This window comes from Haemaphysalis longicornis, unplaced genomic scaffold (genome assembly GCF_048455015.1).
Source record: "Haemaphysalis longicornis isolate Haplotype H1 unplaced genomic scaffold, Haemaphysalis longicornis Haplotype H1 scaffold_7, whole genome shotgun sequence".
NCBI lineage: Eukaryota > Metazoa > Arthropoda > Arachnida > Ixodida > Ixodidae > Haemaphysalis > Haemaphysalis longicornis.
The window spans coordinates 66,737,018-66,809,106 of NW_027526422.1; the positions used below are offsets into that span (position 1 = coordinate 66,737,018).

At 46.4% G+C, this 72,089-nt stretch overlaps 1 protein-coding gene across 4 annotated transcripts; it reads right to left on the minus strand.

The window, feature by feature from the left end:
- Positions 1 to 21,969: 21,969 nt before the first annotated feature.
- Positions 21,970 to 58,219, minus strand: LOC144145847 (uncharacterized). Of its 4 annotated transcripts, XR_013317601.1 has the most exons (7): positions 57,926 to 58,196; positions 56,169 to 56,273; positions 53,399 to 53,503; positions 53,105 to 53,206; positions 34,076 to 34,161; positions 26,468 to 26,545; positions 23,904 to 24,531 (listed from the first exon to the last, which is right to left on the minus strand). XR_013317601.1 is itself a non-coding variant. In XM_077677643.1 (5 exons), the coding sequence occupies exon 5, from the start codon at positions 22,761 to 22,763 to the stop codon at positions 22,341 to 22,343; it is 423 nt and encodes a 140-aa protein (XP_077533769.1). In that variant the 5' UTR covers positions 22,764 to 24,531; positions 26,468 to 26,545; positions 34,076 to 34,161; positions 53,105 to 53,206; positions 57,926 to 58,219; the 3' UTR covers positions 21,970 to 22,340. The 4 variants fall into 4 exon arrangements, 2 of the variants coding, with proteins under 2 accessions (XP_077533769.1, XP_077533770.1); XR_013317600.1 differs by lacking the exon at positions 56,169 to 56,273 and having other exon boundaries at positions 57,926 to 58,190; XM_077677643.1 differs by lacking the exons at positions 53,399 to 53,503; positions 56,169 to 56,273 and having other exon boundaries at positions 21,970 to 24,531; positions 57,926 to 58,219.
- Positions 58,220 to 72,089: the final 13,870 nt, after the last annotated feature.

The following is a 72,089-nucleotide window of genomic DNA, read 5'->3' on the forward strand; positions in this document are numbered from 1 at the left end:
GGTGCGGCATTCTAAGAAATCAAACGGCAACAGTTACGAAACTTTCTACTAGATATGTTCCACGTTCCGCTTGGAATGCACGTGGAGACGGGCAACGTGGTTCTATAAACGTTGAATTAGGGCGCCTCGATTCACGCCAGTCTCCGCCGTACGACGGCAGCGCTGGCATCGAGGTAACCAGCCTGGCGCAGTAGAACGCGGTAAATATAAATGGTCTTGAGCAATTCTCCAGCGTGTGTACGTTCGGATGAGCGCGACGGGAGAGGAACAGCATGAGAGGTGCGCGGGAAAGCGAATGGAGGTATTCATTTGGCAAATGTCGAGCAAAGACTATCTCCTTTCGTCGATATTTGCTAAGAAAGGAGCCGATACGCGGCCAATTTTTCAGTACGCGTTACGAAGACCTCCAGGGCGAGGCGTAAATGAGTGTCCCGGTGTTTTTTTAGTACGCGTTATGTTCTGGCGTGGGGCGTGAACGAGTTTCTTGGTGTTTTAGTAGTGTGACATGAGGCGACGATTACGACGACAACAGGAGACGCGGACAGCTCCAGCCCCTAAGGGACTTGGCCACTAAAAATAAAAACCGGACAGAAAAGGAGCAAACAGGACAAACTAATTCAAATATTTCAGTACTATACGCCACCCTTTCATGATTAGGACAAATATAAAAAAAACCCGCAAAAAAAAGCAATCCTGAAGACGAAAAAAAAAAATCATGAAAAAGCACAAACGTATAACGCTCTACATTAGGAAAAAAAGTGCAAAGTTTGCGAAGTAATGGATGTAGGGGAAGGTCGGGACGAAGTGGACGGTATTCGCATTTGAGTTTTACCTTCTTTTATTTGCAACATAACAGTGTGCTTGGGATCTTTAAATGTAAAGCGAAAACTCCGAAAATCACTTACTCGCCCTACTTTTAGAAATCTTTTAAAAATAATCTGTAAATACACGGGTGTCGAACTGAAACCGAACCGAACCGGAAACCGGAACTGAACCGGTATTTTCGCCGGAACTGAACCCGAACCCGAACCCGAACCCGAACCGCTATTTTTGAGCATGCTGAACCCGAACCGGAACTGAACCGAAAAAATAAATAACGGTTACCGGTTCTTACCGAAACGGTTCGACTCTCCGTTGTTGATAGTAGAGGTATTTTTTTACCTGAACTGGCTGCACTGGTGCAAGCAGTGCAGCATATGTTCATTTTTTTTACTAATTGATATCCCCAGTAGCACTCTGCACTGGTCTGCAACGACACTGCACTAATCTGCACCAGTTCAGGTAAAAAAAATGCCCCTATTGTAAAGTCAATTCAGTTCAGGCCTTTTTTTCTTTCACATACCATCAATTTCATACTCGCTCGCGCACTTTCCCCTCCAGACAACTGAACACTATCACGCTCTATGTAACACCAAGGGAAATGAATGAGCACCAATGTAGCAATGGTCTGTTGCTGCTGCAAGCGCGAGCGCAGTGCAAACTGACCAAACGTAATGCCATTCTCGGCAGGTTGCAGGGGATATAAAACGACTTTGCCCTTCCTAGCTGCGACTTTATTGGAGCAATCAGGCTGCATGAGTGCTCCACTGCGCAACAGCGAAATCCCACAGCCAATGTGTGCAAACGTTTTGCGTATCATATAATGTTTAAAAAATCCGACACCTGCCAATTGTTAATACTTGACAAGTGTGACCGCAGGAGCTGCCGAGTGGCTATGCCGTTTGCTGCTGACCACAAGTGGCTTCTATCTTCCTTTCCCACGACCGTTTTTATGAAGTAGGTGGAAATCGAGAACGTCCGTGTATCGACATTTTGATCCACGTTTACTATCACCAGCTGGTTGACATAAGTCTGCTTGCCTGCAACATAAGCTGCGCCTCGGAGTAGAGTAGTAAGTAAAACCGAATAAGTGAAAAAAGCACCAAAACGTGGATATTCCCCTATACTTTTCTTTGCCCTGCCTTTCACAACCAAACGTGTCATCAATGCGAAAGCATTGAGTTGCGCGGTCAGTTTTTGAGGACAGTACAGTGGACAAGTTGTTTTTTTTTTGCTAGATACAAAAAACAACAGATATGTCAGGGAAAACAGTTAAGGTGCGCACTTAATCCCTTGGCAAAAAACTGCAGTCCTGGACCTTGTTTTTAAAAGCAGAAACAGTAATAAAAGAGATGACACGTGCAGAAAGGCAGGCTGGTACCTCCCACTGTCCCATTCGCCCAGCGATCACCTTTTCTGCTTGTTTTGCTATTTTGCCTCTTTCAGATCATCTTTTTATCGAAGGTGCACTTGTACTGACTGCCCAACGCGCTGCATTACTTCTACTGCTACTCGTTCCGAAGGGTAGTACTGCTGTGGACGAATTAAAGAGCGTCTACCCAAAAAAGTCCCATCTCATGCTCCGCGCGTCAAATTTCTCTTTCATTTTGTAACAGCATAATCTGTTCTAAAATTTCGCAATGTAGCACACGGAACGATGGCCGAGGGTCAGACGGTACGATGAAATAGTGATTGTAATGCACACATCCGGTATAGCTATCGCAAAAGGAATTGCAGTGGTCAGAGCAATAATGCAGTAACTGAGCGTTAACGAAAGCCTGCTTTTAACAAAAGTGTCGCTAACACATTCGATAAGGTGACAGCTAACAAATTATTCAGGGTGACCAAACAATCTAATTCATTGGACGTATTCATGTGCTTGTTGTAGGATTTTTCTGTTTTGTTACAAATATAAAAAACGTGTGCCATTGGTATTAAGCGCTGGTATTTGAACGCGCCAGTAGGCAGGCCTAAATTTAAGGCTTCAAGGTTTGCGTGATGGGCGATTCCATAGCGACGATTGTGATTTCAACAAAAAAGGAAAGGGCAGAAAATATATCAAACCGTTATATCTGTTGGCGGTGGCTGTATAAATAGTGGCTAGGACAACATAAAGTGTGGGCGAGAAAGTAGGTGGTAAATCGTCGCCACTTCATCTGCTTTTCTAATATCTCGTAATTGTTTAAAGTTTACTTTGCAATCGCTCCACCGCCTTTGGGGAACCGAAGCATTTTTATTTTTGTTTGTATTTTGATTTGACTGTAATTTTAAACTGCTAAATGTTTTTATACTAATTTAATTAATAATTCAACTCATCGAACCGGTTCGGCAGGTGATTTTGTCGAACAGGAACTTAACCGGAACGAAATGATTTCGCTGAACCAGAACCGTAACCGAACCGGTATTTTTTTCGGTTCGACACACTGGTAAATACTTAAACCTTTCCCACTCCACCCTTCCCAGGAGGAGGAATAGGACACATTGCGCACTGTCGAAAACTTGTTATACCGGACGATAAAGACCGACAGGTATACGTCAGACGTGAACATTGATTTCAGTAGTTTCGTTTGTCCTGCCATATGCGCCTCGTGCAGCATTGCAGTGATGTCCGAATTTCTTACCGCACTGACATCCCCACTAATGGGAAAACAGAATTGCCATGTTTTACCCTTCCTGGTAATGAAATTTGGAGTGACATCAGTGCCGGAAAATTTTCGAATCTGCCAGTAAAAAATGCAACTAATCTATTCTTGAGGAGCCTTACAAGGACAGAGTCATCCCTTTCATATATAGAAGAACTGCCAGTTGGGCTTGTAGGTATAGGTTCATCATTGAAAAAGCGCTACTTAGACACGAAGAGGAATGAAGAGACACACGACGAAGCGCTTCGTCCTGTGTCTCTTCATTCGTCTTCGTGTTTAAGTAGCGCTTTTTAAATGATGCCATTCAACCTTCATTCAGCCTGAAGGCCCGTCAGTTTGTGGGAGGCGGTGAGGCTCATCGTCTAAGAGTGACATTTCACTCAAAAGTTCTGTTTCTGAAGGTGCCATGGAAATGTTTTCATCACCTGAAGCGCTAAAAGTCTCATCATTTCTGTTTGTTTTCCCCTTGCTCACCTTCGCATTCACTCTAGCAGTGTCTGCTTTTTTTCGCATGCCGTAGATTCTCTTTTTTAAAGACGATAGTATTTCTTGGGCTACTGAAACCTGGAAATTTTGGTCTGTCTGTATGTCTGTTTGTCTGTCTGTCTGTGACCAGAATCAGCCACCCGGCCAAAGTAACACAAGGTCTGAGCAATAGTCTTATATAGTCACAGCTAAATCTGCCCCTCTAAGTCCGGTGTAATGTTCATACTTGTCAACATTGTTGAACAAGAACAAGACATTACGCAAATATAAGATAACAAAATATTACACAAGTGATATTTGCAGGATTCTGTTATAAAAAGTCATGGATGCTTGATTTTTGCGAAATGAAATACTACATCCACTGCAGAAAAAAAATTCACTCCGCCGTCGCCTGCGGTTGCCCGCGCAATTATAGCTTCTGGTGGAATTTTAAGAAATCAAGCGGCAACACTTAAGAAAGGTTCCACTGGATAGGCTCCATGTTCTGCTTGGAACGCACGTGGACTAAGGAAACGCGGTACTATAAGCATTGAAGTAGGGCGCCTCAATTCAAGCACGTCTCCGCCGTACGGCAGCGCTGGCATCAATGCACCCGGCCTGGAGGAGTGGAACGCGGTAAATTTAAATCGACTTGAGCAAAACTTTCGTTAGTTTACTTTGAGAGGGGTGTGACGGAAGAGGAACAGCATGAGAGGTGAGCTATTTAATTGGCAAATGTCGGCAAAGGCTATCGTCTTTTGTCGAAATTTGCGACGAAAGGAGCAGATACGCGGCCAATTTTTTACGGCCGCACGTTCAATTTCCTGCTCTTCGGATGTATCAGTGAGGACCTTAGACCTTCCTTTCTTCCTTCCTTTTCGGGTCATTTTTCGTGGAGGGGGTCTTTTAAAATGACGAATATCGCTAGGAATAATAGTAACTGTTGGTGTAGATGTCATAGATGTTGATCCTTCACTGGCGCGCATAGTAACGCCGGCTGCATCGATCTTTTCAGCATCATCTACATTTTCCTAAGCAAGGCAACTACTTGCGAAGAAAAGCTTGACATCCACCTAAATGCAGCCATACGGCTACAAAGGAAAGCTATACAGCTTTCTCAGAAACTTCGCAGTTGAGGAAAAATTTGTCCTGGTCCAGGATTCAAACCCGGGACCACCGCTTAACCGGAGCAGTCGCTCTACCGACAGAGCTAACCAGGATTGCTAGTCGTTTGTAGCGCGAGGGCGAATTTATCAACGACTCGAAGTGCAGGACACGTGTTAATCGACCAGATTTAGGGGAAATATTCTAGGTGGAGTAAGTTTTTGCGAAGGAAAGATTGACATCCACCTAAATGCGCCATACATGGTACAAAGGAATACTATACAGCTTTCTCAGAAACTTCGCAGTTGAAGAAACATTTGTCCTGGTCCAGGATTCGAGCCCGCGACCAACGTTTAACCGGAACAGTCGCTCTACCAACTGAGCTAACCAGGAGGCTAGTCGTTTGTAGCGTGAGAGTGAACTGAAAATGACTAGCCTCCTGGTGAGCTCAGTTGGTAGAGCGACTGCTCCGGCTAAGCGGTAATCCCGGGTTGGAATCCTGGACGAGGACTAATTTCTCTTCAACTACGAAGTTTCTGAGAAAGCTGTATAGCTTTCCTTTGTAGGCGTATGGCTGCACTTAGGTGGATGTCAAACGTTTCTTCGGAGAAACGTACTCCACCTAGGCGATTTCCCCTAAATCTGGTCGATTGACACCTGTCTTGCACATCGAGTCCTTCATCAATTCGCTCTGGCGCTACAAACGACTACCCTCCTGGTTAGATCAGTTGGTAGAGCGACTGCTCCAGCCAAGCGGTGGTCCCGGGTTTGAATTCTGGACAAGGACTAATTTCTCCTCAACTGCGAAGTTTCTGAGAAAGCTATATAGCTTTGCTTTGTAGCCGTATGGCTGCATTTAGGTGGATGTCAAACTTCCATTCGCAGAAACTTACTCCACCTAGGGGATTTCCCCTACATCTGGTCGATTAACACCACTCCTGTACTTCGAGTCGTTGACCAATTCACCCTCGCGCTGCCAAGGACTAGCCTCCTGGTTAGTTCAGTTGGTAGAGGGACTGCTACAGTTAAGCGGTGGTCCCGGGCTCGAATCCTGGACCAGGACAAATTTCTCTTCAACTGCGCAGTTTCTGAGAAAGCTGTATAGCTTTTGTTGGACCTCTGGATGCTCCAGCTGCGGCGCGATGCTCAGAAAGCGGAGCGACACGTCATGATCCGATGAGGCTTTAATGGAATCACTAGAAGAAGAAGCGGGCACGAGCCGGCGCAGCCACAAGAACATGCGGCCGCTCGTGACAAGCGTAATGAAATGATAATGATTAGCGTCGTCTGCTACAAGGGACGACAAAGTATAAGTCCCAACAGTCTCCTCCGCCGACAGATGAGGCTAAGTGGCTTGCACAGGGTAGAGCCAACGTAGGGTGCTGGATCTGACGAAGCCATCGTGTCTGTCCGCCGATGAAATCTTTTCTTTCCGAAACTACACAGTTGTCTTGGATGCTCGGTTTTGACGAGTAGCATACTGTCTTGCTTCAATAAGTGCGTTTTTCTTGGCTCCAGGTGAAATTTCCAAGCATAGACCCTCTAGCATTTACAGAGCGCTTTCTCCGCCATCGGTGTTCATACCGTCGATCTTGTTGCACCTTAGAATGAGTCCCCAGCGTTTTGCAAGCCAGGCTCACCTCGTGAAGTTCGGAGCGACAAGGGTTTCTGGACCAAGGAAGTTCGCTGTAAACGGAAACTTTTGTTTGCAGGTGTCGAATCGTTAGTAAATGCGGCGTTTTGCATACTGCTTTTTGGGTTTTTCTTCGTGAAGTTGTTTCCTTTTCAGCTGCTGTTCTGGTGTTCCGCGTCTGCAGGCCGAACATTTTCTCTTGACACTTCACTCCGGCCTCGTTATGATGTCTGCTGGCTTGCAGTCTCCTCGTTTTACGTTTGTGTCTGTTGAGTTCAGTTGGTTTTATACACGTTCGCTCTCGAAAATTTCCAGTTTTCTTTGACTCCTCGCGGGAGTGCCGGAGGTTCTGGGGCTTGGACAAAAAGGTATCCAAGCGCGTGTTACAACGAGGTCCCAGCACTCTAAGGATTCCAGAAGGCCAGCAGAAGGTTTTTCCGGAGGAGTCATTCCTTGTTCTAAGGTGGCAACACGGTTGTTGCCGGCCCGCTTACAAATGCTCTCGGAAGCTTCTTGTACGGTCTCTCTTTCCTTGTTCTCCATCGTTCCTTCATTAGTGTCGGCTCCTATGAGCGGATCGCTTGCACCCATCAAGTATTGCGGTGGTCGGTCTGCCAGTGGGTAGTCGTTTTCGACGAGTTGAAAGTGGTGCTTCAAGGTAGCCGTCATGAGGACAGGACTCGAAGTAGCTCCAAAAGGCGCCCTAGTCATTTTCCACGAGCCCAAGTAGGGTAGCGGATGGTCTGGTTGTGGAGATGTCCACTTGTTGAGCTCTGACTTATCCAGCGCCAAATCGCTGCCCGTCGCTCGTTTGTCTTCGGCCTTGACTCCGATGCTCTCATGATCCCTTAAAGGAGTCACAAGTTTCGAGACCACTTGGTCTTCAACGGACGATCGAAGCACAACAGCACTGAAACACTGGACGAAGTCGGAAAAAACAGGCAAAGGGCCTTGTACAGTCCATCCTAATTTAGTCTTCACCGCATTCAGCTTTCCCTGCACAGGTCTGATGGTATCGTTCACTAGCTCCCAATAATAATCTGACCCGATAAGGACAGCAATCTGTTTATCCTCCACTCCTCGTACCGAAAGAGCCTTCGTATCGATGTGCCTATTATTCATCTCCCTTAGAACTCTTTCTCCTGGTACAGGGATGTTTTCCCTGCAAATCGTGTCCACTTCCAGGGCTTCGATGCTGATTGGACGTTTGTTGTCTGCAGCGAAAAGGAGAACTCGCACCTTCTTCATCGTTTTCCGTGTGTGTTGACCTTCGAACACACCTACAGTCAACGTTTCCTCGCCCAGCGGTTTGCAACCGAGTTTTTCAGAAGCACTGGCAGTAAGGAAGCTCCGCTGGCTTCCTCCATCGAACAGAACTCGGTAGCGTCCTGACGTTTTCCCGCCTGTTATTGTGGCTGAGAGTGTCTCCAGCAGCACGACGCAGCCTGCTTGTTTCGCGACCAGGTTGACCGGTGCAGACGTCACGTTCTCCATGTCGTTGTTAGTGCTGTCTGCAGGGCACACGGATCTTGCGTGCCTTCTCGTGCACTTGCCACATTTTAGCTGGCTTCTGCAATCTCTCGCCAAGTGACGCTTTTTGAGACAACGGAAGCATCGTCCAGATTTGGCGAGCATCACCTTTTTGCACGACAGGCTGAGTTCTTCGGCATCACAGGCTTCGGAAGAGTGTGCTCCAGAGTGGCAAAAGAAGCACTGCTGCGGCCGGTTCACTAAGCTTTGTAGAGCAGCTGCCGTGGGAACATCACACGGGTGCTTTGGTTTTTGTGCTTCTTTCTCTGGTGTGCGATGAAGTTTCTGTTCCGCGCGTTCAGCAACAGCCTCTCGACACATAAGCTGGTGGTCGAGGAATTCCAGAAGCACTTGAAGCTCCTGGTCGGGGGAGGCCGTTAAACCGGATGAGTCGCCGTGTGGGTTCGATGAAGCGGCATCTCGGGAAAATGGCGTCTTGCGCCCCTCATGGAACCGCAGGACTATGTCTGTCGGTAGTACCCTTAGCAGGATTTCACGCAACATGGTGCAGTAGGTCGTGGAGCTCGTGCCAAGCGCCTTGAGGCTTCGGATATGAACCTGGACCCGATCGTAAAGGTGCCTCAGTTGTAGGATGTCGGATGACGACGACACCGGCTTCAGGTCCAGGAGGCCTCGCAGATGATCTTGCACAATGATGCGGTCATCCCCGAGACGCTTCTTCAATATTTCGATGGCGTCCTTGTAGCACTCGTCGGTCGCTTGCAGTCCAGATATGGCCGATGCAGCTGCTCCAGTCACGAGGCTGTTCAAGTAGTTGAACTTGTCAGCCGTGCTGAGCTCGTCGTTGTTGTGGACGGCTACCGAAAACTGCGTCCAGAATCGCTGCCACGACCTGTGGTTCCCGTCAAATTTGAGGAGCTCTAGCTGGGGAAGCTTGCATTTGCCAGTCGGTGATGTGTGGACGGTCATCGGACGTGGCGTTGAAGGCCGGGATTGTTGCAGCTTGAGACGAAGGTTCGCGGTAACGCTGACAACCCTGTCGCGGTATTGTCCCGCGTCTGTCGTCTCGCTGTCCACTAGGTCATCCGGTGTCTCTTCAAAGATCGCCTCGTCCAACTTCTCTATTTGGCCATAAAATGCGCCGATTCGCTCGAGCAGCACACTCACCGCTCCTGCCGTCGCCTCTCTATTTCCCCTTAGGTGGTCTTCCGCTTCTGCTAGAAGGCCATCCAGTTGTGCCCGTAGGCTGCGGCGTCGTCCAAGCGCTGTCGTTCCATTCGGTCGCACGCAGCTGGGAACTCGCCAAGATCGCAGGCGCCGCGTCTCTTTCTGGGCTTTCGCGGCTCCGTGCGTCGATGGGCTTGGCGTCGTCTAGAAGTCCGGGGTTTTAGGCACCATGTGTTGGACCTCTGGATCCTCCAGCTGCGGCGCGATGCTCAGAAAGCGGAGCGACACGTCGTGATCCGATGAGGCTTTAATGGAATCACTAGAAGAAGAAGCGGGCACGAGCCGGCGCAGCCACAAGAACATGCGGCCGCTCGTGACGAGCGTAATGAAATGATGATGATTAGCGTCGTCTGCTACATGGGACGACAAATAGGAAGTCCCAACAGCTTTCCTTTGCACCCGTACGGCTGCATTTAGGTGCATGTCAAACTTTCCTTCGCAGAAACTTACTCCCCCGAGAGGATTTCCCCTAAATTTGGTCGATCAACACCTGTCCTGCACTTCGAGTCGTTGATCAATTCGCCCTCGCGCTACAAACGACTAGCCTCCTGGTTAGCTCAGTTGGTAGAGGGACTGCTCCGGTTAAGTGGGATTCCACTTCCGGCCACCGAGGTGAGCGGACGTGTGAACATGAGCTCTCCTAAAGCGGATACAGCATCCCGTCAGGGTTGCGGAAACAGGAATGCTGCTAACGAAGACCAGGAGTATCAAGTCATGCGGCCAAGTATCCCACCAGGTCGTTCGGTAAATAATACTGTGTTTTTGCACGGAGACCTCAGGGCCCGACCTTATCGGGTAGAAGATTTCCGCGACACGAGATTCATCTGAAGCTGCTCCCAGATGTGCTCGCGCTGGGGGCGTATCAGATGAATCACGTTTGGGCGATAACGTTCAGCAGCGCTGACGCAACGAGGAAAATGGTGCAAGCCAAGGAAGTCACCGTGAAAGGATACCGATGCGTCGTTATCGACCCCAGAAACCAGCACGTGCGGTTTAAAGGAGCCATGAAGAGAAAATACAACTTGGTTTAATTTGAAAGAACTAGGATTCAGTATCTCACTCAGCTCCATTACAGCCACAAAAGATGTTTTTTAACGAAAAAAAAGCAAGAAGTATTTAAAAACTTTCAAATTTTGCGCCCCAGTGACGTGTTATGAGCAAGAATGACGTCACATGGGCCAACAATAAAACATAATTTTCAGTGCGTTAACTGCACGTTAGCATTCAAGTGATGCGGTCAAATGGAACTAGAGGCCCCATTACAGACGTCCAGTCATGTGTCGTAGCGACAGATCAGTTAGGCGGCCGCCAATCGCACAAACAAGGTCCCGTGACGTCATAGAAAAGTTGCGGGAAATTGGCTGGGGGGTCGCGACTGCTTCCCACGTTTTCTTTAATATCTCCGTTATTTGTTCGAAGATTGCCATGATATTGGTATCATTGTTATCGGGACTAAACAGTCTTTCTAATAAACCCAACTTGTAGTTTGTCTTCATGGCTCCTTTAAGTTGCATTGGATGCTTTACAACGTCCCGGACGACGACTTGCGCGTTGCCATTGCGGCGTACGGCAAGGTTGTCAGCGTGACGAGGGAGCGCTGGCGTGTTCACGGCGTCGTTGACAAAAGTTCGACGACTCGCTGGGTGACGCTTCAGCTCAAGCCAGGTGTCAAGGCCGACGACCTACCGCATCAGCTTCGCGTCGCCGGTGACCAAGCCCTGCTTGTGGTGCCTGGACGGGCACCCATGTGTCTGTGTTGCCACGGCTCCGGTCACGTACGACGTGAGTGCCGTGTACCGCGCTGTGGTGTTTGTCGTCGACTTGGTCACGACGATACTCAGAGCGTGAAAACGTACGCGAATGTGGCAGTGCCCGTGACGAACGAGGAAGTCTCCGAACTCGTCATGGACGAAGCGGAGGCGGAAGCTACTCCGGGAGGTGGAGGGGAAACGTCGCCTACCGAACCACCTGTAAAACAGGTGGACCCCGCAACGAAGGAACCGGCCCTGCAAGACACTGCTGGGGCTGAGGGCGTCACCGGAGAGCAAATCAATGAAGTCAACCCAATGGACGAGTCGGGGCCGCTGAAAATCAACCCGCGCGGCGAGAGAGACAACGACGAAGAAGACAAGTTGGAAGCAGTGGTTAAACCACCACCACCACCACCGCGCAAGGAGGACAGTAGCAGTGGTGAGAAGCCTTCGGCTACCACATCTGCGGAACCGGCACGGGAAACGTTCGGGCGACGGTCTTCGTTCAAGCCGACACCCAACGTGACAAAAGACCGTACGGCGGCGGCAACGCCGCCACATTAGCGGGCAACGGCTACGAGTGTTGTGTGTTGAGGCGCTGGAACAGGTGAACCTGAAGCACCTTCGACACGGAAAGGCGAGCCCCGAGCACGAAGTGCAAGAAGTTGGTAAGGCCAAGCATGACTGAAAATATTAGTCCGGTCATTGTGAACCTGAAGCACCTTCGACACGGAAAGGCGAGCCCCGAGCACGAAGTGCAAGAAGTTGGTAAGGCCAAGCATGACTGAAAATATTAGTCCGGTCATTACGCTAAGTGTTTTTGGGGGAAACGTGTCTAGTACCGGTACACATTATTTGTTGATAAAGTGTTTTGTACGCCCCTAACCTATTGTCAATGGCCGATAAAAGTCATGCATTGTGTGTGGGCACGCTAAATGTTCGCGGGTTGTCGGCCAGGCGCAGGCAGTACCAGCTCAGTCGACTGCTTCTCGACGAAGGTTTAGATTTGGTGGCCGTTCAGGAGACCAAAGTCGAGAGCCAAGAGCATACAGATCGGATGGTCCAGCCAATCACAACACGATACTACGTCTGTGTGAGCCACGCTATAGGTATGTCCGCTGGTTGCGTAATTTTTGTAAGAAACAGTCTAGGTATTGTGATCGAGGCGGTTGTAACAAGTGAGGTGGGACGGTTTGTTGTTGACTTTTTGTACATTGAATGCCGTTGGCGTGTTATTTGTGTTTATGCTCCTAATAAGGAAAATGATCGAAATGTTTTTTTTTTCAATCAGTAGAACCGTTTTTGGAGTGCGACAGACGGTGATTTTAACTGTGTGTGCTCTACTGAAGATCGTTCCAAGAATTCAGCCACGCGTGATAAGAGTGCTTTGTTGTTGTTCACAATGACTGGTACCCATTGCCTAGAGGTTGTAGGACTCACACTCAGGAGCGGAGTTAACCCTCGCTACACGCATTTTCAGCGCGAGTGTCATGCCCGACTCGACCGGGCTTACGTTTCATTAGAGTTATTTCCACTGATCAACGCATATGAAGTAAAGCATGTGTCATTTAGTGAACGTAGCTTAGTGATGGTCACTGTAGGAGTAAAGAAAAAAATGACCAATTTTAACTGGGACCTGTGGAAGTTCAATACAAAGCTGCTAAATGATGAGAAATTCGTAGAATGTGTAGAGGGAGAGCTAGAAAAACTATTGTCTTGTCAAACGAACAGCTACAGTGCGATGGGGGAAGAAGTAAAAAGTAATACAAAACTTATGGCAATAGAGAAAGGAAGCATCGTACGCTATGACAAAAGGAAAAAAGAAAACGAGCTGAGAGCAGAACTCGTCTATTTCACAGAAATAGAAAGCACCCAGCCTGGTACATTTTTAAATGAAATAAAAGTCGTTAAAAATCAGCTGGAAGTTATAGACACGAAAAGGTATCGGACCGCGATGATCCGTTCTCGAAGCGAAAAATTGTGGGCGGGCGAAAGACCAAATAAAAGGCCTCTCAGTGATGAAAAAAGATACGCAACAAAAAATGAGATTAAATGCATACAGTATAAGAACCAAGTAACAGATGACAAAAAAATAATCGAACAGGCTTTTATTGAGCACTATCATGAATTGTTCGGGAAGAAAAGGCCAACAGAAGAAGGGTTTGTGAATGATTTTCTGATGCGCATGGCCATATTAGATGACCAAGTTAAGCACAGTTTGGAGCAAGTCATAAGTGTGGAAGAGATAAAGGACGCAATCGATGCACTTGTCCCTGGAAAATCGCCCGGACCAGACGATTTGGGGGTGGGATTTTATAAGGCCCTCAAGCACATGATAGCTCCAATCTTGCACGCCGTCATTGGGGAGTCGTATTCATTAAAGCGTGTGCCCAGTCTTTCACCCGTGACTAATTTCTCATTAGACGGTCTTTCACCCGTGACTAATTTCTCTTCAACTGCGAAGTTTCTGAGAAAACTGTATAGCTTTTTTTTGTAGCCGTATGACTGAGTTTAGGTGGATGTCAAACTTTCCTTTGCAGAAACTGACTCCACCTAGGGGATTTCCCCTAAATCCTTTCGATTTACACCTGTCCTGCACTTCGAGTCGTTGATCATTTCACCCTCGCGCTACAAACGACTAGCCTCCTGGTTAGCTCAGTTGGTAGAGTGACTGCTCCGGTTAAGCGGCGGTCCCGGGTTCGAATCCTGGACCAGAACGAATTTTTATTCAACTGCGAAGTTTCTAAGAAAGCTGTAAAGCTTTCCTTTGTAGCCGTACGGCTGCATTTAGGTGGATGTCAAACTTTGCTTCGCAGAAACTGACTCCACCTAGATGATTTCCCCTAAATCTGGTCGATTAACAAAGCAACTACTTCTAAGAAGTGCCCGTGGGCTGCTTGCGTCATTCATCCCGCTTTCGGTGCTTAGATTCATTGGCTTGACGGAAGGGGCTTCCGTCTGTCAGAGACAAGACATGATGAAGTCGTCGTCAGTAAATGGTTCACTGTTGAAAAGGTAGATGTCATTCTTCTAAAACCCGGAAATTATCTTTTTGGGGATGAATGCTGATGTGTATTCTAGTCCGAAGAGCTCTGCTACGTTATAAATTGTGATGGTTTTTCCGGGGTTGTTTAACGTGCAGTTATTGCAAACAGCATTTTAGCGGGGCTTCACAGGTGCGAAAACTGACACCACGTCGAGTGGCTGCAACCGGTGACAGCAGTGGCGGAGGAATATCAGCAAGAAAATACCCCACTCCCTTGCTGTGTTGATAACTTCGATGCTTACTTGGCTTTTGTGGCCGTCGAACAGCAAGAGAATCGAGTCGTCCTTCATGCATTTTGTGTGTTGAGCAATGTGCTCGAGAGCATGTTGAAATAAGTGGGCAGTCATCCATCGTGATTGCTTGCCCAAGCCTAAACTTCCAGCCGGCGCACTAGCCACTCTAGGGAAGACAGCGCCGGGGGAATTGCATTTCCGATGGCATTGACCGTGCAGAGAACCGTGACCAATTCACCTCGTTCAGCTGATTACTTCGCCGACTTGCGTTTCACCCCGTGCTCCGATATTTTAGGGATTCTTTTGCTTCTGCATGTTGATAGGCAAGTGCACGAACTTGCTTTCATGTTACTCCATGGTACATTTTGCTGGCCTTCAGCAAGTATTCGCTCAACAGGTTTTCATTGTTTGCTGTGGACAGCATCCCATAAGCGAGGTTCGTTTTGAATACAATGTCATTGTTTTGTCCACAGGACTTATACTTCTTGACATGTCTTGCGAGCGATGATTTCGATGTTTTTACACCTTCTTCCACTTTCCAAAATCTTCTGTTTGTGTGCAGACTTGTCGAACCACCTCAAGAATTACACTATTTGATGCTTGTTTTCTCTCGGGTCGCTTCCCTTTCCATATCCCTGACATTCCCCTGTTGGCAAGACCAAACAATTTCAAAATGTCATTGCTTTGTGTAATAATGAATTACGGGGACATGGTTTTCGTTTTCGGATATATTGTTGCAAGCAGTATTTTTCACGGTACTGACTTACTATTACTAAAATCTCAGCGAAATCAATGAACTAAAATCCGCAGAAAACTGTGCAACACAGAAGAAAAAAACGGGACAATATCTTGTTCCTCCCGTCATCACGCTGTCCCATTCCTCCCAAAGTGTGCCGCACACAGTAAAGCTGCTCTTCATGTGAAACAGTCACTGAATAGGCCTAAAAATGCCTCGGGGTGAAAGCGCTCTCTAATTGCAGATTTACCGCTATTTCATTTCAGGTGTGTAATGCGCCTTTTGGGCTCCACAATCAATGAAGCAGAACGTCTTATACATACTTTCTGGGCCGAAAGGTGATTTTTTCTTCTGAAGACGTATTCCTGCATTTCCCTGTATTTCATGTATTTCCTTCTGAAGACGATTCATAACTGTGGTAGCCGTGGTGTCATCTATGGAGAGTGTCTTCAATCGCATAGAGCTGTCGTGGCCTCCGCGATTGGTTTCCGGCGGCGCGCGGAGGCCCACCGCCGGCAGCAGGTCGCCGAGGGCACGAGCATTACATGATTTTCATAATTTTTCTGTCCCACTCCTCCAACCGTCCCATTCCTCACTCCTCTCCCCTACCGTTTTCATCTATGGCTTCCGTCAGTTCAAAATTTCATTAATTCGGGCTGAGGTGGCTTGTCCTCGTGGTTGAAATTAACGAACAGTTATAAGGCATCTCACACCCCTTCCATGTCTGCAGTTTTACGTTTCACAACAATAATGGCGGAAGACTGATGACGCCTGTTAAGAATCCGGTGTAGAGAAACCCCAAGGTACCGCAACCCCTCAATATCTCATGTTACACACCCCTCCTCCCGTATTGCTGTAGCGGCGTAATCCCACAAACCTAACCAAAATCTTGATCTGTCTAGGTGCACCTCAGCTCCGGATAGATCCCAAAACCACCGTGTAATAATTATGACCGCCAAAAAACTCTCCGTGTCCGAATAGACAAGTGCAAGTTAATCCGCACAGCCGAAAGCTATGACTTCATTGTTTGGGAGATTGAAGTCTGAATGACACTGGTTCGTACACAGAACACATTTTGGAATACTTCTGCAAAGCGGTTCGAGGTACAAACAAAATGAAAGGGGTGATAACTTAAAGGTGATCTAGATGATCTAGATAAAGCCGTAAAGATGATCTAACAGGAATAGGACAAGAGAGGCTATGGTTTACTCTCAACCTGGCCGCACAACCTTTATAGCATAAGGATATGCTTTTGTGCAGAGCTCCCAGAAGTCCAACTGGCTCCAGAAAAGCAAATAATAAAGGACAGCTGAACCTACCACATGCCTTAAGAAGTAGCGCAACCGGCCTAGCTCCATGGGATACCCTATGTAGTACTGCGTGAGTATCGCGAATGTTCGTGTGAATGTACCGCCTCTAAAACCCCCAAGTTTGCTGCGAAACCATGCCGTTATTCGTCGTACCCTACGTGTCAGTACCTTCGCGAATATTATGTAATCAACGTTACACAAGGGATGGATGTAGCTTGGCTGTAGCTGTAGATGGGCTGAAGCTTGGATGGCTGTAGCCATCCAAGCTTTTTGGTTTTCTACATTGTCAACTTTGGAAGTTGCAGTGGTATTATACAACCTGTTAAAATGTAGGGGGCAGGACGTCAAGTTCACATGCTATCATAATTACTCTATATAGGGTTTTGTGTGTGTTTGTGTGTGTGTGTGGGGGGGGGGGCTATAATTGATGAGAATCTCTTGTAAAACCTTGAAGAGTGGTTTTCAGGCCGAGGTGATCTATGGTTACAGTGTGTTGAAAACGTTCCCTCCGTTTGTCTCATGGATCCATGGACTGAGGAAGCACCCTCACAGAGAACAGCTCAATAGATGTTTCTACCACTTCACCACCACCGAGGGGTGCTATTGTTTTGTTTCTACAGTTCACAGAGCATCAACGGAGCACGCCACAATGTGGCCAGATTTGCTCAGAGGCCAGGCAGTAATTACGAATAACATTGTTGGCCTGGCAAAATATCCCCCCATAACGAAACACTCGCGGAAGCGTAAATTAGGCTCAGGCGGGGAGTAGAAAAGCGATAAAATTGCATAAAAGTAAACATTGCTATGATTTGCTTCTCTTGTGTCAACTCGGGCATACTCCTTTCACTGATAACCGTGGATCTCGTATCACAGCGCTGGTTACTTTCAAAACGATCCTCCTTACTGCACAAGCAATTAAAAACACCCAGCAGTAGATTCCTCCTCTCGGTGCACAAAAACTGAGCCAAAAGAAGAAAGAAACTTCCGTCATCCAGATTTCTTAGGGGCATACAAACAAAAAAATTCCCCGCATTTACCCGAGGGGAAGAATGTGAAAGTGCGAATGCAGGAGTTGAATTTGCGCGGTTCGGTAATGTTCGCGAAAGAGAGATCACACACACACACACAACTACAAAGAAAGAAAGATGCATTTATTCACAGACACCTATTTGTGTTGTCGTTGTACTTTATTGCTAGAGCGTATCTCAGCTTTGAAATTTCGTGTCAGTACTCCTTTAAGCGGGTGCATTAGCCCTTCTCACGCCCGATTCCTGGCCAATCCCCCACGTGGGTATGTGCCATGCACAGACACCTATTTGTGTTGTCGTTGTTCTTCATTGCTAGAGCGGATCTCAGCTTTGAAATTTCGTGTCAGTACTCCTTTAAGCGGGTGCATTAGCCCTTCTCACGCCCGATTCCTGGCCAATCCCCCACGTGGGTATGTCCCATGTCAGCGGCCAGGCAGCGCGCGCCCATCTCCCCCCGTTGCCAAGGAAGACGAGGAGCGCGCGCACCCGCAGCTGTTGCTATGCGGACGGCGGCGGAATGCGGACGGCGGCGGACGCTTCAGGCTCGCTTAAGAAGTGCATTCGCACTTAATAACAGGACATCTACTAAAAACGGTGGTAGTAAATTCTTTTATTTGAGAATGGGAGACTTCTCAGTGGTACACGACGATACGCTCTTGGAGAGCGGCTCGCCCAGACACTAGCGCTAGACTCCGATATGGTATATATTAGCATGCAACTTACTTCTTCAACCCGAGCGTAACCGGCCTGGCTTGCTTGTGCGAAATGACCATCTTTTGTTCAATATCGAAACCAAAAGTGCTCATGTTCGCTGGTCGCTTGACGCGTGCTTACGCAGAGTTGAACATGATATGTTGATTAAATTTGATGGATTGATTGGCTGACTGCTTGTAGGGTTTAACGCGCCGACGCAACGCGGGCGACGAGGCGCGCCGTAGTGGAGGGCTAGGGATTAATTTTTACCGCCTGGGGATCTTTAACATGCGCCGAAACCTCGTAGACACGGACGTTTTTGCTTTTCGCCTCCTTCAGAAAAGCGGCCGCCGCGGCCGGGAATCGAACCCGCGACCTCGTGCTCAGCAGCGCAACGCCTTAGTCACTGAGCCACCGCTGCTTTTTTTTTCTTTATTACCTTCTTGGCATTACAACAAAATACAACCATTGAGTAAAAAGAACCTCCTCCACTCGGAGGTCACACTTTGGTTAAAATCTTTTCAATGACACCAATTCATCCATTCCAGGCAGACAGTCTGGTGGCTCACTTTGTGCCTTGTATACTTCCCTGATCAGAACAACACTTTCAATGAAATAGTCTCTTGCAGATCGAGTGTCAACGTGAGCATGTCTATCAGCCATTCTTGGTTTCCATAAACTGTGAAGGCTCAACAACATCAGCATGTTATATGGGACTCCGCTTTCACTGCTTACTGGGAGAAAGCGAATACCATATAGTGAAACCGGCAATTCTTTTTTCAATGTGCGTTGCAAGATGTCCCAATGAAACACCGCGTCAGAGCACTCCAGGAATATATGTTCTATAGTTTCTGCCTTTGGGCATACCCTGCAGTTTACAGTTCCTGGAATGAACATACCCTTTTCCTGAAGCCAGGGTTTTACTGGTAATGTGCCACTGTGGAGTTGAAAAAAGAAAGTCTTGGTGGAAGCCGGGAGAGGCATTTTCTTTATCCTTTTCATAACGTCTTGTCCTGGCTTTGAATGATACAAGGAACGATACAACGGCACAGGTAGGCACACCTCAGTCAGGCCATTATAGAGTTGCTTTTAAGTTATCACACTCAGATACTGCAAAGAAAAGCGAACCTTCAAAAACTGAAAAGCTGCTGCAACTTCCCGCAGATAACCGCGAGGACTCCGTCGACGAACATTGCTCGACGAAACAACAAAATCAGGCAGTGGATCATACAGCGTCACTTGCATAACAGTGCGCAAGAACAAATCATTTTGGTCCCGCAAAAATATAAACATGGATACAATTTGTCTGAAAAACAAGTGCACGAGACCTAGACCCCCTCTATGAAACGACCGAAAGAGATTGGTACGGCTCATTCGCTCCCAATTTGACCCCCAAATAAAGGTCACAAATACCCTGTGTATTATTTGAATGTTCACTCTAGATATACAAAGTCCCTGCAGAACATACCATGTATTGGCAACCAGAAAAATGTTGCACACTGTGGACCGGGTGAAAACTGAAATATCTCTACCACCCCATTTCCCCGTTTTCGTCTGTACTTGCTCGACTTCTTTCTTCCAGTATTCATTGGGGTCCCGGTATTGTTGAAGCGGCACACCCAAGTACTTTGTTGGGGTGACAGTCCAGCGTACGTTACCGCACAAAGCCGGCGGATTGTCCCATTCTCCGTGCCAAAATCCGAGGCATTTGTCCAGATTGATTACACTACCCGTTAATTTGCAAAACCGGATCGCTTCGTTGAGAGCTTCACGAACACCCTCTTCCCTTTCGCATAAGATGGCGATGTCATCAGCATAACATATAATTTTAACTTCCGATGGCATCAGCCGGAAACCACGAATTGCTTCATTACTTATTACTTTTTGGCAGAAAGGCTCCAGGTAACAACAAACAACAGTGGCGCCAAAGGACAACCTTGTTTGACCGAAGAACTTACACGGATCCTTTGCGTAAGGTTCTTATTCACGATGATGTTCGTGTACGTCTCGTTGTAAACCATCCTTACACCTTCTAGGATAACTGAGCCTACATTCACATCATCAAGAATGGAGTACAGGATGCCATGCGCAACGCGATCGTATGCCTTCTCAAAATCGAGTTGCAACATTGCAACTCTGCCTCCAAACATATCGCAATACTCTAAAATGCTTCTGGTCACATGAATGTTAGTTGTGATTGAACGCCCTCTAATCCCACAGGTTTGGTGAGGCCCTACAACGTCTTTTATTACGCTCTGTAGGCGGCGCGCCAGCACCTTCACGAAAATCTTATAGTCCACGTTTGCAAGGCTTATCGGTCTGTAAGCTGTTACATTCTCCAGCTTAATAGGATCGTCGCTTTTCGGTATTAGAGCTGTGTGTGTTTGCGGAAAGAAGGAGGGGCATGCTTTGACTGATACGCTTGTGTGATAACCCTGCGCAAGGCCTCTGCTACTTCTCGTTTAAAAGTTTTGTAGAAGGCTGCACCAATACCATCGGGCCCCGGGGTCTTCCCCACGCTAAGTTCAGCGATTGCATTTTCAATCTCTGTTACTGTTACCGGTGCTTCGAGGCTGACTTTGACTTCTTCCTCTAACTTTGGCATAAGTGCCAACAAGTCACTGTCGTACCCTACCCCTTCAGGGCTTTTATGTCCCAATAGTTCGCTGTAGTATTAAAAAAAGGCCCGTTCTATTACTTTCCCGTCGTCTGAGACGGCATTCCCATACCTAATTTGCTTATTTCGTTCTTCGATGCACATTTTTCTCGGCTCCCAGTGCACGCTTACTCGGTTTTTCACCGCGCCACAAGTGCTCATTGCGCGCGCGTACGACTGCCCCTTTATAACTCTGCTCGTCCATCGTCTCCAGTTGACCCTTCACGTCCTTTATTTGTTTTGAGAACGTTCCTGGTTGCGTGCTATCTACTGTTAACAAAAACTGGAGCTGAGCCATCGCCTCCTGTAAAAAATACAGGAGGCCACGGCTGAGCAATCAGTTCCCTTTCTTTTGCTCTTTCTTCTCTCCGTATGGCGCATGCGCTTTCGATAGCAGTCATTTTTATTTGTTACTTGAACTGTTCCGACGTTTCGATATCGTTTTCATTGTCGGAAGTAAGCAGTGTTTCTACGCATTCTTTTGCATTATTAACAAAAAGTTCGCAATCAAGCAGTTTGGTATTGAACTTCCAGAGATCCCAATTGAAGAGTGCTTTCGTCTTCTTTTTTCCTAGCGTGCATAAAACTAAGCTATGGTCACTGAACGATACTGGCTTCACTTCGTAGCTATTGCACGTCGAAATAAGCTTCATCGAAACGTATATTCTGTCTAACCTAGCATGGCTATCACGCTGAAAGTGCGTGGACTGCGGGCAGTTGCCGTCCTATAAAGCCTTTCCAACATCGTCTAACTGGTAATTATGCGTTATATCTGGCTCAAAGTATTTGCACTGCGTTCTCGTACAGGTAAGTTTTTGTACCTATCTTCTGCATAACAGACGCAATTAAAATCCCCAAGACGAATAATGTATCTGTCGGTTTTCATGTGTCCTTCGATCTGTTCAAAAAAGACTGCGCGCTCGTTATCTTATTTGGCGCATAAACACAATCCTCCATCGCGTTTCAAAAAAGGAAAAATCACAAATGGCTAACCGACCCGTTTCACTCACGATGACATTCTCTTCTACAATTCCAAGAGAATTGCGTATGAAAATGGCACACCATCCAGATGTGCCCACAGCATGACTAACCACCACATTATACCTCGAAGCAAAAGGTTGAACCATACGATCAGTTTGTTCTTGAATTATCTTTATTTCCTGTATTGCTGCTGTGTCAACATGTTTCCGAAAACAACCGACTTTGTTGATACTGCCGTCGTTTAGCCGAAAGGCCTCTCACATTCAGCGTGGCAATGCGAAGAGCTCTTTGTAAGTTTTGTGTCATTTACGATTAACGGTTACAATGCCCCTTGCCAACCCATTCATTACATATTGTGACCAACTCACTGTCTCCGTGCAATCCATGTTGACAGGCCCCCAGGGAGTTTTTGTTTGCCGGCGAAAGCGTCTCTTGTTCCAGAACACACTTGCACAAGTGAGATGGCACTTAACTTCGTCGTGTGTCGTCCAGCAGAATCCGGCCTTCAAGGCTAGGTCGCCGGCATCATGCTTGGGGTGCGCTCCGGGGGTATGTTGGCTTTGGCTTGAACGAGGGCCGCCGCGATGGGGCCGCCTTGGAGGGCGGCTCCTCCCCGTTGGCTTCGCTGGCATTGTGTCCGTCCTTGGAGTTTGGTTCCCGTGTCCTCTTGACCGTGGCTGTACCTCCGTTGGATTTCTCTACCTCCATACTCTCCGCCGACTTGACGGGAACAGAAACCGCAGTTTCGCTGGCTGCGGTGGGAATGACGTCGTCCCGTGGCTTATCTCCGCTCGTTCGTTGCTCCGGTGAAGCACCTTCAACTTTTTGTTCTGCGCTTTCGGCCTGGTTGGTGGGCGTAATCGTGGGCGTGACCACTACCGGCGTTGCCTCACCGGCAGCCCGGCTGTCTCCCGTTCCCGCCGTTTTCTCGGCGTCGGCTTCATCCATGATGTGATCGCTGATATCCTCGCGCAGGGTTGGGCCGGCAACGGTGGCGTAAGTCCTGACGCACTGGTTCTCTTCATGACCGAACCGACAGCACTGCGCGCAACGCGGGACCCGAGATTCTCGACGGATATGTCCGGTGCCACGGCAGCGCAAACCAAGCGGCGCCCTCCCTGGCACCGCCACGAGCGCCAAGTCTGGCCCCACTCGCAGCTGGTGCGGTAGGTCGTCCACAGTGAGGCCCGACTTTGAGCTTCAGGGATATGGAGCGGGTGGTTGACAGTTTCTCGGAGCAGTTCTGAGCTCGCCACTTTTTCTTGTTAGCTCCGTAACCTAGCCGCACGCACCTCGTCGTCGGGGATGTTGTGCAGCACTCAGTGTAACTTCAGGCGGGTCTCCTGGTTGCACGGGTCTACCACAAGGCAGCGATGATCCTTCACGGTGAAATCGCCAGCAGAGATGATCTTCTTCTTTCCTTCAGTCTCCTTGAAAGTTACTGCCCATAGGTGGTTCATTTGGTAAGCCCGAAGGACGAGGACGTCTTGGAAAAGTCCCAAATGAACGAGCGCCTCACGGAAATATTCGACGGCGTGGCTTTAACGTCGGCAAGTAGAAATACGGTGTTCAAAACAGGCGTACCTGATGGCAGCGATGGCAAAAGAACCTAATAATCCTGGTTCGCATTTTTCCATTACCCTGTTACCGCGGCCCTGCTTAATCGCAAATACCGCCCCTTTGCCGGAGCTCGACATAAGACGTCCGTCCACTACGGTGGCCGGAAGTGGACTGAGCCACCGCGGCGGGTGGACATGATATGTAATACTTGCAGTTATTTTTTATCGGACCATTGGTAAAAAGCTCTTTCGCGAGGACAAAACCTTCTTTCCAGTTGGCGGTTAGAGTAGGTGTTTGTAATCTAACAACTATGGACTGGGGCAACTTTGGGAATACCATTATCGATTGCAACTCGACAGTCACTATGTAGCCCCTTTGCACACCGCTACAAAAATGCAATAAACACAAGAGAGGAACCTTCCTGTTGTATTTGCTTGTTTCTAAAAAACTAAGTGTATTTTATCAAAAAAAAAAACAGCGGACATTTCCAAAAAGTGACGTCAGGGTGTTACAATAAAAAAAACGTCGTTTTCATGCACTGTCTTTTTATTAATTGAATTGTGGCATAGAAGATTGTAGATTGTAGTACGATAAATTGATTTGCACCCTTTTTAGTAGATGTGAAGTTCTCAGAAAACGGGCAAGAGGAAAATACAGAAATTCATCTTTAAAATGCCTTGTTGTCCATGTTGAAAAAAATCTCTAAAACAGGGACCGTTCTTTTGTATTTTGTAAACGCGACTATTCACAAAAATGTTAAGCCACGGCAGGCAGAGTTTCACGGGAAGCTGCTGGGTACTTGTGGAGTAGCTTCTTTCCCCTCGTTTTGGGCATTATTGAGTACCGGTTTTTCCGGTGGAGTGTTATTTTGTGTGGGCGTACCCTCGGGTTGTGGACGTTGCGGGACGGACTGTATAACATCGCTAGGTTGTGCAGTGACGACTGACGCCTGATCGTGTCCGGTGTTTTCCGTTTCGCGATCTGTATTAACAGCACTGCTTTGGGTTGGTGAGGACTCGGTCGGTCCCGATGTATCCTCAGTCGGCTTTCCAACACATTCTCCTTCCACACAGACACCAGTATTGTTGTCGTGGTGTTCCTTAGAGTTATACATTACGGAGATGGGGTATTTCGCCGTCAAATTTGGTGGATTTAGCTGAAATGAAACGAGGGAGAAGGCGAATATAATGCCATTAAAGGACACTGGGACAGTCTCTGAATAATAAACATTCTTTTTTAGAGAGATATACACATCAGATAAAAGCCTTCTTTTTGTAAGGTCATTATATCAATGATGTGATGTACTAGGATGTGAATTTACAGAACCAGAACAGAAAGCGCAGTTCTCTCCAAAAGAGAAAATCACACGTTTTTTTAATCTCGTGCGAAGGCGGGATGCGCGATAATAACACCTATTTCCTCGCAACTTCAACTGACTTTTTTCAGTAATCTCCCCTTTGAAGATCAATTTTCCCATAGTATGTATCCTCCAATGATTTAGCGGAAGTCTAAGTAAGAACCTTCTCCGCGTCAATTATTCTGCAGTAAGTACCAGGCGTACCGCTAACAACTGCTTGGCATAAAAAAAGCTTTACTGTTCAGTTATTAAAGGAACTGAGAGTTAAATTGCTGCTAGTTAATAATCGTGATGACTACAATGTGGTAACCCTGTAACATCAACTGGATTTTTGAACTGCCCGCCGCTATAAAGAGTAAAAAAGGCAAAAATGTTGGAATTTGTGCTGAAGCGCGTGCAGGAGTAATATCGCTGAAGTAAATAAATAAGGCTGAAAAAAAAGTTTGGCAGATTGAAGTTTGGAAATAAAAGCAAAGTATCCAGACTAGGAGCCGAATATGTTACCATAACATTGCATCAACATGTTTCCAGTGGCAGAACTAGAGTTAGCCCACTCGGTTCAGCGCCTACATAATATCACCTAACATGTTAACGTGGCGGCACGTGAGCACTACAGGTGCACCTTAGGTGCGATGAACTTTTATTTTGGGGAAGCTGTGGCATCAACTGTAGCCAGTCTGCCTATCAAAATATTTCCCACCAAAAAACAACAAAGCGAAAGCTAAAAAACAGGCACTGGGATGATGTGGCAGTAGGAACGATTTTGATAAGAATGGTCAGGGGAAGCCACAATCTTGTCTCTTTCAAAGCACGTAAACGTACCTTTGTTACCCAAGAATTTTTTTTCTAAAACTGATATCCCGACGTGGAGTATATACAAGCGAAGTGCGATGCTCTCGGGATGTTTCAAGCTATGGCGCCCCTCCTTTTGTGTCTACTTCCTCTGACTTTGAAAATGCTGCTTGTATATTCAGTTGCTGAATAATCTGCGTATCCGTAGAATGTAACCACAGCTATTTTTACCTAAATCAGTGCATACGCTTATTCATTTCAACCTGAAGGTTTGAAGAATAATATTCTAATTGTTTTGTTTAAGTTTCGTGCTACAATTACATTTTTTTTGCTTTTTTATGCACTCCCTCGCGTTATTTTTTTTTGTTTTTGTTTTGGGTGGAAACTTTGTAGTCACTGTTGATAGTCGCTAGTACAAATGGGCGGCCTCGGCACTAGAACCAAACACGGCCAATAAATTCGAAGTACGCAAACCCTTCTTCTGTGGCTAAATCTCGCTAGAAATGGCTCAAGTTTTGTCCTTCAGAAACGTTTTATTATTGCAGGACTGCTAAACAATTAATCCATTGCTTTGGCAGTATAAAGTCAATACTTTTATCTGTATGTAGCTATCGCTTGATAAAAATATCTGTTGCATGGGGTAAATTGCAGTCACATGGTTGACACCAAGTTGAAAAAATAAAAATAAAACCAACAAAAGAAAAAATCAAGGTTCACAGTTTGTTTAATCCTAGTCATTATATTAAGGCGTCAAGTAAAATATTTTCACCTAAAAACAGGTTTCTTAATAAGATCTGTCCACCAGCCATACAATCTGAGCTTTATTGCTTTAAAATTCAAATGCGTACAAACTTTTCGTTCGTATTAAGTACTGCGCAAAAGATTCACAGTGAATACGATACATTTCAATGAAAACAAACCAATGATGATACAATCTACTTACATAGCACCTTGAGTTGTTCACTGCCATAAACATTTCATCTCCTTCGCAAGAATACGAGCATAGCAGATAAACGTGGTTCTGCGGTAGAGGGAAAAACGTCAGAACGTTATGAAATTGAAACAACCTTTCACTGTACATACATAAAAAAATGGGCTTCAAAAGTTGCGAAATATGGCAGTTGGGTTTCGTGGAGCACCAACGGATGTTAAAATAGGGTAATTTGTTAATTTTATCGTGATAAGTACTGCGGCAGATTATGGGGGCAGGGAATAGAAAAACAACGGTTCACAGATTGATAAAAATATTACTGTGGAAATTGCCGCTATCCTTGCGCGTTACATCCGTGAAACGTATGTTACACAGACCAATAATGGCCACGTATTGGGTATAAACTGTTAATTGCGCTTTCAGAATCGGCTCCGCACTTTTGTGGCGTTTAAAGCGCTTTAATGCAGTCCAGTTCCGTGAAAACATAGCTCGTGCCAAATCCCAAAGTGCAGTCTAGCAACTGCGCTACAGCAACGCCCGTCGCGGCGCCGTCACCTACAGTTGTTTCCATACAAAATATTGGCAGGAGTACACTGAAATAATAAATTTAATGGGCGAATCTGTGCCCGGAGGGAACACAGCTGGCCGAAAAGAACCAGCACCCAAATTCATGGCAGAACGCTAGTCTCGCTCCTCGACCTTCTGTCTTTCTCGTGCCACTCTTAGGGAGCTTAAAGGATACAGATGCTGTGAGATGGCAACGAGGAAATGACCATGCGCCGTGTGCCATGTGGTTAGCCCGAAAGGTGCACTGCAGCAATATGGTCTAACGGTGGCACAGCGGCGAAACAAAGACAGAATTCTTGACGATAGAGAGGTCTGATTTTCGAAACTGGTAAGGAGAAATAAATACATATTTTCTCGATTGCTGACCACCTCTAACCAGGACAACGCACGTATGTGCCGACACGAAAGGTCTGCGTGAGTAGACTAAGGATGTATCAGCTTGGAAAATACCGGAAGGGCTAAAAAAACTCAATGCTCTCCGATAGTGGAACTGGTTGACATTTATGCTCGGTTTGTTCTGTTGATAAGTTAACACTGCTTTTTATCTGCTTGTGCCAGTGGATTCGTGGGTAGTAGTCGGCGTTCTGGACCCATGAGATCTGGCAGGCCTAACTGTTCTCCAAGGTCATTCTGCAAATTATATCTTTTCGTCTATTCGGCCTGGTAGTCAAAGGCGCGAGCTTCGTCAATGGGGCTCTTCGTGTGATGCGACGATCGAGAAGCCGCAGAAGCGTCGATGTCGTTTCCCTGGGTTCCCAAGTCGTGAACTGTATTTCTGTGGCCGCAATTGTGCGTTGAATAAATTTTAGGCGGTTCACCGTTGCTGATGATGGTGATCTCAATCCGTGCAGCGTCTTTTACTGCGACGGTCAAGGCAGCGCTTATGTGGACCGCACAAACACGCACAGCCTTCTTTGCCTGGCTCAATTGCCGAGGAAGTAGCGGTGGGTAAAGCCTTAGTGGTGAAATATTTAAGTATGTGCGATTGTTTCAAGGCACCCTATTACACGTAGAGCCTTTAAAAGCTGCAGACTCATGGGCTTGGAGTGATGTAGACTCCTGTGAGGTGGTGTAGTAGTATAGTCGCCCAGATGACTGCTGGAGTTAATTGGAAACCTCCCAGTGGTCGGGTTTCTACGCACTTGTGGCGCAGCGCTCATAACTATGGAACGGCTAATGCCCAGCATGCGGACTAAGTTAAGTAGAAACGTGGGAACCAGGTAATGCGGAAATGCGTTGGCATAGCGGCCACTCAAACGGGGCCTTAGCGTGGACTTGCAGATGCCCCACTGAGATTATGCGCCACGGCGCGACTGGTATATTGCTCAAAATATAATGGTGGTATCCAAGAATCCACGCCACCGTAGTAATATATTGCGGTGTGTCGGCGTTCATTTGCCATCCGGCTACGGAGGTAATGGAGAAGCGACATTTGGCGTTGAATGCGCGGGCTGGTGGACAATCCACATGCTTTCGCCACTCAGGCTGGTTGTTATATTGCTTGATCGATATGAGATTGTGGTGTTTACACCGAGCTTTAACTTCGGCAGCCAACGGACCATTGTCTATCAAGACGTCTCGAAGCAGCTATTTCTGCCATGCACTAGAACAGAGGGTTTGGCGGTGTTCACGTTCGGCTACTGCTACCGCCCGCGCTAATATGAATGCCGAAAGTTGAACATCGCGCTCAGTGGCCACGCTGAATCGAAGGAACTAACCATTCAAGTTCTGTAAGTGCCAAAGGTGTGTACCTTAAGGGGTACGTCATTATCAAACAGCACCGGGATTACTATGCTGTATAATTTGCCCTTAGCCACGGAGCAAGAAGGTGAAATGGCCCATTGCGCAAAGCGCCGGTGAGCGACCGCAAAACATCAAAATGAAAACCAGCGCGGAATACAAAGGTTCGTAGCTGCGACAGTGAAAGAGAGGGTGGGGGAACCCGATGAAGGAAATGATAGCAGGCACAACTCAGTCCGGTGCTGCGAAGTGAAACGCTGATCGCTATGGCTGCGCAGTTTCTCCTCCTACAGATGACGGATTGATTGATTGTCGGGTATAACGCGCTGACAACGCTACACAGGCGATGAGGCGCGCCGCAGTGGAGTGCTCCTGAGTAATTTTGACCGCCTTGAGATCTTCAACGGGCGCAGAAATCGAGAATACATGGGCGTTTTAGCCTTTCGCCACCATTAAAAAATCGTTCGCTGCGGCCAAGAATAAAACCCGCGTCCTTGGTCTCAGCAGCACAAAGCCTTAGCCACTGAGATGACGCTGGCTTAATATATAAGCTAAGCGCTTGTGAAATATCTCGCCAGGGCTAAGAAGCGCGGCCAAGGGCATGTTGAGCGTGTAAACGACTGACTGTGAGCCGTTGAGACAATATTCGGCTATAAGATGACATCTGCCATCCTCTACCACCACGTAAAGTCAGTGCAACTGCATTATTCCTGGCTTGCTTTGATGATTGGTGCACGGAGTTATGACCTCCGGTCCCATCGGACATGTGGCGGCTACACGCAGTGAGCATTAGCGATCCGCACGATGATCATGGCGTCAACAAAATATAGAGACAATGAAGATGCCTACGCCCTCGTTGCTCGATCGAACGCTTTCTGCCTATTTCACTGCGTGCTGAAGGGCAGTCCCTCGGCCCTCCCGCTTCATTATCCTCTTCTTTTGTACTTGGTACAGTGCATGGCATTTCCCACCATGCCCTTTGCTGCGGTAAACTCAACATCCTCGCAGGGTCAAGCAGTGAGCTTCTGCCTGCCAGCGCTGAGCAGTTCGTAGGACTTGATGACCGTTTGGAAAGGTGATGGTAAAATATCTATCGCTGCTGTTTAATACAGGTACTAAGGAATTAAAATCAACCGGAACTTTTATTGAAAAACGTAAAACCAATTCACGGGGAGCATTTTTCACACTCGTTGAACTAGCACAATGGTCAGCAGCATGCCCGCATGTTTGCATTGCTTTTCCTGCCCAAGGAACACAGTGGCTAGAGATAACATATTCGCGGGGATTTGGGGGGACATTTACTGCTAAAGCGTTATTGAAGAAAAGGTCATCTATAAGCTGATGGGAATCTTGAAACTAAAAAAATAAATAGGATAAACCGGCTATACGGTATACACTTTAGATATCAGTCCCCGACAGCGCTGGAGAGACACGCTGAGCCTACGGTTTCTACCAGATTACACTTCTGCCAAATGATCATTAATCTTATAAATGTCAACGACCAATATGATTCTAGCCTTAACGGGGTATCCCTGCTTATTAGTTGTTCACTGTTGCCCCGTTTTAAACCAAACGTACATAATTGTTTCTTGTGGTCAGGTTTGTTTTTCATCTTGTATTAAGCTGATTGGTATGTGTACATAGTCGTAAATCTGCTTTAAATATCATTTCCTCATTGGCCTCTAGTGCAATAAATACCATGAGGAAAACAAAAAGAAGGGGCAATGGCACAGCGGTCTAAAGCACTGAGTGCAGTGTGTCGCGATTAGGAAGTTCGAATCTCCGCTATTACTTGTTGCTTTTATGGAGTTCATTTTTTTGTACTTAGGTAATGTTTTTATACGCAATTGGTATTCTGGGCTGCAAATTTCATTGCTTCGCAAGCGAGTTGGCAGACTGCGTGCTGACTGACACGCTAGCGACTTCTGGATGGCGTGGTGCTGACATAAGCACCGACTGCTTTCGGGCCCAGTGCCTAATCATCCGTCTCTCGGCCTGCTGCAAAAACGCCTTTTACGACACAGGGACGAGCCAGACAAGTTCCAAAGGTGACGGAGAAGCGCGTCGCAGTTGAGCGTCTCCGATGACGCTGTCAACGCACGGCCGTCGAAGGAGGACGTTCCAATGTGAGCTCCTTCATTAAATGCAGAGCACTTTAGGGGCTCGCCTTGTCGTCGGAGCTCGCTGTAACGCTCGATGTCAAGCGACTGCCTAAATCAGGCGGCGCAGCGAATTAACGGATCCAAGTAGAGCCCGGCTTTCTGTCGTAGGGGGTCCCGCAGAGGCTTCTTAAACCAAGCGGTTTAAATAGTCATAAGCGTTCGAAACTCATGAACCGCTGGCGCTTGTCATACACCTCCCCGTTGTTTAGCGAAAAGAAAAGTGTAGGTACAGTTGAGGCAAAATATACGTAATCAACCGGAAACGCCCGCGTTCATTTAGTTAGGAACGGTCGTTGGGTTGGTCTTTGCGATAGTAAACGAAAAAAAGTGGCAGTGCAACACCGGCACGTGAGGGAGGACAAGCGAGCACAAAAAGAACAGAAGTCCTGTTGGCGCTGTTGAAGGCAGGAGGCGCGTGAGCACTGCTTATACGGCAAATTTAAACTGCATTGGGTGGTAGCAGCGAGCGGATAACGGCGCTACAGCCATTATGGCGAATCACTGCTCTGCACTTACTTCCGCTATCACGTTGAGGGGAACGGCTTCAATTTTTTTCTCACCATTTTTACAACCCCATAACTCGGCGTAGCCTTAACGCACACTAACGAAATTATCCCAACCTTTTCATTACCCCCGCCTGATGACATGAACACCATTTGTATTTGTATTGGATAAATATTTTTTTGAAACTATAGCCGGAAATACCCAAACACATGCCGCGCAATACTCTTATATACTCACAGCCAAATCTAAACGTCTAAGTCCGGGGTTAATGTTCATACATGTCAAAATTGTTGAACAACAAGACATTACGCAAATATAAGGCAGGAAATCAATACGTGAGTGATATATGTAGTGTTCCTTTATTAAAAACTACAGGGATGCTTGCTTTTTGCGGTAGCAAATAAAATCAACTCCAGAAAATCGTCGCCTGCTGTTGCCGCGCTACCTGGCTGAATTCTAAAAAATCAAACAACAGCAATGAAAGGTTCAACTAGATAGGTTCCGCTTGGAACGCTTGTGGAGTAAGTCACCGTGGTTCTATAAACGTTGTTGTCGGGTGCCTCGATTAACGCGCGTCTCCGCCATACGGCAGCGGTCGCATCGAGGCACCAGACTTGGAGCAGTGAACCGCGGTAAATTTAAATTGACTTAAGCAAACCTCTAGCGTGTTATCTTGAAAGGAACGAGACGGGAGAGGAACAGCATGAGAGGTGAGCGGGAAGGAGAAGGGATGCATTTACTTGCCAGGGGCGCCAGTCGACTATCGTCTTGCGGCGATTATTGCAACGAAAGGAGCAGATAGGCGGTGAATTTATTCTAGCAGCTATGCAAATTCGAAGCGGGGACTTAGCACAGCATCTCGGCACAGTGTAACAGCATCATCATCATCATCACCATTACCCCACCACCACCACCATCGTCATCATCATAACCCTGCGTACGCCCAGTCCAGTGAAAGGCCCCTCCCATCGATCTCCAATTATTCCGGTCCGGTGCTAACTGCAACCAATGTATACCCGTATACCCGCCAACTTCCTGATCTCATCTGCCCACCTAACTTTTGGCCGCCCCTGCTACGCTTGCATTTTTTAGGGATCATCTCTGTTACCCGTAATGACAAACGGTTATCACACCCATTTCTTCTTAGTTTCTACTAATATCTCCTTAACACGCGTTTGTTCCCTGACCCATACCACTCTCTTCTTGTCCCTTGATGTTACACCTATCATCTACCATTCCATTGCTCGCCGAGTCGTCCTCAATTTGGGTTAAACCCTTTTAGTGAGCCTTCAAATTTGTGCCCCGTAGGTGAGTATAGGTAAGACGCTGCTGTCACACACTCTCCTATTCAGGGAAGGATGCTTGGGGTGCGGCCTGATCCCCGCGACCATTGCCGGTAATGCACTCGCTCAACAGAGCAAGATTGACCATTCTGGTGTTGTAATGGCCACAACCTCCAATGGCTGCGCGAAATAAACCTGAACAGTACTTGTATACGCGCTGTAAATTGGAGAGTGCAGCGAGTACAGGATACGTAGGCGACCAGAGAAGTTGGAACATGAATAGCAGCGATGAAATGATGATTCGGGTGGGCAGAAAAAGGAGTCACAGGCAAGTGCTAAAATAAGCAAACGTGACCACGGAGACATTTCAAGCGTTAAGCATGTATGCTACGTTTTGCGAGGGACGTGCGTGCGAGTAAAGTCGTATTACGGTGTTAAAACGCGGAGAGAGAGACCGATAGAAAGATAGAACCTTTATTAAGCATCAGTTGGGTAAAAGACGCGTGGTTGCCGGCGCTTGGAGGGCGCCGGTTACCTAGGCTGCTCTTTCAGAGAGTCCTTGCTGGACCCGTTTATCGGAGATGCCTAACACCGCCTCCCAGTACTTCACTGAAGGGATGAGAGTGATTGATTTGTGAAAGCATTCAAATGATATGAGCAACGGTTTCGTGGGCTGCTAGTCAGGGAATTGGGGAGAGAGAAATGTAGAGGGATGAAGTCCGCGTAGTGGAGCGTGAATTGGGCCAGGCTTGAGTTCGCGAGGGAGAGGAACGAGATCCTCACGAATTCCAAGAGGCCCCTCAATAAATGTTTCCTTAATTTTCTTCCCATTCTTGTGAATTCTTATTGTAAAAATTTTCTTTTAGAAGAACTATATCCTTTATTATCGTAATAAGTGTTGTTTAATAACTTTTAACTAGATTTCGGGGTGGGACAAGACGTATTTCTACGTTGAATTAACTGTCTGTATCGCACCGGAGCTGCCAGGCTTAATTTTTCCAATACGGAAGTGAAATATTGAGGCCAATACCCAAATATTTCGGCTAGAGTGACACACATTTTGGATATTTCTGAATACGCTTTCAACGAAATGATAGAACAGCAGAAAACAGTGTGGTATTTGCTGCAGGTCTGATACGGGGCAGTGGGATATGAGTATGTATTTCAATGTACAGGTCTCTAACTAATAACTACAACAAGGGTTCCTTATACCGGAATACTTTCATCAGTGTGCTATCCAAGACCAAAGTAAAGGGCTCAACCAGTGACTCAAAAACGTATCGAAAATGCACAAAATTAGGCAAGTGCAAACGTAGCAACGAAATAGAATATCCAAGGCATCATATAGAATATTTCATATTTACCGGTTTAGACGCATTTCTGCAGTCGTCAGGGTCAGCATCGGCAGGTGGTCCAATCGAACTGTTGGTTGCTTGCTCTGGTTCTTCAGCTGCGTGAAAAATAACATCTTAAAAGGTAAATAAGTTGTAGCATTTGGCTATGTATATATATATATATATATATATATATATATATATATATATATATATATATATATATATATATATATATATATATATATATATATATATAGCGAATCAGAATAGGAAATGAGGGGCTCGTTGAAAATGAGACAGAAATAAGTGTTGGCAGTCAAGAAAACCTTGGAAAGCAAAGGGGAGGTTATGGTAGGCCATTGAAACCGATAAAGAATTTGGAAAGAAAGAAAGTGGAGAAAAAATGCCCGCCAGGTGGGATCCGAACCCACGACCTCCAGAATACCGGTCTGGTGCGATATATATATATATATATATATATATATATATATATATATATATATATATATATATATATATATATATATATATATATATATATATATATATATATATATATATATATATATATATATATATATATATATATATATATATATATATATATATATATATATATATATATATATATATATATATATATATATATATATATATATATATATATATATATATATATATATATATATTGTCAGCGCCGCAAAACACCACAATCGCTTCCTGCGGGAACACTACAGCCACTCGACATCCCGGTAGAACCTTTTTTCCGGGTTGGCCTGGACATGCTTGGCCCGTTTCCCCAGTCGACATCGGGAAACAAGTGGATTGCTGTCGCTACGGATTACGCCACACGCTACGCCATCACGCGTGCTTTGCCGACTAGCTGTGCTACTGATCTGGAACATTTGCTTCTTCACGACGTTATTCTCCAGCATGGTGCTCCACGTCAGTTGCTCACCGACCGTGCCCGTTGCTTTCTCTCACAAGTCGTTGACGACATCCTCCGATCCTGTTCTACTAAACATAAGATAACTACAGCGTACCATCCCCAGACAAACGGACTTACTGAACGCTTAAATCGTACCTTGACCGATATACTTTCCTGCTACGTTTCCGCTGATCACCGCGACTGGGACGTCTCGCTGCCGTACGTGACGTTTGCGCGGCATGATACGGCTGGGTATTCGCCGTTATACCTCCTTTATGGCCGTGAGCCCACCCTACCACTGGACACCCTCATGCCTATGTCGGCAGACCAACCCTCAGTGCGATCGGAGTACGCCTGGGACGCTATTGCTCGCGCTGACCATGCTAGGCATATTGCCCGAAACCGGCTTTATTCCTCCCAAGCTGATCAGAAAACGATTTATGACCGAAGACATCGGGTGGCGCACTTCGCTCCGAGATCCCTTGTCCTTCTGTGGAAACCTACCCGCCGTATCGGCCTTTCTGAAAAACTTCTGCCCCGCTACTGTGCTCCCTTTCGCGTCTTGCGCCAAGTTACCGACGTAACGTACGAGATCCCCCCGTGGCGTCGACACCGTCGAGTCACGCTACTTCTACAGGCATTGTACATGTTGTGCGATTGATGCCATATTTTCCGCCGGACGCTGTAACCCCGTAGCGCCGCGACGGCGCTCGTTCCGCCGGGGAATAATGACACGAGGCACCGACAGGCGATAACAAACGATGTGGTTATGGGGGGATTTGCCACAGGTTAAACGAACGGGGATTGTGCGACGAGTTCCCGTGCAAGAAGAGGACGAGGTGTGATGGTTGTGCTTCCCTCAGTGTGTACCAGCGGCACCCAGCCTCTTGCGTTTTGAGTATTGCAAATACATTTTCTACGGCATCCTCGCCTCGTAACAATATATATATATATATATATATAAATACGATAGAGAAGTCACATTATTTATTCTAACGTTTCGACCGGGGCCCGGTCTTTTTCAAAGATACAAAAGTGCAGATCAGTTGGGTTTAAATATACTGCAGTTGGGGGCGGGGCAAGGGGCAAGAAGATGTATCAAGCAAAAACGGAGGCCCTACGCTACTACGCTACATAATATAAATATTATATATATATATATATATATATATATATATATATATATATATATATATATATATATATATATATATATACAGTCGAACACGGATATATCGAACATGGGTATATCGAATTATTGTCTATATCGAACTCATGAATTACCCCCGTGAAAAATTTGTGTAAAAGTATAGGAATTCGTACGTTTATATCGAACGGTATTTTTCACGACATTGGGTATATCGAACACCGCACGAGCTGGAAGGTGCTCGAATTCGGCGGTCGCTGCACCCCGATTTCCGCGGTCGCTTACTGCCTTCGCCGAAACCCGACAGGGACAGAAGCCGGGGCATCGGAGCGTCACTCTTGCCTTCTCATGGATAACTGTTCGGCCAACCAAACTACCTGCGAGCTCGACAACATCGAGCTCAAGTTTCTGCCTCCGAAAACAACAGCCAGGCTGCAGCCGCTCGACCGCTCGACTAAGTCGTTCAAGGTTGGGTACAGGAGGCGACTCCTTGATAGGCTTTTGATGAACCTCCGCGTGGGCACCGAGCTTAAAGTTGACCAGCTGGGGGCCATACACATGATGACGGGTGCCTGGAACAGCGTAAAGCAGAGCGTGGCCAACTGCTTCCCGAAGGCAGGCTACGTGACGGCCGACCTTTCGGAAGCTTGCGAGGACGGCGACGATGACGAATAGGGCATGAACGACACGTTTCGCGAGCTGTCGTCTCTTTTGCCGGCTGCTGTTTCAGCCGGACTGTCTGCCGGCGACTTCGTGAACGCTGACAGCAATGTTTAGGCTGTTGCGAGCGTCGGTGACGAGGACATCGTAGCTCCGGTTGCAGGAGCCCAGGCTGATAGCTCGAGTGGCGAAGATCGTCCGGACGCCCCCTTTGGCGTTGTAGACTGCTGACCTATCTTTCTGTATTTCCTCAACGAGCCCCTCATTCCCTTATTCTGCGAAAGCCTAGCGAGGGTCTCGGTTCTGGCAGCCTTGATGCCTAGGTAGCATAAGAGGGCTTCCCGCCAGTTAGCCGCTCATGACAGGCTGTAGACGTTCGTGTCACGCCCCGGGGGTTGAAAAGAAGGTCCCCTACTCCCCGTGAAGTCAGAGTGGCGCTGGCTACCACCCTCAAGCGTCAGATACACTTCCAGTAAATATAAATAGCCCAGAAAGTGAAGGAGAACACAGTCGCCCAGATAGCCGAATTGGTAAGGCATTCGACATGTAATCGAAAGGCGTGGGTTCGGTCCCCACTCTGGGCGCGTGTTTTTCTTTCTTTCTTCTGTATATTAAAAAAAATGTTTACTTCATTAACTGTAGTGAAAAAGAAAAGAGCCTAACCACACCCCTAAGCCCCCCTTGGCGTTGTAGACTGGTGACCTATCTTTCTGTATTTCCTCAACGAGCCCCTCATTTCCTTACTATATTATTCTGCGAAAGCCTAGCGAGGGTCTCGGTTCTGGCAGCCTTGATGCCTAGGTAGCATAAGAGGGCTTCCCGCCAGTTACCCGCTCATGACAGGCTGTAGACGTTCGTGTCACGCCCCGGGGGTTGAAAAGAAGGTCCCCTTCTCACTCAAGCGTCAGATACACTTCCAGTAAATATAAATAGCCCAGAAAGTGAAGGAGAACACAGTCGCCCAGATAGCCGAATTGGTAAGGCATTCGACATGTAATCGAAAGGCGTGGGTTTGGTCCCCACTCTGGGCGCGTGTTTTTGTTTCTTTCTTCTGTATATTAAAAAAAATGTTTACTTCATTAACTCTAGTGAAAAAGAAAAGAGCCTAACCACACCCCTATGCCCCCTTTGGCGTTGTAGACTGCTGACCTATCTTTCTGTATATATATATATATATATATATATATATAGAGAGAGAGAGAGAAATAATGCTTTGTAGAAGGTAGCTACCGCAGACCTCTGCCAACGTTTCGACAAGGAGGAGGAGGAGGAAATAACTTTATTTAGTCCAAAGAAGAGGCCTATTCAGGCCCGTGGCGCCTTAGACGACGGCCAAGATATCTTGACTCCTGGCGGCGTCTTCGGCCCTTTGGACGGCCCACTGCTGGATGTCAGGGTTTTCGCTGTGTAGCACGGTCTCCCATTGCTCTTTACTATTTATAATAAATGTGCCTTTGGTATTGCTAAAATCTTTCTTCTGGACACTGGGGCATTCCCTTGTCTTTTTTCAGTTGCCTTGAAAAAGACAAGTCTCCTTGTCGAAACGTTGGCAGATGTCACTACCTTCTCCAAAGTATTATTTCACTGTGGTGACCATCTTCAAAGCCCTCCCGTTTCCTATATATATATATATATATATATATATATATATATATATATATATACTGAAACAGATAAAGAATTTGTAGAGATAGAAAGAAGTCGGAAAAAAATACCCGCTGGGTGAAATCTGAATTCACGACCTCCAGAATACGCTTCCGTTGTGATGCTGACTACGCTACCGGTGGGGCTGTTTCCCTTCCACTTTTTCGAGTATTTATGTTAAGGTGTTTTGCTTTCCTGCGCTGGGTGGTGGTAGCCAGCGCCACTCGGACTAGTCGGGGTGAAGCTTTTTACCCCCCGGGCCATGACTCGAGTGTCTACGACATGTCCAGAGTGGTCGACCATCGTTGAACCCTCTAAGCTCCCTAAGGCACCAAGACTTCCAGAACAGAGGCCCTCGCTCTGCATGTATCTATCAGAACGGGAAATGAGGGGTTCGTTGAATAAAGACAGAAATAAGGGTTGGCAGTCAAGGAAACCTTGGAAAGCAAAAGGGAGACGGTGCTGGGTCATTGAAACAAATAAATAATTTCTAAAGATAGAAAGAAAGTGGAGAAAAAATGCCCGCCGGGTGGGATCCGAGCCCACGACCTCCACCATGGGGGAAACATCCCCTCCTTAACGTAGTGGTAACCGCACTAGACGCGTATTCTGGAGGTCATGGAGGTCGTGACATCTGTGGCATGCAGTACATCGGACAAACAGAAACCGCCTTCCGTGAACGCTTTAACAACCACCGCTCTCACGCTAAAACACAACCGAACTTGCCCATTTCAAGACATGTCAGCCTCCTGGGACATTTATTCGACCAAATTAATGTCACTCTGCTAGAGACAGGCTTTCACACTAAACGGGACCGCGAACAGAAAGAATCGTATCTTATTTATGAATTCAAAACGCTGACTCATGGTATCAAGGCGAGCGCTGGCAGCATGTCGTGCCTCCGGAGGACCACGGACGTTGATTAACAACAGGACGTGGATGCACATTGTTTCAGCCTCCTTCCACCATCATATAAGGAATTTTCTCCCATTCAGGACGAGCCACCATTAGCTCGGATAACGGGCGCATACCGAGGGGGAGCCCCACCCAAAAAGACGCCTAAGCCTCGCACTGGACGTGCTGCGTGATAAACGCTGTCCGTGTTTGGACAATTGAGAAGAGAGAGTGAGGTAACGTGGAACGGGAGTGCCAGTCTGGCCGTACCTTAAAATTGTCGCGTTGTCTTAAAGCATAGCAGCGGCGTAAATCAGTGGTTTTCTGTCTCGGCCCTCCATTCAACTTTACGCATGCCGCGCCCTATGTGTGCCTTTACATTGCTCTACGGTGCCGCCGAGGACGGACGGGGCACTCGTCGCCTTCTCCGAACTCACCGCGCCCCTGTCTAACATGATCCCTGTCTTTCGCGCGATCTGACCGCTCTGCGGCTCGCCGCTGGCTGTCGCGAGTGCCCGGTCTTCCAATCTGTGCACATCAGTTGTCTGTATTTTGTTTGTGAGCGTCCTTTTCATCACAGCAGCAGCGGGCCGATACAAAACTTTGCTCCCGCTCCCTTCCCCACCCGTGCCGTTTTCTCACTAAACCCACCACCTTTCCTGTTTTTTTTACTTTTTCTTTTTTCTCCGTTCCTTCTCTCCTTAGCATTTAACCCTCTCCAACTCAGCACCAAGCGCCGCAAGTGCCGTGTTGTTACCGGATTTGCTACTTTCTCTGGATTATTACCCTCTTTGAAGAGGGAGAGGAAGAGAGAAATCCCTGGCATGCAGTGTGCATAAGGGTTCTGTGTGCATTGTAAGATGGTCCCTAAAGACGGAAGTTCCACTTCCGAAACCTGGACTAATTTCTAATAAACAAGTTAACCGCAAAGTTGTTCATATCTGTTACCTATTATATATATATATATATATATATATATATATATATATATATATATATATATATATATATATATATATATATACAGGAAGAAATGCCGGCAGTCTACAACGCCAAAGAAGGCATAGGGGAATGGTTAGAATTTTTTTTTTTACCGTTCGTGATTTTACATTATTATTTATTATTACTAATTACATGAGAAAGAAAGAAAGAAAAACACGCGCCCAGAGTGGGGACCGAACCCACGCCTTTCGATTAGATCTCGAATGCCTTACCAATTCGGCTATCTGGGCGACTGTGTTCCGCTTCACTTTCTGGGGTATTTATATATACTACAACTGTATCTGACGCTTGAGGGTGGTAGTCAGCGCCACTCAGACTACACGGGGAGAAGGGGACCTTCTTTTCAACCCCCGGGGCGTGACGCGAACGTCTACAGCCTGTCATAAGCGAGTAACTGGCGGGAAGCCCTCTTATGCTACCTTGGCATCAAGGCTGCCAGAACCGAGGCCTACCGCTGAGCTTTCTCATTATAATAGTGTTTTTAAATGAGGGGCTCGTTAGAAAATACAGGCATTTCTTCCTGTATTTTCTAACGAGCCCCTCATTTAAAAACACTATATGTATATATATATATATATATATATATATATATATATATATATATATATATATATATATATATATATACCGAAAGAAATGCCGGCCGTCTACAACACCAAAGAAGTCAAAGGGGTATATAAGAAGTATATATATATATATATATATATATATATATATATATATATACATTGTAAGGCTTTATGTTCATTGTGCGGTGTAACAAGACAGAAAACGATGAGGACTGTGCATGAGGTCGGAGGTTTGGATAATATTGATGAGGATGGCCATGCTATGCCTATGGTGAGACACAAGAGATAGCCCATAATCTGCAAACAGATCCATGTAAGTGGTCGTTCATGTGCCGGCCGTGATGACGTGACATACGCACTCACAATAATTTTGCCCTCTGGGAAGAGACGGGCGCCTGGTCGCCTATGTTAATGAAACCCGGCGCACGAAGGGGTTCAGGCGTGACACGGGCACGATTTGTGTGCCGCGGCAGCAACGTTCCACGCGAGCTTCATTAGACGTGACGCGATAATTAAAGGGTGATGTTTTTTCAAGTTTAGGGCCTCTGAAACGGTGAAGGATCTTTTCAAATAGTCGTGGTCTACGTGTGATTGTCCAAAGAAGGATCTTGGCACCAGGGCAGAACCATGAAGTATGGTGGGTGTCGCATAGCCGTCCTTGCGATCCTGCTGGCTGGCTTCAGCAGACTGGAAACTCGACGGCAGTGGTTGATGTGGAAGACGAACTGCTCTGAAAATAAGCTTGTGGTCGACACTGTAGCCGATAAAATTGTGGAGTCCACCATAAAGGATGGGTCGCGACCGAATACGAGGAAAAACTTTATCATACCTTCCCAAAGAAAGTTTAGAGAAGCGCGAAAGCTTAGTTAAATCCAAGGAAATTGCGTCCAATCAATCCTAAAATCTTCAAAGACCCAAAACACAAACGAAGTGCGAACACATGCGACAATTGTTCGCGCGCTAAGCAAATGCATCTATGAACGATCTAAATGTATAGCGATACATGGTTTTCGAGATAAAGGTATACTATTGTACTCGTTCTTAATGATCGGGGCGTGTATTGTCTTATCTAGAACCACTCCTTTGCCGCGATTTTCAAGTAACCGTTTTGACACAATGGAAGGCCGGTTTCACGCACGCGCCGTGTTTACAGCGACCTCATCATAGTTTTCGGTCGACCGACCGGCGTCTGGGGAAATGCAGCCGTTTTCTGATAGAATTTTATCGGTCCCACTAATAAAGCGTTCGCTTTAAAAACGGACAATATCTGGTGGTCCGCTGAACTTCACTGCTTGAGCCCAGAATACAAAAAATTGGCTGCTGACTAGGATAATCCCTACTATGAAAAGCAGGGTGAACTCCAGTAGACAAATGTGACGAATGAAATAATGTTGTCTCGGTTGGTGTTATAAGGGAAAACGTACATAAAAATACGTACACTGACCAGAAACACCCTACCGCGGTTACTCAAAAGAACACGAGGCGCTCGTGGCGCAAGAGTATTGCACGCAAGATGAAGTCTGCGACCTCTGCTGTGCAGCCGTTTCTGGATAACGTGTTAGGCGGTCAACTGCTGTCACAATTCACCGATATTCGGCAGCCTTGCATGGCAAGGGTCCGCAGAGATCTGCCAACCGTGTGGGAGGGCATATAAGGACAAGGGAGTGGCTGTAACAGTCTGCCAGGCGGGGTTGTGGACCTTTTGCGCTGTTGACAAGATGCGCATGAAGCAACGTGGCGGGCGACGCCGGTGGATAGGCCAGGACACAAAAAACGACCGCGGACGTGATTATCGGGTTTGTGTAACCCTAGGTGGTCCGCTCTGGCATCGGCAGGAAGAGCTTCCAGTATCTGCGCGCGGATGGAACGCCGCACAACGGGAACCTTTCGGTGGCAAGATGAGTGATGATTTGAATGGTAAAGAATGCCATTCCAGAACATCAAGGGTTGAAGCTACCGACGGGAGCGATTGCTTGGAGGTTCTGTTGCACTGGAAAGCTGGTCTATTATTTGACCGCAGTACATCTCTGCTCTTTGAAGAGTAGGCGGGTTCGAGATGTCGTCAGTTGCTACGTGAACGACACGTGAAATGGGAAGGACTGCATTGGGTTATTCGGCTGCCCGGGAAAGCGAGAAAGTGCTTCCGCGTCGAGGTGCTTTTTTCCGGAAATGTAGTTGACAGTGGAATCATATTCCTGGAGTCGAATAACCCAGCGCCCGAGCCGTCATGATACATTTTTAAGCGTCTGCAACCAGCACAAAGTATGACTATCAGTCACTACTGTGGAAAGGCGGCCCTATAGGTAGGGTAGAAATTTCTGCACAGCCCAAACCACAGTAAGACACTTCTCAGTGATTGTGTAGTTTTTCTCGGCGGAACTGAGGGCACGACTTGCATAGGAAATAACTCGTTCTCGGTGTTAATCATCAGACTACAGCAATACAGCGCCTATTCTATGGACGCTGGCGTCCGTGCAGACAAGGGCAGGGTGAGACTCGTCAAAATGGCACAGTACCGGTCCTGAGGTCAGCGTATTCTTGAACTGTTCTAAAGTGTCCTCACAGACATCGGACCATACAAATGGGGTTTATAGTAGTGTAGTAGTTTGTTGACGGGCGAAGCAACTGCAGCAAAATGTCAGACGAAACGGCGGAAGTGGGACACCCGGCCAAGAAAGCTGCGTAGGGCTTTTTGTTGTTGAGGCTCCGGAAAATTGATGACTGCAGCAATTTTGTGTGGGTCGTGCTGAATCTTCTCGTTGCTGACGACGTTGCCTAGAACCTTTATGCTGCGAATTGGGGAAGCGGCATTTTTTGTTGTTTAGCTGAAGACCGCATTGGAGAGGCATGTGAGGACCTCACCTAGCTGTTTTAAGGGCCCAGAAAAACTTTAAAAAATTACGATGTAAACGAGATAACAGAGGCACGTACTCCATTTAAGGCCCGAAGAACATTGTCGATCGTTCGCTAGAAAGTCGCAGAAGCGTTGCATTCCGAACGGCATTACCTTAAACTTATATAGTCCATCAAGAGGGCGAAGGCGAATGGAGTCTTCTCTGTCGGCCTCGGGCATTGGAATCTGCCAATAACCAGAGCCGAGGTCAAGGCTGGAAAAATATTCCGCTTTTTGCAGTGGTCCAGGGCATCATCGATGCGGGCCAGTGGATGCGCATCTTTTCGGGTGATTCTATTTAGTGCGCGGTAATCGATACAAAATCTAATGGATCCATCTTTTTTTCTTTACTAGAACCACAAAGGACAACCAAGAGCTGTTTGAGGGTTACATAATATTCCGTTGAATCAAATGGGCGACAGTCTCACTGATTACTTTCCAATCGGAGGAGCACGCGGTATGGGCGGCGAATAACACATCCATCCGTTTCAATTTGTTGACGTCTTGCTAAGCGCAGTACAATTCGAACGAATTGAAGATTTGTGCTTGTTCAGGGCGTCATCTAAGGAGCCGGTTTGTGTTGGGGAGAGTTCAGGTCTGATTGTGGTGGAGAGGGTAGGGTGCAGCGGCTCAGATTGCGAACGTGGAGCGGGCGAAATAGAATAAAGGGGAACAACAAAGATAGCTTCAGACTCAGCAGCGGTATCAAAAGTGGTGCCTTGACGGAGGAGAATCGGTTTAAGAGTAACGTGCGTGGCAGCGAGCGCGGCAGAAACATGCAAGAAGCACACAAGACCGGTGCGATAACTACATGCATCGTTCGAGAAACCGAGCACAGGGGCGGATGAGCATATCACCACCATGAAAGGTGCCACTGCGAATAGACATTGTGGCCTCACAAGCAGGGCTAAGGACGAAATTCTCACTTGCGCCAAAGCACTGCTGTTTGACATCAGGAATGCCCGTGGGGTCTGTAGCGGTGATCTGGATGTCTGGGTGTCAGCAGGAGATGACCACAGACGCCGATGATAGAAATCCTAATCCTATAATGAGTTCATGGGGTCATATAGATAACACCATGCACTGGATGTGGTGCTGAATTCCCTCTATCAAACCCCGTACTGTACAGTATCCGGGCGGCTCGAGCATATCGTGGTTAGCACCGCACAACGAAGGCTCAGTGCACGGGGTTCTCACTTTGTGGAGGAGCGGACGCAAATTTTCATTAATGGCTGATGTGTTTCCTCCAGTATCAACAACGGCATCAACGTTAAAACCTCCTACTTCCATGTTGTAGAGAAGTTTTTGACTTTTTGACGAGTGGAGTTTTTCCTCCAGAAACTGCAGGCGCTAGTTTTCCGATTGGGTGTCATTAAAGCGTGTCGCGGGTAGAAGAGGTGACACAGAGCGGCGGTATGGTGAGGGCGATCGGCGCTGTGACGAACACTCGGGCCGAGGCGGATAAAGCGAGGTTGAAGGCGGCGATGGGCGACGAAGGGGCAAACCATATGTACTACGTAAGGACCAGCAAGAAAAGCTCTTGTCACGTTCTAACTGTGCGTACCCCGTCGTTCATCTTGCGGACGTCGTCGAGAGAAGCGGGAGACAGAAGCGGGTCGCCCGGGAAGGCCTGGCGGGTGGGTTCCATGTTGGTGTAGTGCTGCTGGTAAATTCCCGTGAACCAACGGGGGTTGTAATAGTAAGGGCGGTTGGGATGCGATTGCCGAGTAGGATGGCAAAGACGTCGTAGGAGCAGGAGATGTCGTCGGCATCACACGCGTCATAGAGGCCAGTTCCTCTTTCACGAGGTCGCGCAATGAAGGAGCTTCCGTGCGCAAGTGATTGCGTGGAGGAGAAATCTGGCCATGGAGCTGCGGCTCTACGCGGATAATATGAGAGAGCGTAAGTCCATGTCCCCCTGTGACAGTGTAGCCAGAGCATCTGGTTGCAAACGAGCCGACTGCAGTTCGCACAGGCGCTGCCAGGTTACTAGCATATTGCGCTGCAAGGGCGTTAGGAAACGTTGCCCGTCAAGATGTGTCATGAGTTCTGTACTTTCGTGCAAATGCAGGGCATTGCACTGTCCTGGCTGTAGGGATGTTCGGGAAAGAATGCTGTGCATTAAAAATATAAAAGTGCTAGCGAAATAAAAATCCGCACCAGAGGCACCGCTTTCACGAAAAGAGGACACAAAAGTGCCTTAAAGGGCCATGCATACAAAACACAAGTTCGGTTCATTCGAAAGATTGCCTCGTTAGAATCATACCGACACCACATTTAATGAACATTTTGCTCAAATAAGCTATATAATTAGGAAAAAAGGATATTGGCTATGCGACCCACCAGCTCATTTCCCGCGACAGAACCAATGATGTCATATGCCCAGCTGCGCGATTGGCTGAGGCCCGGAGAAGCAAACGCAAATTAGGCAGGGCTTATTATAAGTTGAAGGAGCTGTTCGCGCATAAATGCAGTGTATATTTATCTTACAGCAGAAAGAATGGTGGGATAAACAATGAAAGTTACGAAAATACATGTAAACACAGAGGTGCTGATGCGCACGGATGTTGTTGCTGGGCTCCCTATGCTTTTTTTAGATTCAGAGCAGCCCGCCGCTTTGGAGTTGTCAGACACGACACTGGCCAATTCGTGTAAGCGACGTTCTCTTACGTCACCCTGTTTGGCGAGGATATACCACGTTTCACGAAACGATTACTTCCTGCAGTAACAAAACAAGCCAGGAGCAAGTTGGGTGAAAAACATAGCAACGGCGGACAACGGTCCGCGAGTAGCGGCCTCTCGGTGGACTGACGGTAGGCAAGGCTGCAGAGCCTAATGAGGCACTGAAAGTTCTTTTGAATACCCGCCGTCATGACATCATGTTAGACGCCACGAAAACACCGATTTGGCGGGAAAATGAAAATTTAAACCTACATTGTTTGATTTCTCAATAAATACAGCATCGTTTGCTGCCGGACAAGTGCTGGGGCACTATAAAATACAAAATCTTTCAAATAAAGCGAACTTGTATTTTCTCTGCATGACCCCTTAAAAAACGAAGAAAGCAGAAACAAAAAATCTGCATAAATTCAGAGAATTTTCTCCTAATGCACAGCCTTCTTATCCCGCTTGTATAAGTTTGAGTTCTCAACAGTACCCTCCGTGGTGGCTCAGTGGCTAAGGCGTTGCGTTGCTGAGCACGAGGGCGCGGGTTCGATTCTGATGGAGGCAAAAAGCAAAAACGCGCGTGTACGATGTTTTGGCGCACGTTAAGATGCCCGGGTGGTCAAAATTAATCCGGAGCCCGCCACAACGCCGCGCGCCTCATCGCCTGCGTTGCGTCGGCGCGTTAAACCCTTCAATCAATCAATCCATCAATCAAGTTTTTAACAGCCAAATATGGCTATGAGTAGCAAAAAGGTTGGAATATTTTATGCTTTTTAAATTGTATTTTGTTCCTTTTCGCCAATGATGTAAAGTTATACCATTATAGCGATGAAGTGTTTTTACCTCCATAAGTATATCTTTTTCGAATATGCAAGGCGTAGTAGTCCTTTTTTGCAATTTTTATTCGTATTTACAATGTACTTTTGCGGACTCATTTTGTTTAGCCTTCATTTCTTTGGGGGAGACGTATAGGTTGCATATTTTTGATATTGTAAGATCACTTTCATGAAAATTTTTTTATTCTTTTTTCTGGGTTTTCAAACTTTTGTTCAACCAATTATTTTCGTTCTCAATATTATAACGATTAACTATGTTACCTCCGCCTAATCTGTATTCTTGTGGAAATGCAGCGTGTTATACGGTATGCTCATTTTCGCTATTTTTTATTCGTATTTCGCATGTTCTATTGCGTACCTTTGTTCAGTCTTCAGCTGTGGCGAAAGATGTATAAGGTGCATATTTTTGCATTTATCTGATCGTTTATGTGAAAATTTATTTTTCATATTTTTCTTATTTTTTCACAATTCTCTCCTACCAATTATCTAAATTTGCGTTATCATAAGGATTAAAGGTAGAACTCCCACCAAATCTGCATTTTTGGGGAAATTCAGCTCATTACACGGTCCGCTGTTTATCGCTATTGTTTGGTGGTATTTTGCACATTCACTCGCGGGTCTTTTTGTTTATTCTTTTTTTTTGGGGGGGGGGAGACGTATAACATTGATATTTTTGCGATCATTTTTGTGAAAATTTTGTTTTTTCTATGTTCTTATTTTTGGTTTTCCGTAATTATGTTCTACCAGGCATCTATATTTTTGTTATTATAACGATTAAAGCTGTTACTTCGTCGAATCTGCCTTTTTGTGGAAATGCAGGGCGTTACATGGTTCGCTCATTTTCCTTATTTTTTATTCATAATTTGAACGTTCTTTCGCGGACATTTTTTGTTTATTCTTCGGTTTCGGTGGAAATGTGCATAGTTTTGTCTTTCTGAGATCATTTTTGTGAAAATATTATTATTCAATCATATCACAACACCCCCATACTTTACTACATTTCCCTCTCCAGTTACCCCTACAGTTGCCCCAATTGTTTCGTCCAGAAGAGCACCTACCACATAGTCTAGGGATGCCCCCACGCCCCCAACCTCATTCCTTCCCTTTCGCCTGAGCAGCGGGAGCACGGGCTGGCTATATCACGGTTCGCGGACCAGGAAACGTCTTCGATCGCACCCAGGTTGCTGCGCTGGCTCGGAACTTTCTGTATTAAGAAAGCTACCTACTTTTATGCTCAATAAAATAATGTTTTCCTTCACCTGTATTTTATTTCTTGTTTTTCAAAATTCTGTTAGACCAATTATCTACATCGACGCTATTATAACAATTGAAGGTGTTATTTCCACCATATTGGCATTTTTGTGGAAATGCAGAGTGGTATACAAGGTCCTGGCAGGGGGGAAGAGTACTCGGCAAAAAATGCTACGCATTAAAATTGTCAGAAGGCACCAGCCGGGCTCTACGCCTTGGATTTGGACAAAAAGTTACTAGCTCGCGAAGTTAAAACACATAGGCGCTATAATAGTGCAGATGTACCCATTGGCGAAAAAAAAACCAATGAAACTAAACAATAATGTAATCCTACATATTTGTCTGCACATAGCGGAACCAGGCTGTAATAAAGTATAAATAAAGACAAGCGAAGCAACAGTGTTTACGGATTTGTGCACAACTCCTTCAATTTCTGCATATTAAGTGCGAATGCACTTCTTAAGCGAGCCTGAATCGTCCGCCGCCGTCGTCCGCATAGCAACAGCTGCGGGTGCGCGCGCTCCTCGTCTTCCTCCTCGTCTTCCCTAGCAACGGGGGGAGATAGGCGCGCGCTACTCTCCTCCTCCTCTCTCCGCTCAGTGACTGCGGGTGTTGGGCGCCTCCTCTCCACTTCGGGCGGGAGCTCGCGTAGCGGGCGCTCCGCATTCCGACGCGTGAGGGCGCTCGTGTAGCCCTCGCCGTAACGGCGGGCGCTACTCTCCTCCTCCTCTCTCAGCTCAGTGATTGCGGGTGTTGGGCGCCTCCTCTCCACTCCAAGATCACGATATCCACCGTAATCGCGCAATCAACAACCGTGCATTCGCACTTACACACTCTCCCCCTCGGGGAAGTGCGAGGGAATTTGTTATTGTAACCCCCAGGCTGGTAATAAAGAGGACGGTTGTTGCTTTGGTTTCCATTTCAAAAGTGACTTTCAGAGTCATGTTGTCTCTCGACAATTTACTTCATATGAATTAAATGGACCCTCCTTACAAATTATAAGGACAATACTTGCTTTATCGGGAGCAAACAATTACCGTATCCGAGGCAATGTAAGATGTAAAAATCGTTAGTAGAGGGGTCCCACAAGGGCCTATATTCTCTTCCATTTTTTTCTATATGCACATTAACGACCTGCTTAATACTTTACCTTCTCAAGTGACGGTCCACTGTACACCGGTTACATAACCATTAACACTACATATGGAGATTTCGACGTAATAACAAAGCAGCTAGGAAATGATGATGATGATGAAATCTTTTATTTAGCAGAGCGGAACGTGTTATGACCACTCGCGGATGTACGATCTCCAGAAACTTAGCGCGTTGTGTGACTGGAAAGTTAAAAATACGCTTGAGACTCCACACGTGTTATAGGTGATAAAGCGATGTGCTTATTTCACGCTAGGATTGCGTTCATAGTACGTGCCACGAGCTTCTAAAGATGGTTGTCATAATCAATGCACGAATCATTCGAGTGGTTAAGTGGAAATGTTGGGCGTTACACAGGCGAAATTCTCTGAAATATTACTCTTTCAACTTTCAACATTTTTCATTTTTTATTTTTTACAAGTACTGCCAATCCCATCAGGCATTATTGCAGGAAGGGCCAAAGCAAACAATCTGACATTGTACAATACACAACATTTCCCTGCCTACGCTATGACATTCTCCAACACACAACATTGCCGTTCATACGCCATTCAAAACTTCATGAGGATAGTGCAGATTCGTGCAATTAGTGTTCTGTCCCCGAACCTATGGAGAACTATGTGGCTCTAAAATAACGTTTTAAATACTCGAAAAGAGCTTAGTAATGTTTAATATGCTGTTGTTCTAGCGAATTATTTATACCGAGGTATGCAAGTCATTTTAAAACAATGCAAAAAAGACAGAGAGAGAGAATAACTGTAATGAAAACTGGCGATGTTAGACGAGCCGTTGGGGTCACTAGCGACGCCAGATGATAGAAGAAAAAGGAAACAAAACACACACAAAAAAGAATCATAAAAATGAAGAAAAGTTAAATGGTACGCCAAAAATTTTCAGACATGTACAAAAAGTTTTCACAGAACTCTGTCACGTTCTCTGCTCGGAAGAAATTACAACAGAGCTTTGCTTGCACGTGTAGCCTGCCTGGAACCCGATCAAGGACCCAAAGCAGGCCTCAACTCAAGTACCGCACCAAGCGCCATGCACAAAGATAATATAAGTTTCTGTCTCGGCACGGTGTACCTGGACGCACGCGTATAACAAGATGCGTGTCTTCTCATGTGTCACGTGTGGAACAATATGGTGAAGGTGCCTGCTTGATTTTATGCAGGTAATGTCCTGTGTGGGCCACATTCAAGCGCAGTCTATGCAGAATGGCTTCCTCACGCTTGCTAAGCCCAGATGTCATCCTAAAGGTGCACTTAGGATCAATCCGGTGAAAAGGTGCATATCGCTGCCTTGCGTCAATTCAGATAGACATATGTGCTTTGCAGTGCACTTGATGAAGCGAATATTGTTGCATCCTTTCTCGTGAGTGGTACCGGCAAAGCTTGAGTACAGAGACTTTGGGCAGATGAGGCGGCTTTGTCAGATGTGTCTTTGCTAGCAATTCGGCAGTGCTCAGGAAGCCACTGCAGATTCGCGCTGTGCCGCCGTTGTATTGCTTGTAGATGCGAAAGATTAATTTCCCAGGCCTGCTGTTTTATTAAGCGACTTTAAGCTTTTTAGTGCTAACCTGGGGCCTGGAAAAACAGCCCATTGATTAGCCGGCTGCTTCAGAATATACTGAAAAGCAGCGCGAGTTCAGTCAGCTCAGTAACTGTTGTAGAGGACTTGCGGCTAAGTGGGGCGCGGATGGTAGTGAGCGATGAAGGCATCGAGATCACTTTTGCCGACCATGCAGCCATCACTGAGCCGTCAGTGTACACGTGAGTGCTGTTGTTAACTTGTTCTAAGGCAAAGAACTTCATAATTTGGGCTGGTATATCCGCTTCGGCTTAACTACAAGTACCGTGGTGAAAATTTTCAAATTGTCATTGAAGGAAATAGCCACAGAAGGTGAGGAGAAGAAGCTGAAGGCTGATACTAGGAAGGCAGATCGTGCTGTACTTCAGTGACACAGGCGGTAGCTAGAAGATGTCCAGGTTGCCTTGCCACAACGCGCAGCCGCGGGCTAAGTTGTTCAATTGCCTGCAAAGCCGGGGGCAAAAGACGTCTGCTCTCTGTCATGCTTTCCATTGTCGAGGTGCTCTTCGGAACAACAAGACGTATTCTCATTATTTGGGCCTGCAACCCCTCTAGTATTTTCATATTTCCTTTGGAGTGAGAAGCCAGGCCTGGGAGGCTATAGGGAAGTAAGCTTTCGCAGGGGGCGTCGTATAGCTTTAAAAGAATACTGACGCTACAACCATCAGTGCTGTTGCAAAGTGCCGAAAATGTCACAAATGACGTTAACTTCTCTTTTAGGCTTTGGATTTGCGGGGTCCATTTGAGATGGTGGTCGAAGGTAACACCGAAGAACATGTGATAGGGGATGTAAGGGATCGGTACGCCTGCTGCCATTAACTGGTAGTCTATGTGAAGTTTCAGGCGTTCGACTGCTACCATGGTAGATCAGAGCTTTCGATGCATAGGCCATGTTAATTTGTTTTTATGGCCTATTCAAGCATTTTAATAAAAAACTGCGTTCCAAATCAACGTTTAGTAGCGCCATCCTTCCTGCGAAATTGCCGATTTCAGTACTGGGGTATCACAATACAAAAGAAAGCTCGCCAGGTTAAACATCCTAAATTCCTAGCGTGGTCAAGCAGCAAAACTTTTGCGTGGGTGAAAAGAAAGCCAATATTGTCACCTAGCCCAGAACAATGCATGGTTCTTTCAGTAACGAAAATTTATGCCAGCGAAACTCCGCCCCGTAACAAATATGGAGTAAACACAGACGGCGAAGAAGCGGTCAATGAAGCCACACGCACAGTCGAGTATCGGTGAATCGAAGGACGCGATGTTTGCCTTGCCGGTGTTATTTCTCAGGACTTTTCTTTCCGGAACCATCTAATTTGTTTGAGAACAATGTCGGCCAATGAAGAGCAGTCCAGCGTAGTGATGAAAGAGTGTACGCCCTCCCTGCCTAAACAGATTGCTCGGTGCTGGGAGCCATACATAACCAAGACATGTCCGCAGCAATATGTACGCTGACAGGGGAGGAACGCGTAGTGCTATCTAACGTGAGGTCGATGCGGTAATTGCTGCAGTCGTTGTGAACGATGGAGGGTGTTTACTTTTTTGGCACAAATTTTAGATGAAGTATGGTTCTGAAAATTCTCAGGACATCAAATAATCGGTAGTAGGGATGCAATGTACACTGCACCACAAAGAAGGCTCTAGAAAAGAAAATAATCACTGCGATTTCTTGTTCAGCGCGCTGTTTAGATATGTTTTTTTTTGCGCAAAGTGTTCTCTAAAGTGATAACGAACCTACGATGGTGACTACCCATGCCGAATAGAGCAACAAGTTTTTACGTTTATTGTCACCACCGCAAATTTGAAAGGTTGGTCAAGTAATCGTTTCTTACGTTGGGTAGAAGGAGAAACAGTGCTGGCGGATGTATTGTTTGTATCTGCATTATTATTTTCCCCACCAGCATGATCACCATCTTCAACCGGTTGATCTTCAGCTGAAACCGGAAACAAATTATAAATTGAAGTTGCAGAACCGGCCAGTACGAAAAGAAGGAAAAAAGTACTTTGTACTTTAATAAAAAAAAGTCTGTTTAATGTTTCAAGATATATTTTTGCATTTATCGTTAACACGACATTTATCCTTACTACAAAAAGTTTGAAAAACAGGCCAAGTAATAGTTTCTTACGTTCGGTGGAAGCAGAAACTGTGCTGACCGACGTAACAGTTATATCTCCATTATAAACTTCATCACCAGTGTTATCATCTTGAACCATTTCATCTTGATTAGAAACTGGAAACAAATTGTAAATTGAAACTGCAGAACGAGCCAGCAAGAAAGGCTGAAAAATCCACTTGTACCATTCTATAAACCGCTGCTTGAAGTTTGAATTGCTTCTAACTGCTACGCGCTTGTGATTTGTACTTAAGAAGGCGAGTTGTGTATCACTGACTAAATGAGTAAATGATTGATTGTGGGGTTTCATGCTCCAAAGCTACACCTGGGCTATGAGGCACGCCGCAGGGGCGACTCACTCACTCACTCACTCACTCACTCACTCACTCACTCACTCACTCACTCACTCACTCACTCACTCACTCACTCACTCACTCACTCACTCACTCACTCACTCACTCACTCACTCACTCACTCACTCGCTCGCTCGCTCGCTCACTCACTCACTCACTCACTCACTCACTCACTCACTCACTCACTCACTCACTCACTCACTCACTCACTCACTCACTCACTCACTCACTCACTCACTCGTTATATTCCGCCCAACCCGGTATGCCCAATAAAATTGAAGTCTAAAAATTGCATTGCTTCCCTCTCAAAGGTTTCGAAATTCGAACCCAAAAACTATGAAAGAGAGAGAAGTAAGTATTTTTACTGCTTCATCAAAATTTTAAGCCATTTAAGGTGAATGTATTGGTTTTTGACCTCCCCCTCGCTTTCATCAAGCTTTCGCTCTTATACAGGCTGGAAAAGAAATTTGGATATTTGTGGTAATTTCTCTCGTAGTGAGGTTAATTGAATAATGTTTTTAAGCACTTATTTCACCGCTTAAGCTTTATCTTAAAGGCCCATAAAGTTATCGAATTCGTTTCTACGCTTGAAGATTATTATTACAATTATGGAAGAAATAATTTTGGTATTTTAAGAAATTTTGTCATTAACGGGATTAGATGAATGGCACAGGGAACAAACATGTTTTCACAACCCTCACTCTACATGACGGTCATGTAAAGTTATCCAACATCGTTCTAACCCCACGCCTACTCATATAAATGTTCAAAAAGAAAGAATTATAGCATTTCTACCGATTGACGCCTACGGAGTTTAACTGGAAAATACCTGATTTAAGCATGCAATTACTGCTCAAACATTTCTTGTGAGGGCTGTAGAGCTACCACCTTGGCTGTTTCATCGGAAGATCGTCCTTAGAAATGTGAAAGCGCACTGTTCAAGGCTTCAGCAAAATTAACTATTCGTGAGGGCAAATAAATAGCGCCTTGTTTATACAAGCTTTCACAACACCCGCAATACCTCCCCAGCCTGTATAGTTAGCTAAATCGTTTAGGCCGGCTTTTAACGGCTGCAATTTGTTCGTACATCGAGGGACTACCCACACAGGTGTTTAGAAAAGAACGTGAGATTTTTTGCGTAATTTAGTTTCGAAGAGGTTATGTTAACAGCAACTGTCTCAAACGCCTCTTCACAACCTGTTAACTAGGTTTCACTTACGTTTGGTTGTTAAATAGATTTCTGGTTTCAAAAAAACTCCTAGAAATATACCAGCACAAGAATCGAAATGTTCAGAAATTTGGCTATTAGTGGCTGCTGAGCACGAGGTTGCGGGTCGATTCCCGCCCGCGGCGGCCGCTTTTCTGATGGAGGCGAAAAGCAAAAACGCCCGTGTGTACGAGATTTCGGCGCACGTTAAAGATCCCCAGGTGGTCAAAATTAATCCGGAGCCCTCCACTACCGCGCGCCTCATCGCCTGAGTTGCGTCGGCGCGTTTAACCCTACAATGAATCAATCAAATTTGTCTTTTTACGAAGGAAGCAACGCAAATATATTTTCGCTCCGATATAGTAAAGGCATTTTTATTGATAGCTTCAACGAAATATGTTTTACAAATTCCAACAACATCTCTTAGGTTCGCAACCCCATGAAATTTGTTTTTTATGGCTAAGGGCAACTTAAAAAAAAACGTCTAGAAACAATTTCAGGATTTAAACAATGTTCACTGGAAATGCGGTTGAATTACTACCACTTTGCTCAGAAACTTCTCGAAAATCCCTCAATATCTCATAAGTACGCACAGTTGATACAAGGAATACCCAGGTATACAAGGCAGGTACTAGACCCATGGTGCGCAAAGACGCCTTAAGAATTATACGGTGATTAGCGGTTAACGTTAATCCCCTAGGGGCGGTTTTGTCGTGTTATTACGCGTCTGTGCAGTTTATTTGTCATAGTGAGCGGATTCATCATCATGGCCACGTATTTTGAACTGGTTTATTCATTGACCAAAACAGTCAAAGCCGGATATAAGCGCTAGTGTGCCATAAATACGCTTCTATATGAGTTAGCTAATGTGCTGCAAGAAAATTGATCAATGGAGAGGCAAATATTTTGCACTAATCACCCAGACAAGACGAATCGAATGAGTCAACACCGGGCGCTATGAACATATACGGCGGACACTGATGGCATGTATCAACAAAAAGAACTGTAGCTGTATCGGCTGTACTGGTGTACTGTGTTACTTCCCTCTCTCATGCATCGCAGTGGTAACGCCCACATTTGTATTTGTGTCCCCACAAATCATTTTCGACCTTGGTAACGAGATTAAAGCTATGAATATTCGTACTGAAGGTGAAATCAAATTTCCGCATTTCTTAGTGCCCCCGACGGTTTCATAAGATAGCCCAGAGAAGCGGTTTCTTACGTTCGCTGGAAGTCCCTGAAGTATCTTCCGGAGACGAAAGTGAAGGATGCTCATGTGGCTCACCATTTCTCGAAGCACCGTCAGCATGACTATTAGAAGAATGTTCTAGAGGAGTAGCACAAGCAGCAAGTAGGCACAATAGCCCCCGTTGTGAAACGTGCTTTCGAAACTATTACACTATCTCTTGGCCTCGCAAATTACTTCAGTTGTTTTGACCACTGATGATCATGAATACAAAAAGTAAAGAAGAGTTTCATTCATTCATTCATTCATTTTGGGCGATTTAGCTGCTAACTAGATAAATTAAAGACATCTTGCTGAAACATGTTTTCACAATATCCACACTTCCTTTCAGGCACGTACACAGTTTCCAACTTGATTATTCCGTCAAAACATTGTTTATAAGAATCTGAAAAGGCACATTACGATCAGCTTACGCATCCAGTGCGCCGCATCGTCAATAGGCACTTCGGGCTAAGCGAGAGTGAAGTAAGGCAGCTCCTACACGTCTTAGCTCTGAGCAAAATGCTTTATACAATTCAATATCTCCCTCTGACTTGTCACCAAAGACATCAGATTGAGGTTACATTTACAGGAAACAAAAAATACCTTAACATAAGCGCCCGAGAAACTGGTTGGGAAACAGCCCCGCCGGTAGCGTAGTGGTTATCGCACCAGACCGGTATTCTGGAGGTCGTGGGTTCGGATGCCACCCGGCGGGCATTTTTTCACCAATTTCTTTCTGACTCAAAAAATTCTTCATCTCTTTCTATGACCAACCACAACCTCCCCATTGCTTTCCTAGGTTTTCTTGACTGCCAACCTTTATTTTCTATATATATATATGTATATATATATATATATATACATATATATATATATATATATATATATATATATATATATATATATATATATATATATATATATATATATATATATATATATATATATATATATATATATATATATATATATATATATTTGTGTGTGTGCGTGTGTTTACTGCACATAGAAACTATCTCACTGAGCGCGCATGTGATCCTTCAGCCGTTGCTTTTTCTATGTGCTTATTCTGACCTTGTGGTTCATTAAGACAACCATTGAAGCTTTCAATTACTCCAATGTTTGGAGTAACCCGCTCCTTTTTAGGTAGCAGTTAAAGTCTCCAATTAATCATTATTTCTCTGAGCCTCTGCTCGAAGTATCGTAAAGGAAAACCGGTAGCGGGGGCACAAGGGGGTCGTAGCCCACTACGAGGATTAGCGTACGGCACCGATCACATACACGCGTTTTTCGTCGCGTCAGTACAAGTCTCTGTAGTTTTCCTTTCCTATAGCAAACAGTAATATTGTGTGCACATGTTTCTAACTGGTTAATCCATTAACAAAAAGAAAGCAGGAAAATCTGGATAGACGTGCTAGTAAGCAATGAATGTGCTTGTACCCCAGTTAGCTTAACATCTCGAAGGCAATTGACTGATGGCGTGCGTGAACAAAAAAAAATACTGTGGTTGCAGCAGCTGTATTGCCGCTATATAGATACATCCCTTTTGGGATGCATTGTGCCGATGATGATTTCTTGGTGTCTGCGCACAGCATTTTGAAGTCGATAAAGAAGTTACACCAGTTACATCCGTTACAAATCCGTTTCCCGTTTCAAAGAATTTACATCCGTGCCAAATGTATTAACTAATTTCCGCATCTGTAGTGACTAGCGCAAGTTTGGTAAGATAGATGAATTAAACGGTTTCTTACCATCGGAAGCAGACGAAGAAGCATCCCCGGGGAGCGAAGGAGGCCCTCTTTCTTGATCAGTCTCCACCGTATGTTCAACCGAAGTACCAGGAAAAGAATTTTCTATAGGAGTAGCAGAAGTAGCAAGTAGTAAAGCAGCGAGAAGTACGAAGGTCCTCATTTCGTCGATCTATGTTTGAAGCGCGAAGCGCATTTAACGTTGAACCTGCACCTCGAGCTCAGTGAGCAATAAATGTGCGTGTACTCGAGTTCACTAAAGAACAACCATAAAGACCACAGCTGGCGTGCATCGACGGCATTGGTTGTTTCTAGGCCGGCCTTTTGTTGATGTCTTCGTCAAGACGTCATGGCATGGCTGAAAGGTGACAGGACCTCTGAGGGCTACTTCATTTTCCATGTGTCACAAGAATGACAAGTGCTGGCCGGCGGCTTTTCTGATTGTACAATAGGTAATTTCGGCCACTACCAAGAATGAAAACTAAAAGTTTTGATTAGTAAGGAAATAAAAATACACAATCGAGCAAAACCGAATGTAAGTGAAAATATTGGCACACAAATGCATGCTGGAGTGCAAAATGCCAATCCAAGCAATGTGTTCGCGAGTACGGGGGTACTAAAATGCGAAGAACCAGTGTTAGGTAAGGGATAATCAAAACCGGAAGTGCTCCGCCTACACAGCTTGAGCTGCTTTTTGGAAAGCGGCTCCATAGATGTCCATTTTCTGTTAGGAGACAATTTTTCTAGGTATTTCCGAGTATTTCTCTGTGCTACATCTGACTCTGCATTCCATTTGTCTGCGGCCTTACGGCCTATGCTTGCGATGGCTGTAAGTAGTATTAAAGCACCATAAAAACAAGTGCGGAAACACGGTACAATAGGAGAAGATGACGGAACGAGCGCTTACTATTAATTAATTTTTAGTGAAACAGAACACCGTTACATCAGCTTTGCACGAGTTCCAAGCGCAACCCTACCTTCTCCGCAAAAAAAGAAGCTTCAAACACTGAGTAACAAGTAGAATGGGCGTGGTTTCTTTTACCTGAAGGAAGGAAGGAAGGATATAGAAGAAAGGCAGGAAAGTTAACCTGGCTAGAGCCTAGTTTGCTATCCTGCACGTGGGAAAGGGGAAATGGGCAAAAAAGAGAGAGGGAAAAAAAAGAGGAAAAGTTGGACCAGACACGTATGCCCAGCACTGAGGCACTGACAGTGATTGACACTGGAAGCTCTCAGTCTATAGCCTAGTGTTCAAGTTCGTCGCCCGTAGAAAACGTAATAGTTCCTTAGTCGCCTTCTGAGCGGATGACTGAGAAGGCCAGTGGCACAGAATCTTTCCCTCCGAAAATGGCCGCCGAGAGTCCAGGTTCCTCAGCGCTGACGACAGCTTTTTTCTTTCAGCCGAGTAGCGTGGGCACTCGCATAAAACGTGGCGTATCGTCTCCGATGTGCCGCACGTTTCGCACTCCGCCCTTGCTGCCATTCCTATTAAGTACGAGTAAGCATTTGTGAATGCCACCCCCAGCCAGAGACGGCAAAGAAGAGTTGCGTCAGACCGTGGGAGGCCTAGTGGAAGGGGACGTTGCAGGTGCGGGTCAAAGGCACCAATGCGTGCGCAATTGGAATCTTCTGGAGACCATTGGGAGATAGCTGTTTCCCGGGCAAGAATGCGGAGGACCCTAGCTGCGTCCGTCCTAGACAATGGGATGAGTACAGTTGTCGCTGTTTGATGCGCCAGCCGGGCGGCAGCGTCCGCACTTTCGTTGCCGACAATGCCGCAGTGGCTAGGAAGCCACTGTAGGGTGACATCATGACCCGCCTGGGCAGCACGGTCGTATACCATTCTTATTTCTGTCAGGAGCTGTTCGTGAGGTCCCCGGCACAGCGCTGACTGGAGTGACTGAAGTGCAGGCTTCGAATCACGGAAGATAGCCCATCTGCGGCACGAACTTTGCTCGATGGTGTGAAGAGCGCTACGGATGGCCGTAAGTTCTGTAGCCGTGGATGTCGTAAGATTGGCTATCTTGAATTTGCTGCACAGTGACAGTCGTGGTATAACGACAGCTCCGGCAGAACCCGAAGATGTTACCGAGCCATCAGTGTATACATGGGTTCGGTCACTGTATGTCTCGTGCATGTACGTCAAAGCGAGCTGTTGCAGGGCCGGATTTGGAAGATCACGTTTTTTTGTCACTCCTGGGATATCTAGGCACACTCGGGGCTGCATCACACACCACAGCGGAACGAGCGGTCTCATCACCTGAATAAGTAGTCTTTGGTTATGAGGTTGTTGAAATCATTCGTTTGTTTCCCTCCATTGCTGTGGCGGTAAAGCAGGGACATCAAAACATTAACAAGCCCTATGCAATAGTTTGTTACCGCGCGGAACAATGCTAGGATGCTAAATCAGATTTTTTCCCCACATCGTTTATTGGGTCTAACCGTACTAGGTAAAAAAATGGGGTTCGGTCGGCACCAGAATCCCGGGACGCTCGCCGCCGAGTCTGTACACAAAGCAGCCGCGTCGGCGGATTGCCTCGAAAGCGCGTCATCCCTATTTCATATTTGCCGCGCTTTCGAGGCGCTTTTTCACAGAAAGTGCTACGAGTTGTGCCGCGCCTCCGCCAGATGGCGCCACGGGTCCCGCGACCGAGAGAAGACGCAGTGAAACATTCCCCTCGCGAAGGGCACGATCAAATGCAGAGCATTTCCGGGGGCGCACGACGTTAAGCAGTTTGCGTTACGTTAATGTTGTTGCACTTGTGGCCACTGCTGACGAGAGAGCGCTCGTCAGCAGTAATTTGAATGAGTCAACGATATAAGGCGCGTTCGTAGCGTCCCATTCTGTGTCGGCTTTGTGGCGCAGTGGGTAGAGCACCATGTACATTGCGTTCCGCCCGCAGGGTGGAGGCATCGAAACCGGGCGCCGGATAGTATTTTTTTATATAGTAGGCAGGGGTGCGGTGCGGACTACGGACGACAACGCGGGTGACATCGTGAGTTACTGAAATGCTCTGCATTTAAAAGAAGCAGTTCCTGTGTCTCAATAAAAAATTGAGCGCCGCATGTGGCGCCATAACCAGAAAAGACAACGGAGTGAATAAAAAGAACACAAGGGTGTAACTTACACCAAGTGGTTTGTGAGTTCAGTAAACGGGTGACCTGAAGCGTGTTCTCCCCCCTGACGTGAAGATCACTCTCTATGCGGACGAAATCTGTATTTGGAGTGCATAAAAATTCCGGAGGGCAACGCAAAACACACTTCAGAAGGCGCTTGCAAAAATATCTGCATACTTCGTGCCTAAAGGACTCTATCTTTCCTCAGAAAAACGCTCAGAACGCCGCCATGGCATTCACTCGCAAAAGAATAGATGGATATCCTTTAGTCCTCGGCGGTCAGCCTCTGCATTTCGGACAGACCGAAAGATATGTTGGTATTCTCTTAGAAAGAAACCCCTCGTGGGCCCGTGAAGTGCAGAGGCTACGGAAGCGACTAAACAGCATCCCAAATTATCGGGTATCTTGCTGGCAGCCAGTGGCGCAGCGATTGCCGCTCCATGGCTTTGCTGTTCAAGGCGTATGTGGATGGCGTGGTGAGGTATAGCCTTCCTGTACTGCAGCAGCTGACACCTACAAGCAAAAGACAACTGCAGGAGGCGAGGAATAACTGCATCAGAAAATGCCTCAGACTTCCTAAAGGCTCCTCGTGTTCTGGGACGATTGCCGAAGCCGGTTGCCTCCTCTCGAACGGGCTACGGCTTCAAGACACACTCCGCGTGCATTTGAGGCATACGCTACAAGCAAGAACCCATTTCCTATCCCGTATTGCTGTTCAAAATCGGATTTGTAGCTTTGAACAAACAATAAATAGTATTAATGCCTCAATTCCAGTGCAAGCACCATTGACCATGCCACGCAACTTTCAGGCCTTGAATCTGACGCCTTTCCGGATAAAATCACTTATATCTGGAATTGATTCGAAAAAGCATATACCTCAAATTGTCCTGCTGCATATATGCACATATTAAAAAATTTTACTCTGCAACTATTCACATTTATACCGATGGATCGGCAACACATGAATGCAGCTCCTTGGATGCATCACCTGACAAAGCATTGTCATATCGGCTTGAGCGACCGACTTCACCTGTGTCGGCGGAGCTATACGGGATTAGAGAAGCCCTTAGATACATTCTGCGCCGGCCTCCGACATGTTGGACCGTCTTCTCTGGTTCAAGGGCAGCCCTTCAAAGTTTACAACGTGCTAGCTATTTCAGCTTTCACGGATATGTCCAGCGCGACGTAAAGTATTTTGCACTATCTCGCATACGTCGCTGGACATCGCGTTACCTTCTAGTGGCTTCCAGGGCACACAGTGGCATCAAGGGAAACGAGAAATCGGAGGAGGCTGCCCGCCGAAGTCTACAAATCAGAGAAAGAAAGATTTTCTTTACGAGGCACGGTGCCCGCCACAATGACACAGACACTAGCTCTGACGGAAGGGAACTGTTTATGGCCCTTGCCACAGTATCATGAAGGTTTTTTACATTGCATAGACCCGGATATCAGAATTCGGCTGCCAGAAGGTCTACCCCGCCACTTGGAGACATTGTTCCATAGGCTTCGTCTTAATTCAGCACTAACAAATTCATATCTACACAGGATCGGCCAGACTTCAAGCCCGTATTGCGATAATTGTGGTTCACTGGAAACTGTCAAACATGTATTACTGGAGTCCTCTTCTTATGCCGACTCAAGGTGCCGTTTACAACATAAAAGTGATTACCCCATTGACACTGAGATTGGTACTTGGGCCATGGCCCTCTCCCTCCGCTCAGCGCAAATTCCTGTCCGCGCTATTCTAATTCCTGCAGGACATTGGTGTGTCAACGAAATTGCAGTCGTCCCTTCATTTCAAGAAACTTTGAACTAAATGCCCTGAAGAAGGATTGTATTTTATTTTATTTTTTTGTCTACTAATTACTCTACTTTCCTTCCCTACACCTAAACCCTTTCCTGTCTCCTCCTTTTCCCGCAGAGTAGCATTACGGCTAACTGATGTCGGCAAACCTTTCTGGATTTCCTTCTTTAATAAAGAGGTTCTCTCTCTCTCTCAAACGGGTGAGGGCTGTGGTGTATTGCATCTGTTTCTCATTTGGCTGATATTATATTGGCCAAATGGGCAGATGCCCTAAATTTGGCTCCGTGTGTATCCTAACCCCTTAATAGGAATCCCCTAAACGTACTTAAGCTGTCACTGCAGACAAGGCCATACATGCCTTTGTTACGTAAGACGGAAGTATTTTTCGGGAATTCGCGGCAGCATACTCGTAAGGTCGTGGAGGCATTCTTTATTATTGTGTGTAACTAGAATGGAACGTCCGTAACCCTGTTAAAAGAGCAGATTACGTATCTGAGGACATATCTTAGTTATTAGGCACGTATCATGTGGCATGGCGGGTGTAAATCTTGTCTCTCCTTCTATAAATGCATTAGATTTGCGCATGTGTTCCCTGCATGCATTCATTGTATTTCGTTGTTCAGGGGGAAGAGGGCGCTGTGAGCATGCGCAAAGTTGAACTTTTAGTCTATATAGTCTTTGTTACAAAAATCAGTAGATTCTAAGCGCTCGCCCTGCGCACTTACCGTGTCGTCCCCTATTCAAATAAGCAGCGGTAGTAACTTAGCGCATGGCTCGGATACGTGTCTTGAACCCATGTGGAGTAGAAGTGTGTTCAGCCGCTTATGCTTTCAGTATTAACAAAATACTGCAACATATTTTTCAGCCAAGTTGTCTTTCTTCAGGAGTTTCACCTCCCAATTTTTTGTAGATAATCGAAAGCGGCCTTCTGATTTTATTTTTCAAGTTACGCACTTTTAGAAAAAAGAACACAAAATTCAACTTTTTCGCGTATATGTATATGTTTTCAAGACCAGCCATTCTTTTTAGATTAGCTTAGATACCTAGCCAGGCGACCGCGTAGGAACCCCCAAAGGGGGCAGTTGCTGCAATGCGCTTCGACTGGAACCAATAAAGCCAAGCTTCTAAACAGCCCCAATATCTTAAAAAAAGGTCATCAGAAGAAAATTACGCGTCACCCTCCACCTTAATGTATTTTTTGTTAAAAAGCACAAAACAGACCTAATTCTTGGACTATTGTCGCGGGGACAGTTACTACAAAGACGAGTACGCTCGTAGAAGAAGAAGCTCGATTGCAATCAGATATTGCTGTTCCCCGGTCTTTGGTATAGTCAGCGCACAATCATGTTAGCAGTAATAAACTTAGTGCGATTAGTAAGTAGTCGACAGCCTGTTCAGCCATTATACACCTTACTACCTGCTGCCGGCGTCTCCACTACGGCGCATGTGCACGAAGCCATTGGTCGTGCAGCCTGTGCCAGCCATATTACCCGTCGGCGCCTCATTACGCCACATCAGCATCATCATCATCATCATCATTGTCGTCGTCATCATCATCATCATCAGTCTGCTCAGGTCCACTACAGGACGAAGGCCTGTACAATCTACCTCCAGCCGCTCCTTCGCCGCGGCGCTCGAGTCCATTCTTTGCCTCCGAAATTCCTTATTTCGTCCCTCCATCGGATAATTGGCTTCCGTCTTCTAGACCCGTCTTTCGGTAGCCAGTCTGGCACTCTGCTAGTCCATCGGTGGATTTGATTGATTATAGTGTTTAACGCGCTGACACTACAAAGGCGATGAGGCGCGCCGTTGGGGAGGTCGCCGGGTTAATTAGGCCACCCGGAGATCTATAATGTGCGCCGAAATACCGTACACACGGCCATTTTTGCTTTTTGCCTCCATCAGAGAAGCAGGCGCGCGGCCGGGAATCGAACCCGCATCCTTGGGTTCACCATCACAACGCCTTAGCCACTGAGCCATCTCGGTGGGTGCTAGTCCACGGGCCGTAATTTCGCCTAGTTACCTGGCCAGCCCAAGTCCATTTCTTTTTCTTTATTTGAACTACGATATCTTCTACTCTAGTTTGTTCTCTGATCCAAGAAGTTCGTTTACTCTCCCTGAACGTTACTCCTATCATTCTTTTTGCAGTTGGCGCAAAAACCCGCCAATGACAGCCACCCCAAATATACACAGTTACTCCGGGGTACTTGGTACTGCGTACGCCGACTCAATACGTAGGGCTGTCTCCCAAGCTGCTGCTGCGTACTGCCGATTACTGGTCTGACATATGACATCTCGCCTGTCGAGGCCTGAGCACTCGACTGAGATGTTACGACAAAGGCGAAGATTGTCATAGTATACAAGAATAGCTCGATTGCAATCGGATGTTGCTGTGCCCCGGCCTTTCGTGTAGTAAGCGCAAGTACCGTAAATAGTGTAAATACTTACTGAAGAGTCATCGCTTCTCCACTTGCAACTTTATTACCGGGCGCGAGCGTGTGTCATAAAAATAAGAGAAAAAACAAAAAAGAGCGTGTGTACCTATGTTCAACCTCTTTTGGAATCATCCTTTGATGGAGCTGGTACTGCGCAGACAGACGACATACTTCAGACACTAAGAACGTTCGTGGCGGTGGGTGACAAGGAGACAAGTAACGCCTGCCATTATTACGATCCCGTACTCGCAACCAAATGCTGTTTTTGGAACAGGGAGAAACTTTCAGTTTTTTTAGTTTTACTCTAGGACTGTGAAAGCTCTGGAGCTATGAAAGGCTCGACCCAGCCTTTCCGTAGTCCTTACACCAGGGACGTTCTAATCTAAGAAGAGTCAATGGATCACGGGTCAGGAATCTCGCCTACCCATCACCTTCAGTTTGTCGGACTTGCGGGCACGGGCTACAAGGGTTGCCGGTCAGGCGTGGTCATCTGCTTTTCATTGCTCTTTTTCTCACTGAAGCCACCGGTGATCTTCCTATATCTAAAGGTGTGTCAAATTCAATTGCGCTCTTGTGCAAATTATGCTTTGCTTACGAATGCAGGGCGAGGTGACATCCGCCACTTCGGGATCATAATAAAGCGCGCTGCATGGCTTCCCGCATCCCACAGCACTGACGACTATATGTCGAGAGATGTGTGCACCAATAGTCGATAGTAAATAATATTCACAGGGCAACAGATTGTCAGGACTCGAGGTGGTATTTTTTAAGGGCGAATAACAAGATCGTTTACCTACGTCTTCTTTTATTTACCTAATGTCCGAAATCTTTGTACGCGCCTATTCTTACATAGCTGATTAGGCAAGCTGGTTATACTGAGAAAGAATTGGAAGCACATGGTGCGTTGATCAATGTAATGGACGCCGGTACACTATATTAGTTCGCCCAGTGTGCAGTCTTGGCACACGATTGCCGAGTCCACCACTTTTAACCTGGGCCTTTGAATCAAACGCTACTCTTATTGCAATAATTTGTTTAATGATGCAGATGAGCGTAGGGATGTGCCGGAGATATGGTGGGTATTGAGAATAAGTTCGATATATAGCTACATCAACTGATGTTTTCTTTGTGTAAAATACACCGGCACTTTGCGCTCTCGGTGAGCTTAATAAGCTTAGTTTTCTTCCCAGTCTTAGATGAGCCCTGCCAGAACCGTATTTACTTTCGCACGTTCCAAACAAAGCTCAGTTCGTTAGAAACCGTTTCCGAAACTCGACACTTGCCAAAGCAAAGCATTGCAAAGCTGATGGGGTCCACATGCACTTTGATCTTTGTTTGTGTGCTTTGGCAGGAGGCCTTGCAATAAAACCTGCTTTGCTAGGCATCCGAGCTGCGGCAGAAGTTCTGGGCAAATTATTACGTTCTACTTGTTTTCTACTGCTTATAGGCGTTTTCGGTAAGTATTTGGCGCGTACCGCAAGGGTTGACAAGAACCGCTACTCTACACCTACGTCACAGACGCTAATCATATTCCTGAATGACACCTGGATGTGCTAGCAGCGGAGGCTAACGTTTCCGGGGATGACCTTGAATTGTCTGTACGCTGTCTTCAGCGTTCTGAATTGATATGCGTCATCCGGGTTATAGCGAAGCCGCAAAGAAGTTTTCAGAGTGCAGCAGTGTCGCAAAACTAATGCACTGAGGCGCTCTGCGCATTGTAAGAACATGGCTGCTCCTGGTAACATGACTTAGATTTGAAAAGAAGCAAATAAAAATGACAATAGCAAATAAAGAAACAAACAAAGCTGCTTATCGCGCTCAAGGGGGTGGCGCCTCTAGCGGAGGGAAACGAAGACAAGAGTTGCTCCAAAGTCTCTTCTTTCTGATGATAGAAGGCACCGCGAGTCTACGGGTGGAAATTTCTGTATGGGACTATCCTCTAAGAAACATCATTCTGCTAAAAAGACACTGTATGTGAGCGTGATCCATTGTGGTACCTTGTGTTGGTGCGGTATGATATGATATGGGGGATGTAATTTCTTTATGTTCACGCTGTGAGACGTTGTGTGAGCTTTATCACGAACTGTGATGATGAATGTGTGTACCGTCATCATCATTAGAAGCAGCATCGGGAAGTGTGCCCTTTAATGGCCTCCATCATCATTGTTGTCATTTGGGGACTCTGCGGAGCAACTAGCAAGAGGAGGTGTGCGTGTGGGCGCTCGAGAGCGCGTGCTGCTCTCGGAACGCTAGGCAATCGGGCACAGAGGTGGACGAGAGAGAGAGAGAGAGAGAGAGAGAGAGAGAGAGAGAGAAAACACTTTATTGGCGGAGGAAGCGACCAAGCAGAATTGAAGTCCTTATGTTGGCGAAGGGTAAGGGCTGAACGTCCGCCCCACCAGGACGTCTTCTCCTCTCTTTTCCGCCCTCTTCACCAGGAGTACATGTAGGTCGGGGTCGGGGCTGCGAAGCGAGGCCTCCCAACTCTCCTCAGAAGGGATTTCGGGGAAAGGGTCTTGGGGGCATGCCCATATGATGTGGGCCAGGTTGGCATGGGGGCCACATAAGAGGAACGCCGAGGTTGGGTAAAGGCTGGCGTGGATATGCGTTATAATTGCCGGATTGGGGAAGACTCCCGTCTGGAGTTAGCGCCAGACGTGTCTTTGTTCTAATGTGAGAGAATTTGCTGCCTGAGGGTATACAGTCCTGGAACGAGAACCCTGGCGTGGCTGGACTTCTGCGGGCGAGCTACTACTGCCCGAGCGGAACAGCGATGCTGGGCGCGTAGCTCACCCGTGGCAGTGAATATCCGTGTACTGCGCGCGCCGCCAACCGGCAAGGGCTGGACGTTTTCCGTTGCTACCGCACCGCGGCACTGTTTGACTTTCGTGTGTTTTTGGCGTTTTGTGTACCGCGCCTCCCCATCGTCCACCATCTCTCGCGCGAGTAAAACGCCTGTTCAACAGCTGTGACGTCTTCGATCCGTGCCCCGAGCGATGCGTGCAGGCGTGATTTGTTGGCAGTTCAGCCGACAGCCGAACCACCCCAACAACAGCTAACAGTTTGCGGACATAAACATTAATGTATATCAAATGGCCCAGTTCTCAACTCTTTTACACAAATTTGCACTGGCCCTAGTTCCTACGTACTTTACACAAAATTATGGTGACACATACATATCCGCTTAGTCAGTCGGTAGTGTGTCTAGCTGAAAATTCTGTGATTGCGGGGAGTTTTTGGTCTACAATATTCCATTTCCAGGGGCGAGAGCGCAGATTGGGCAAAGAGGACGGTGCGCACACAAACGCCCTAGACAACAGGGAAATACAAGCCAGCACATACACGCGTCGTGCAGTCTGCCGCTGCACTCTACAACCTGCAGGTGAACACCGGAGTTCCCCAGCAAGAACATAGTGGAATGCGCCAAAGATAATATTAACGGAATATTGTTGAGGCCCTCCGCGTAATCACTGTACCAGACCTTGGCGTGCTTTTACTCATAACCTTTCCTGGTCCAATCTTATTGATTAAACCACTGCAAATGCTCTAAAAAAACTTGGTTACCTCCGGCGTACACTATCTGCGGCCCCTAGTGAAACGAAACTAGCTGTGTGCAAGACCCTTATCCGCCCCGTGCTCAAATACGCGTCACCTGTATGGAACTCCTACGACCAGTGCGAAATCAAACAAATTGAATCGGTACAGAAAAAGGCCATTAGATTTATCTTCAGGCGATATGACTCTGCTTTTTCACTACGTCAGCATTACCATCTTTCAGCCTATCACCACTTTCGTTGCGGCGGAACATTGAATCGCTCAAGCTATTCCACTCAATAATTTACTCGTCATGCAGTCTTTCAAAAGATCTGTACTTAACGTGTTTCTGGCCTTCTTCAACACGCCACTACCATCCTTTGAATATGACACCATTCTACGCCCGTACTAAAACGTTTAAATTTAGCCTCTTTTCACGAACTGTTGATCTTTGCAATAACTTACCCGGTGATATAAGTTCTTTGCCTTCATTTGAATTCTTGTTATCCATAAATACCTTTTGACTGTTTTCCTTTTCCCTTTTTTTCTTATCTTTGCTGTGTTCTGTTCCTTGCCACCACGTCTTCATTATGCCACCATGCCATGCCATGTGTTGCCACCATGTATTTTGTAATTTATCGCTCAAGTACTTTACTTCGCAAAGAATTACACCATGTGTGTTTTGTACTGGCCCCTTCCCCACTCCTGCCAAAGCCCTCACGTGTTGCAGTAGGTATAAATAAATATAAATAAATAAAATAGATCAGCACACTACCAATCTTGCTGTGTGAAAAAGAACAAAACTTCATCCGAAGAAGGCTTACGCCATTACAAAGCAAACAACCTTTCACACTGTCATGCTTACATGTCATAAGCCAGGCTCCGCATCTCTTATTGCTGTCCACCGAGGTGTTTTGCGTTTACTTCTCCTGGCTTCATATTGTATTTTGCTGCGGATGAGCAAAATCAGTGGCCTCCGCCAATGTACATATTTCCCTTTTTGTAAGAATTGTACAGTTGCAAGTTTGTCCAATTTACTTTCCCTTTTTAACACGATAGTGTTTTATGTCGGGATCCATCAAAATCTGACCAACGTCATATCCCTTACGCAAATGACATGGGCAGAAAAATGCGGCTGTGTTAGGATTCGAGCCATGTGCTCCGTAGCCGAAACGGGAAGTGCCAGGCGCGTTACCGACCCCGCTACGAGCTGGAGCACAGACGCACGTATAAACGCGCCATATATCTTTCATACGAACTCCTCTAGATCGATGGTGCTGCCATCTAAGAGAGGTGAAGCGAAGTAGGGCATCAGGATGGTAATGAGCGCCGACAGTTTGCGCCACCTTAGCCCGTCGCGACGCAGACGCAACGCTCTGCCGTACACTCCACGGAGAAAGGATGCAGTGGTCGCACATTTGCGAAAGTTGCACACCAGCAGGTTGTCGCCCACCAAGCACACCCAAAATACAGCCCCTCAAATCATACTCTTTTGCTGCAGCATACCGAGAGTTCAGCGATCGATTCGCTGACAACCCGATCGGTTTCGTTCGCATGGTTTGCGAGCGCATGTGCCTTCATTCAGGGTTGCACTGTGCTCCGCCGCGTGCAATCCAGTGCCTAACGTTGATAAGTGTGACAGGGCCCGGCGACAAAATATAAATAGCGGTGTGAAAGTTCATATCGCTGCTGAATAAGCATTCAACTGATCCTGTGAAGGCACATCTCACTTTCATGTTTTACCGATTCCTATGAAAGAGGAATCAAGCACATTTTTAGTTGTAACGTCTAGTGCGATTCGAAGATTGTCTGTAGCAAGGCTAGTAAAAAGTAAAACCAGCGGCAGTAAAGTCCAAGTTCATTATTGAAATTGTTACAAGAAGCAACTTGGAATTAAATAAAAGCTCGCACACACGAATACAGCCTAAAATGCGGGTATTAGAAAACATTCAGAAAATTTCCCGAAAAAAAAAGTGCACTTGATTTTCTTGTTTTATAGTTATTTATGTTAATTAACTCCTCCATTTCCTTATATTTTAGTAATAATCTAAGTACAGGTCATACTCTCCAATATACAGAAGCGTGTTCCGGCTAGGACTTTTATTTGCAATGTATAGTTTTTTGTTGTACTCCCGGATATTCAGTGAAACACTTTAAACGCCTTCCGTGTGTTGTGGGGGAAAGCCTTACATCTTTGTTGGACGGTTCGGACGTATGCCTTCTGCCACGCCTTGTGTTAGCAACTTCGTCTACTTGTCCCCTGAACGTAGTAAACTTAAATGGCGTTCCTTTGGTGCCACGCAAGTGGTCGTGCTTCTGGGTATAGGCGTGCCCACCTTTCAGTAGTGTTGTGTCCTGCACCTGTCGCTGAGTATCATTAGCAAGTTGCTATGGCCTGAATTTTTCTATTATAAGTCAGTGAGTCCTTATAGCAGTTCCTTCATTCTAGCCGATCTGTTAGCATATCAAAAGTGGGCACAATGAAATTGCTGTAAACGCCAGCTGTCAGCCTCCACTTTCGAGCATGGCACTGTCAGCGATTGCATTGTGCCCTCCTTCGATATGCTGACAGATCGGCTAGAATGAAGGAACTGCTATAAGGACTCACTGACTATGATAAGGAAACTCCGGCGATAGCAACTTTCTAATGCTCTCGTGTTAAAGCTGAAACTCCGTCCTAACTACAGGTACATGACAAGCGAATCTGACCGCCCAAAAGTTTCTTACAGTGCGATTTTTTGCCTCATTGTGTGAAAATACGTGCGTGTGTAGCATTGGATGAAATACCAAAAGGAATGGCGGCAGGGCAGGTTCTCTGGTGCCTGCCTGCCCGCCAAAGAGGCTGCTCGCTTGCCAGTAAAATACCTGTCTGCCTACCTGCCTAACAGCCAGAAGCAAGCGAGGATGCGTGATTTGGAGAGGAGAGGCGGCCCGTCATGAGCCGGCCGGGGAAGGGGTGCGGAGAGAGGACGGGTCTTGGAAAGCCGCACCGCGGTGACGCTCGATGGTACCAAAAAACGATGGTGGACGGACGGGTCGCCTGCTTAGTGGACGGACTCGGCAATGGGGCACTGCCCACTGGCCAGGAGGCTACATGCCTGCTTACCAGAAGGCTGCGGCGAGGGTGCATAATTTGGAAAAAGAGATGCGGCCCGTCGCGAGTCGGCGAGGGGATTGGATCACAAGGCAGCACAGCGGCGGCTACGTAGAGCCATGTTTTAGAGCGCAGCTTTCGCGTAGTCGCTCAGTGTCGGCCTCGTTGTAACCGAGAGAACGAAGA

Bases quoted from the DNA above. Each gene is read 5' to 3' on its own strand.
- LOC144145847 (XM_077677643.1), bottom strand. From the start codon at position 22,763: ATGGATGAAGCCGACGCCGAGAAAACGGCGGGAACGGGAGACAGCCGG.